We start from the raw sequence: 72,089 nt of genomic DNA on the forward strand, positions 1-72,089 counted from the left end.
GACTTGTGACAAAACAGGTATTTTTTGAATGCATGTATATAAACCAAGTGGACCTTATTCCTAAGGAATATGCCTTTGCAGGAAAAAAAAAAAAAAAAAAACAGATGATTGGGTGGATAGTGGGTCCTATGAATAATGGTTCAAGTAATGGGTCATAATCTCACTTTTGTGCTTTCTCCCTTTTTAATCCTCTTTTCTCTGCTCTAGGTACCAGGTACCCTCATGAAACTTCCAGGCCTCCTTTCAGCCCCAGTTTCTTAATAAGCTAATAGATACTAAGGAAGTGTTGACTTGATAAATTTCATAGGACCTAAGTGTAAGCAGACTTGTGTAATGAACAATGTTTGATTAAAAAGATTGAATCTTTAATGGTAAGACTTCAAAGTCCTATATCAGCACAAACCTAACCTTGTTTAGAAGTAAAGTTTCTATGCCACCAAAACCACTAATTTCATTAAATCCAAAAAATAAAATCATTCAAAAAGTAAGCATTCGATTAGGCTTAAGGGAGGAAAACTATAGCTCATCTGCCAAATCCAGCCCACCACCTGTTTCTGTAAAGTTTTGTTGTAACACAGCCAAGTTCATTCATGTACATATTATCAATGTCTAGTTTTGAGCCTCAACTACTCAGAGCTGAGTAGTTGTAACAGACTGTATGGCCCATAAAACCTTTAATATTTACTCTGAGACCCTATAGCACAGTTTGCCAACTCCTAGATTAGGTTGTTCCTTTTCAGCTGGCTCCTTGGTTATTGTCTGTTTTTCCAATATAGACTAGTCCAAGCCCTTTATGAGTTAACCTTATTTCCTAGTTTCAGTAAAATCTGCCTCTGTTTTGAGAACCCTCAGTGTATAGCCTGGAATGCAGGGCCTGCACTTTTGAAACATAAACACTTTGTTTCAATATAATTTTAGTACTTCAGCAACTCCCTAGGAAATGAAAAACGCCAAGAAGCTCCTCTAACAAAAATTCAGCTCTTATTGAGAACACACGTCTTTCCAAGTGGCCTGTCCTTGCTGACCTAAACTACAAATGACAACCTTTCTGGGTAGCCAAACATTTACAAATAAAATGAAGAGAAAATTTTTTCACATGAAAAAGCAAAACAAGCAAAACAATCTATTACTTATAAGGAATGATAGTAAAGTACAAAAACTCCATTCCACTTAAAAGTTCAAATATTAAATGAATTACTCTGTAAGTGGACATCTCTATAGACATAACCAACATGAAGTATTAAACTTCCTATAGGTTTACCATCCTCTGTATTTTAAAGTGGTTGGAGAAGTCTTTTGGTTCTTTGGTTTCCAAGATAAATCAAAACGTTAGAATAAAACACCAATTTGTATCAGTGATATAAATATTTGTAGAATTGAATGTCACTTTTCATAATTTTATCTTTTTAAAAATTGAATGAGTATTCATCCAGTTTCTTGGTCATGCTATTTTCTAAGCACATCTGTCTCACAGAAAAGTATGAAGTTCAATCTTCAGCTTGAGGATGATTTGAGTCTGGCCTCCTTAAAGATGGAAGGAAAGAGGACAGGGCAGGGAGGAGCATTTCTTGGAAGCCACATTTCCTTCCAGGCTTGGTCAACATCTGTAGAGAACTGTTGAGGAACTGTGTACCTCACAGAGAGTGTTCTGGAGTAATGGGTGAAATAATTCTGATTCTAAGCATCTATCTTGCTCCAGGCTCTGCTCAACAGCCTCCACTCAGCTTATTTCTTCTCATACTGAAACCCAGAGAGGAGACTAAATAGTCAGTCACATAGTGGAAATTTGAATCCAGGTGTCTCACCTCTGAAGTCCTTTTCAACGTGGGGTAGAAGGGTCTTGATGATTGAATGTCTTGAAGTGCTGTCTCCAAGGAAAAAGGAGTGTGGGCAATTGGAGTTCCAGATTTTGAGAGGTGAAAACTTGCCGTGAGACTATCTGAACTGGGAATCTAAAAGAAATAAAGATGAGCTTCATGATATTGATTGGTGGATTAAAAGAATATTAGTTTCTTCTATTTTCTTCATGCTTGATCTTCTAGTAATTCTGTATATAGTTACTTCAGGCTGTATTTGATTTAATTAGCAGAACAGGTGTGAATAGTCAGGTAAGAAAGAAATGAACTGATAGATCCTGAAATATGTATAATCATAAAAATGAGAGATTGCACTCTATTTATGTATGATCTATCAAAAGGTATAAATGCATTCTACTGTCACGTACAACTAATTAGAACAAATAAAATTTTTAAAAATTTTTAAAAAAGAAATGAATGCCTGAAGACAGGAAAATACCATCTTTGTGGGTACATTTTCTGAGCTTCATGGTCCTGTTTAAAGCTTTGTATATGCCTTAAGGTCATAGGGAAAGTTTTTCAATGAGGGTTTTGTTCCTCTTGATCTCTTCCTTTGCCAAGTTCTCCAAGGGTTATAATTACTCACTTCAAATTCGGATCTTTGATGATTCCCCCAGAATCACCAAAATAATGTAGAAATAGACATTAGAAAAAATTCAATCAGCTTTACTTATTAGCTTTGTCGTTCAGTATGAACAGGAAACACTTTGTTCCCTGTTTCACAGAACTATCCTGTGCTTTACACATTACCCCTGACCTGCGCTTGCTGATACCCCAAGTCCAGCCCTAATCTTCTAACACTGATCCCATTTCATGCTGCTGAGCATGTGGGGTTGTGGTGACGGCTACTTGGGAGTGTGACTGCAATGCCACACTACATTGCCAGTGGTCACACCTTCCACATCCCTGTGGTTAGTGGGAAGCGCTTTTGTGCATTTTCTTTCATTTCTGCATCAACATCCTGAACTGTCCACACATCCTTTCCTTCTGGACAAACTTCCTTGAGCACATCACATCCTTTCCTTCTTCATGGACCATCTGAGTTCTCAACACCCACCAGAGTAGACACATGATGACGTTTTCACTTTACCCAAAGAAAAATATCTTTAGTTATCTTACAATGTGTTGAATTCCTGTCATAATAAAAATACTTACTGAAAGAAAAACAAGGGGAATTAGGTCATGTAAAGAGCTTTCTTTCTAGATTATGGAATCCATGGAGGACTCTGGTGTGAGGGATAAAGAGAACGATCTGAAGGTGAGAAATGGGAGTTCCACTGGAAAGTAGCCATTCTGCTTTTATTTGTAGCAAATTTCAACTTCCCTCCAGGTCTTGTTGAGCACTTCATATTTGTCTCAAAATTCAAGGGAAAACAGAAATTAGAACATACTTTTTTTCTCAACTGAGACTCACATATCTTTAAACTATTAATGTCAAAAGAATTACTTTGTTTGCTCATCTGACCATCCTTTTCTGTAATAATTCCAGGGAAAATTTGATTTTGTAGGGGAGAACAACTGAAGAAGTGAAGTTACTATATTTGGGGTTAAGAGTCATAACTCTGTCATGTAGACTCTCTGACATACAGTTAATGGATATCAGCTTAAGAAATAAACTTAAGTAGGTGCTATATGACTTACACTATTGTTACAATGTTAGGACACATTTTCTTTCCTTTATTTTTTGTTGTTGTTGTTTATTTGGGTTGTTGTTTTGTGATGCTGGGAATTGAACTCAGGGCCAGGCAAGGGCTCTTCCACTGTGCTATGTTGCCAGCCCACTGCATTTACCTTTTTATCAGCAATTGCAATGATAGAAAACATATAACTTGAGAAATAAGATTAAGAGAGTCTAAGGCCCAGATCAGCTACTTACATATCTCTGAAGTTCTGAATCCTCAATTTTTTCATCTATAACATGGGAATAATAATATCTACTTCACAAACTTTCAAGGAATAAATAATACATATGCAAGTGTTTTGTGTGGAGTAGCCACTATTAGATGTTATTACCCCGAAGAAATCATTATCAAAGGTATGACTATATTGCTTTTGTTAATATTGATACAGTTGGAAACAATATTTTTAATTCTATAGGCTGGATTTCAGTAACACAGTGTTAGAAATCTCTACTTCATTTTTACCATCTTCTTGAATGCTTGTGTGTGCTGAAATATTAAAATTCATACAGCTAAATAAATATCAGCCTTGAAATAATTTTTATAAAAAAACATTTTACTTACTGAAATTTAATAGCAAGTAATTTCTTAGAGAAGGCAATAAATAGTACTATTTACTCACAGTGATTGTAAGTTTTGTATTTGCCTTCTTAACCGATAACAGATGTGGAAAGACATGGGTTTGTCCTGCTCCACTCCCAAATGCTCAGTGAAACATATGGCAGAGAATCAGACTACACTGCATGTGACACAGTCAAATATTCACATCAGAGGAAAAGAGAATCCATATTTGCTGCTAATTTTTATTAGTTTATCAGCATACATCTGTCCTTATTATTATTGTTATTTGACTAAGAAAATTGAAATTCTGAAGATAAACAAGATTTTCTAAAAAACTTTAAATTGGCTTTATAGACCTCGAGATTACTGAGAAGGATATATGTATATTAAATATTTAATGACTTTCAAAGTGAGTATCTGCAGGAGAAGCCTGTAGAGAGGTGCTAACAAGATGTATTTGCACTACAGCAGCTATGGAGTAGGCCTGACTTTGCAGTCTGATGAGAATGTGACTTTCAGGATAAAATCATGCTATCCCCCAAAGAGATCTGCATGTAGTTTATTACTGAAGACACTGTGCTATCATACTAAAAAACCACATGTTCTTTATTCAGGCTGTAACCCATTAGAAATTTTACACTAACTGACAGAAGCCTCACATAGATGGGCAAAACCAAATATCACCAATATAGATCATTAAAATAGAGATGGTAAAAGCACTGCTGCCTAAGAATCTGGCCCTCTTTTGTTTATATATATCATAAGTGCATATTTATTAAGCATCAATTGTGTCAAATTCCTACATAGTAACTAATTATAACCCTCCCTCATCAAAGCTAGAAAGAAAGAAAGAAAGAAAGAAAGAAAGAAAGAAAGAAAGAAAGAAAGAAAGAAAGAAAGAAAGAAAGAAAGAAAGAAAGAAAGAAAGAAAGAAAAAGAAAGAAGGAAAGAAGAGGCTGCAGAGGCTGGAAATGTCTCAAACATTCATTGCACATTAAAATACTTCATCATTGGGCTGTGGGTGTAGCTCTACTTGCCTAGTATGTTCAAGGTTCTGGGTTCAATCCCCAGCACACAAAAGAAAAAGAAAAAAAGAAAAGAAAATGAGGAAGAAAGAAAGGAAAGGGGAAAGGAAGAAAGAACTCTTCAGTCTTAAAAACTCTGGTTGAGGCACAAATACCAGGAAGAGTGATTCTGAGTGCAGCTCCCCACTGTGGATTCCATCACTACACTGTGACACCCAAACTCACTTTAAGGTCATGACAGCAGTGTCTAGAAAGAGATACCCCTGTCCTAGCATCAGAGAATAGTCCAAAGAGCAGACAGCAAAATTAGCTGAAAGCAACCATATGATAACCAAAAGGCCTACTCAGTCCTCCTATGGGCGATGATGAGGATTCTTCCTTTTGGGGTTGGAAAGTCATTGGTGGTTGGAGTCAATCAGAAGGTGGAATGTTCTAGTGCTTATAAAAGAGAGAATTTAGATGAATTATTTACCAATTTAGAAACATTTGTTCAGGAGCAAATCTCATCCTGGGTTGATAGTCCTTATGGAAGGAAAGACAGCACCATTTGCTTCATAAGTTTTATTTTCAGCACACCATAGCTTAGAAATTTGGTTCTACTAATATCACACAAGTAAATTGCAAGCAATGAGACTTTCATGTGATTGGCATATCCTCTAAGGAACCCTGCTGGGGGAAGGAAGTTAAAAACGTCATTTGTTTCCTATGGTCCTTGAGGTCTCACTGCAGCTTGGGTAATGAGAATGTAGACTTGGTTCCAAAGTCAGAATAACCTTTCCTGACAACCATAATTCCTTTTATTAAACATTTTTGATTGAGCATGAAACAGCACAAATCTAAACAATAATGTCCAAGTCAGTACGCAGACCTGTACTTTAGTCCAACTTGGGTATGTGAGTGCATACACACACACATACACCAAGAAAAAAAAGAAAGAAATTTTTGCACATTTCACTATCCTATAAACCACAGCATTTTATAGAGCTACATGCCTTTTTAAAAGAATATCCTGGTGCACATGTGTACACACTTTCTTTTCCTGATCAATACAGTAAGTCCAATTTATTATGAATGAAGGGTGAGGAAACATCCACCAACAGGTTTATTTAGAAGAAAGCAAATTAAACAAAACTATAGTGATAACAGCAGATGCCTATTTATAATTCACTTCCCTAATGCTGATTAATATATCCACGAACAACTCAAATGTATTGCCAAAAATGTTAATGCCCCAATGGCTACTGGTTTCAATTGTGCTTCTTTTTTTTTTTTTTTTAATCAGGCAAAATGTTCTTTCCTTGGCTCCTAGAACTATTTATTTTGCTTCCTGTCAATCTTGGAAATAATTCATCTGTGTGTCATTTCCTCATAAATGCTTCCTGGTGCTTGATTGCTTTGCCTGTACTTGTGTGGCATTTGATTTCAAACTGCCATTTTACCTTTATAAACATTTAGAACTTTTTAAGCATGAGGAGAATGCCCAAACAGCAGACAAAAATAAGGCTGTAATTAGATCAGCAGAGAATGTTTTGAGCATTTCTAGCTTTCCACATATAGCAGAAATCTCTCCTTACATCCAATTTTGCTTTTCCAGTCTGGGTGCAGAACATGAAGTTAACATCTGGGGACTCCAACAAAGGGACCCTGGTATCAACATGTTTAATTTATTATTATTGCCAAAGAAGAGTTTTTTTGTGATTATTGAAATAGAAAACATGTAATATATTTAAGGATCTAACCCCAGGGCATTAAAAAAATGAGGATGGGGTGGGGAAAAAAAACAGAAAATAGAAGTAATATCAGTTACCACATGATTTTTGTAGTAAACAATAGAATGTGACGTGCAATAGTGCAATTTTCCTTTGCTAATCCAGCAATGGGAGTCTTAATAGGAAGTCCACTGATGTTACTCTTTGCATTTCAGGATTTAGTTGCGAGCTTGCCGGGGGTTAGAGTTCCTGCCAGACTTCTGATTCTGAGTGGAATCACTAATGCTAGAGTCAGTTTTACTCAGTCCAAGATGACGGAGCTTCATATCCCAGCGCTGTGAAATTTAAAAGTGAAAATAAGTCACATGCACATATCACCAGGGTCACCATTTCTATGAATTTTAGCAACTGGATAAGACTGCCAAGTCTAATCTCTAAAGCACTTTGCTACTTTCTCAAAAGTATAAGATCCATATCCCAGGGTAACAATGGAACTATACCATATGAATTGTATCGATGATACTATATGAACATAGCACTCAGATTTTCAAAAGCATAAAGTTGGGCATTGATAATATGTTTAATAATACTTTCATATCAAAGCTGGAAATTAAAATTTCCATGTTTATAAGTGGAGATACAAATATCTACCAATACTTGTATTTCCTGAGGTACATACAAATGGAAGATTTACATGGAGAATTAAAGGAGGGGTTAGTTTTCATCTTCCTCTTAACAGTATAAACTTTTCAAACCTGTTTGAACTGGACATGATAGCACATGCCTGTGATTTCAGTGACTCAGGAGGCTGAGACAGGAGGCCAGCCTCAGCAACTTAGGGAGGCTCTAAATACTTTAGCGAGACTCTGTCTCAAAATAAAAAAATAATAAGGATTGGGGATATTGCTCAGTGGTTAGGTGCCCCTTGGTTCAATCCCTGATACCAAAATAAATAAGTAAATAAAACCTATTTGATTTGAGCAATGAAAAATATGGAGGGATGGCGTCTCTAAAATGTTTTTCTAAGCAATATTTACCAAGTGCAAAAAATAAAACGGGTAGGATCCTGCTCTTGTTTTAAGTTCTTTGGATTGTGGTACAAGGGATTGAACCTGGTGTACTGTATCACAAACGACAGCCCTAACTCTTCAAAAATTTCTTTTTATTTTGAGACAGTTTCCCAGGCTGGCTTTGAACTTGTGATCTTCTGTCTATAGTATCCCAAGTAGCTGGAGTCACTGTGCCAGTCTTCATTGTTTTATAAAGCAAGCATTGCAATGTTTTTAATAACCATATTCACATTTACTAACAGTACATATTAACAATGCCAAAAATGTTTACATGTAATGTAACAAATGAAATGGAAGTTATATTTGAGAATGTAGGTAGTGAATTAAAACTACAGACATATATCTCAATGAACATAGAAATCACCTCAGGATCTTGGACTAGGGATGTAGCTCAGCAGTAGAGTGCTTGCCTAGTATGAGTGAGGCCCAGAGGTCCACCCTCAGCACTACACACATACACACACACACACAAAGTACATTCTTATTTAGTAGGTATGGGATGGGGCTCAAGATCATCATCTCTAACAAGCTCCCAGGTGATGCGTGTGTTGCTGGTCTAAGGATCACATATTAAGTAGCAAGAAGTTAATGGTCAGATGGCTTAAGTTCAAATCCTCTCTCCCACACTTACTGACAATGTAAAGTTGAATTTAATGAACCTTGTTTTCATCATTTCTACACTGGAATTAATAACGGAACCTACTTATGATGATCTGAAAATTGATGAAAAATATCTAGTGATAGCACATACTCAGCTATTACTGTTCTTCTATTACTGAAAGTAAGTCTTCATTTCAGCATACTTTGCTCCACTATCTTATAGTTTCCATATTGAAAAAAAAAATTCTGGTCACAACTCCCCAAGGCATTCCAAATATCTTGATTTGAACAATCTGCTATAACAGAGACTTAGGTAAAACAATCATTTGTACGGAAAAACCCTAAAAAGATCTTTTAAAAATACCTGATCCACCCCCTTAGAGAGCAAAAATCAGCTGAAAAGGGCAACTTTGATTAAATAAAACCTAATATCCTCCATAAGATTATTTTGTATAGTCTCAAGTTGACTGGACAACTAAAATAAGAATTTCAATAATTCTGGTCAAAGAGAATTTCCACTCAAACCCTTTGGCTAGGTACATATGAATAAAAAACGATTCAAGTTATTAGTTTATTTTTTCCATTAGTATGTTTAAATCCAGACTGTGAATGTACATGATCTCACAATAACTCTTGTGAGTTCCCCATGGCAAGCAAGGTGTAAATGCATGTCGCCTTATGAAGGGAAGGGACAAACAAGCCTGGTGTCCCGTGGACAACACCAGCAGTGAGGCTCCTTACCCTCCCTGCAGCGGAGATGTCGAAAGCCCTTCCAACTGGTACAGGAATTTAGGACAAATTCCTGCTCTGCATTAGCAGGCAGAAAACCAAATTAAAAGGACAGTAAGAAATTCCAACATGCTGAAAAAGAGTCATTTCTTCAGTAAACACCAAAGCAATTTAGGAGAGATGCAAGTCTCAAATGGTGACAAGTCTGCACTTAAAGTGCAGCTCTCTTTTGACAATTATCTGGAAAAAAAAAGAACCTAAGTGGTGATAGTTTCTCCCTGCAAAAAAGTGCCCTCTACATTTTTAGTAGGTCACTTAAATTCAAATGTGTCTGCTATGTCGAGTGCCAGATGTATAAGATCAACTGCCCAGGGGTGTTTAACTTACTCTGTAAATGTTTCCCAAGCCTTCAGACTTGCAGAAGGAAGAGGATGTATTATGTTTGGTACAGTTCCCACCCCCACCCCCACTCCAACACATATCCTTTGAGATTCTTTGGCCCCCTAGGTATCGCTCCCCACATTCCTTTCTTTGAAACAGATTTACTTAGTACTGTAATAAGAAATGGAACCTTCTGTAATGAAGTAATTTACTACTTGACTTTTGTTAATGTATCAATCTCAGAATCTAAGACTCATTGGATTAAAAATGAAGCCACGATACTATTATTGTAAGGACCAAATTTGGTCAGATCTCTTATAGGCAGATGATTCTGGCTACACCTTGTGTATAGGAATTATTGACTGTGCATTGGACAACTTTGGTATTTTCCTACCACCATTTATTTTCCCTTCTTACAGAGCCATAATTTGTTCAAGGAAGCTTTATACATAGAGAGGGAAAAATCCTAGCCTCTCTTGCAGCTAGGAAATGGACATACATTCACTTCTGACCAAAAGTTCTAAAAAAGTTGTTGAAACTCTTGGAAGTCCCTTTTACCTCTCCTTTCTTTCTACCTGAGCTGAAATGTGATTCTGGAGGCACAGCAACCATCTTGTGATCTCCAGATAAATATGAGGTTGAAAGCAACACCCTAAAAAATGGCAAAGCATTAAGCTATCAGTAGCCTTGGGCCCTAATGATAATGTGGAGCCACCCTACCAGAAATTGACTAAAACTAGACTCATAAGAAGTTATGGCAACTGTAGTTGCATCTCTGATATACAGGGAGCTCATTCCTTAAATGAAAGATATTAAAGACAAGCTGACAAACTTAGTTGTTGGAAATTATATGCACACAAACATATACACATGTATATATATTTATATTTTAAAGTTTTAATATTCTCATGTGGATGTAAGTGACAGGTGACTGGTTTTCTACTTTTATTTTCTGTGTACTGTATTACTTTGAACAAAATATAGGCTTACCTTAACTTTTTTGCCAAGTCGATCCTTCCATTTCTCAGCTATAGAGCCTTCCACCAAGAGTAATCTGCATTTTTCAAACAAGCAACCAATTTTGAAAAAGTAAAGCATTTTGTTGAAAAATATATGGAATCTAATGCCAAGAATGACTACATATGTTTATTCTAGAATAGGAAAGCCCAGTTTGAGAATAGTAATTGTTAACCATTTGGGAGTCATGGACCCCTTTAAAAAACAAAGCTATGATTGGTCTCTCCAGAAAAATGCCCACCCATAAATTGCATGCACAAACTTTGCCATCCAATATATGAAATTCAAGGTTACAGTTAAAACCTTTCCGTAATGCCCAAGAAGACGGAAAGATTCTAAAGTAAGAATGCCACAGTAAGATCTGTAAAGTGGAACTCCGAGGATAGGGCTGGCAAAGGCATTGCTCCGAACCCTAAGGTGTGAGTTACCTGGAGCGCTCCTCGTCTTCATAGCCCATGATGATGTACTCCTCATTGACAGTAAGTGGAGGACACAGGCAGCCGGAGCTGGTGTGAAGGTTGATGGTGTCCCTTGGGATGTTCACCAGAGACGCCTTGAGAATTTCCTTCACCTCCACCACTGCGGTCACATCGTGGCACTTGGTCTTTACCTCTTTGACTTTAGCCCGGATGACTGCGATAGAGGACAACAAAGCTGATGTGTTGTTATGTGACACACAATTACCCTTTTCAAAACAGACAAGGCATCTTCCTTCCACCTGATGCTCAGGAGAGATATTTTTGCCTTAGCCTGTAATGAATGACAAACTAGATATCATGCTCAGTCCTGATCCCTTTTCAATTTGTGTGTACCTGTATATTTGCATGTATGTGTTTCATTTTGATAAATCCATTTAGATAACTAAAGTTTGAGTGAATAATCTTATACAATTTTCCTCCAAAATTTAATTTTAGATGTGTATGTATACATATATGCAGTCCCAAATGCTGTCAACAAGAATCTAAACTCTATTAATTTCACTATATGTAAAGACCTATACTCACACATGCTTTGCTTCTTCCACAGGGCCTACTAACAGGTTTCTTGTTGAGGGTCTCTTTAGCGTTATAAACTGTCCTGTTTAACAGTGTTCCCAAACTGTTTCATCAATCTTTTCACCTTCCTCATCTTAGCTCACTCTTTCTTTGTTTCAGTACGTATTGTTTTTTATGCTCCCCTTTAGACATACTAAATTTTCTTCCTGAATAAAAAGTCATCACAGTTAGACCTTGTTGCTTGCATCTGCTCTGAGTTCAGATGCTTCAGTACTCCTCCCACAGCATGTTGTGGGGTCTGTTCTAATATGCCAATTGCATCAATCTACCTCTCACAATGGAGGTACAGGCACTGTACCTTCAGTCAGCTTCACTTCTCAATGTAAAGACAAATTGCCTTCAGAACTAAAGTCAAAGTAGTGACTCAGAACCTAGAAAGCACAGGGGCTGAGGATGGAGCTCAATGGTAGAGCACTTGCCTAACATGTACAAGGCTCAGGGTTTTGTCCCCAACACCAAAAAAAAAAAAAAAAAAAAAAAAATTTAGAAAGAACGGATCTGCTACTTTTCAGTAGTTCTCCTTTGAAAGAGCCAAATTCTTTAGATTCCTACTTCTGGTAAATAAGGTTTTTAAAAAGAAGTTTTTAAAAAAAGACAAAAAAAGTTGGGCACAGTGGCACATGCCTTACCCAGAGACTCAGGAGTCTGAGGCAGGAGAATCATAAGTTCAAGCCAGCCTCCAAAATTTAACAAGGCCCTAAGCAACTTAGCAAGACCCTGTCTCAACATAAAAAAAAATAGACTGCGGATATAGCTCAGTGGTTAAATACCTCTGAGTTCAATCTCTGGTACCAAAATAAATAAATAAATAAATAAATAGCAAGAAAAAGGTAAAAATGTTAATTAGTAAGGGGTCAGTAGCCTTTGCTCAGAGGCCCTCATTACTCCAATGTCCATGGATGTTTTACAGTGGAAAACAGAATCTATCCAAATAATACACATTTTGAAAGCTTCTTGGTCTGCAACCAGTCTGCAAACTATTTTCCTCTGAGGACCTTCCCATGGGTTTTAAGGGCTCAAGATTATAAAGGATTGGAAAAAATAATCCACAAAGATATAAAGCCAGCTAATAAACCATTTCTCCGTCAATGTTCCAACTCCATCACAGAAACTTAATATTCTACCAATACAACATACATCTGATAGAAATTAAGGTACTGATTAGTTTCTAAAATACTTTAAGATAAAATCTTATTTCAATCTTCAGAGAACTAAGTTGCCTTAAGTATGAGAACTTGCAGCAAACAAAATAAAACTGTCTAACTGCCTCTGCCTGGTTTGATTTGCAAGTACCTTTCTATTCCTGTCCTCTTGATTCTGAATTTTAACATGAGATAAGAATGCCCTTTTTGAAATGTTGTTTGAGAGAATCAGATGATAAATTCTAACCCCAGCTGGCAGACATGTTTTTGTGTCCTGGTTTATATGAATGTGCTTCATAGCATCCATCAACCATTACAGATTAGTGAACTGTGCAAATGTTCTCAAGCTAATGATTTATTTACCTAGTGTGTCTACTATTTTCATTAGAAATTTTTAGCACATGTACCCTCTCCAAAATAAATATCTTTCTACAAGAACTACTTTATTATTCAAGTAATTTTGTTAAAACTCAAGAGTTTGTAACTGAATTAATCTGAATGAAGCAGCAGTTTTGTCTGAATTATCAATTGCTCCTACCTCTACTTGGACAGATGCAAATATACAAAATAAAAATCACCATATTTTGAAAGTAAATATATATTTTCTTTTCAGAGTTTTTCTTTCTATTCAATCATTGGAGCACCTGCCTTCCCCCAAAGAATTCATAAGTCCCCAAATGACAAATCCTTATACTATGGTGTTCTAGTTATTGCTTGCCTCTGAAAAAAGTTATTTCATCTTTTAAAATTATGATCAATATCTCACTTCATCTTACCAAATTCTTGTGGCTACCTGGTTAAGGATCTTCTTTTTTCAGGGATTTGTAACAACTAGTTTTTTTTTGTTTTTTGTTTTTTTTCCCAGTGCTGGGGATTGAACCCAGGGTCACGTGCTGGTGAGGCAAGCACTCTACCAACTGAGCTATCTCCCCAGCCCAACGACTAGTATTTTAACTTTTAAAAAGATGGTAGCACCAAATGCTGCCACACCAAGAAGCTGGATAAACTAAAAATTATAAGTAAAATGGAACTAAGTTTCCCTAATATAAAATTATATTTTTGTTTTTATTGTAACTATACTTAAAAGTTCATATGGCATTTTTCAATCTTAAAAAGCTAATCTAAAAATTAAGATGTCCCTGTTCCTTTAGGCTTTTCACATCAATTCACACAGGGAACAGGTCTTCAGATAAGCAGCCAGACATTTGACTTCTTAGATAAATATGACCTTTTGACCTTGGAAAGTATCACCAACTAGGAAAAAACAGTCACTTAAGATGAGTAATAAAACAAAAAAGTAAAAATTGATTCCACTAAGGGAAATTTTCATAAGCTAGGTGCATTTATTTTAAAGAGATTTAATCAGACTGAGAATTTTTTATTCTTAACACATAGTATTCCTGAAGATATCGAACATAATTTGAGTCTTACCCATTTCCCTCTTTCCAATTTGCAAAAGTATAGAAGTAAATCTGCTGTATATATCCAATGTCCTCTAAAATAGGACATATAAACACAATAAAACTCTCATTTTAATAATAAAGTTCATGTTAGAAGTCTGTTTAATTACTATGGTTACTCATTGACTCCGTATCAATAGTTGACAGCAAAGAGATTAAGAAACTTGAACTTTATTGGTCTTAAACAGATACAGGCTGAATATCACTCATCCAATAATCTAACACCTAAAACTTTTTGAGCACCAATGCAACACTACAAGTTCAAAAATCCACACCTGACCTCATTTAACAAGTCAGTCAAAATGCAGGTACATTAAAAATATATAAAAATACCTTTAGGCAGTGTATATTGGTGTATATAAAACATAAATAAATTTTGTGTTTAGTCTTGGGTCCCATTCCCAAGATATCTCATTAAATATAAGCAAGTATTCCAAAATCTCAAAAAAATCTAAATCTAAAATATTTCTAGTCCCAAGCATTTTTGGATAAGGGATACTCAACCTGTATTAGAAAAACACAATGCTAATGGAATACAGTAAATACAGTAAATACAGTGATTAATTAGTCCCATATTTATCAACTGGAAAACTCTAGTAATTTCCCCTTGTAAATATGTTGGTAATTGATATTTATGACACCAAAGCATATCAGTACAAAAAACATGTTCAAAAATACCTTATGAGAACACATATATTCAAAAATCCTTTACAAACAATTGATGAGGAACAACTTAGGTGCACTAGTCATTGACGAAATGAGAAAAATAGTGTTTCTGATTTCACGTTGAGAAAAATAGATAAGTAAGTATTTGGAAACCACCTAGCACAGACCCTGGTACAGAGACAGCAGGTTTTTTCAACCTTCAAAAGTCAAAATGCATAAATGCATTAAAACTGTCATGTGCAACTAATTAGAACAAATTTAAAAATTAAATAAAGAAAAGGTAGTTAGCTACATTTGTGTTGGTAGCTCTTTGATTAATAATTGTTTAACTGAATGTTACATTTTTAGGTCAAGCTGGATAACAAAACATAGAAGTTACTGAATACCAACAACATATATTAAGAGTTAATTTCCAATTGCCAATGTTTTCCATGGGATAGACTGACAAACCACATTTTACTTTAACCCTTCCTGGTGCATCAAAATGCTCTTCTGTTCACCCCTGTGGAGAACAACTGACAGCCCATGCAACTCCAAACAGGTGCTCAGATCCTCCTCCACTTCCCAGACACAGAAGAACCCATCTATTTTAAAATTTCTGCATACTGGCAGCAAGGTTCCAACAACACTGCCTGATGTGCTCAAAATTGAGCATTTGTTAAAAACTTTGCCTACATGAGACATCTTTTTGGTTGAAGCAGGGAGACTGTGCTCTTAAAGTTATCTTTCTTGACAGTAGAACGCATTTATACATTTTGATAGATCATAAATAAATGGAGGGTAATCTCTCATTTTTCCAATTATACATATTGTAGGATCACATCAGTCATGCAATCATATATGTACATGATGTAGAACAAATTAAAACATTAATTTTAAAAAGTTGTCTTTCTTACTTTGCTTTTAAACCTTATTTTTTAAACCACTCTACTTACACAACACACACACACACACACACACACACACACACACACACACACACATCTAGAAGGCTGCTATGAGTCAATCATGAAGTTAGCCTTACCATAGTTGTAATTGTTCCGGAAATAGGTCTTCTGTGTAGCTCTAATAGGCTTACATTTGCAGCGTTCTGAAAAATATATTTTAATTATAACCAAATGTTCCATGTTAGCTTTACTTACTCATATTTTTGGTAAGACTACATATGACTTTGGTGGTGAGAAGACCCTTTGCAATTTTGTCTGATCTCTTTCTCCTGGAACTATACTCCTGTTTCTTCTATCTACATAGCCTCTTCTTCAATGTCTATAGAGTCTTAAGTTACCACTCTCTAACCAACTATCCAGATCCTGAGAAAACACTGTTCATCCCCATGCATGAGATAAGCAGGACCCCCAAATCCTGAAAAAGGCATGTTCAGGGCTTATGGGAGTAGAATGAATGCCCACTGAGAGCAAGTCTCTACATATACTTAGGTTGCTGCCTATGCCTGTGAAATATCACCTGATGTTCATACATATTTTACAGATTACACAGCACGCCTCCAAATATTTCCTCCCAGATCTGAAACACCTTAGGAAGATAAGCAGGCATCGCTACAACTCACTGAACTTAATGAAGTTCTGAAGAATGAAAGTGAGCCCCTTGCATAGGTAGAACAGCTGCCATTACATGCAATGGTTTATTTTTTTATGTTTTTGGAGGAAATCGCTATGTACATATTTTGAAAACAGAAATTCCATGTTTTAAAAATATCTGGCACATAGTGACCCAAACGCACTTTATGTTGGACAGATGAATGAAAGAAAAGTTCTAATTGTATAAGATTGTTTTATCTATAGATCATTTAACATCTTGCAGTGTAGATTTTTATACCTTTTATAGAAGAGCTGCACTAGCAAGATTACTTAGCTAAGGAATGTACATCATAAGCATGGTATTATTGATAACATCAATATAAAAATGTAAAATAATACACAATTACCTCAGAAAATATTTGATTATATGTAGTCTTCTCTAAAATAGCACCACAGAGAAAGCTCCATTAAAAATTAAATGGTATAAGTTTCCTCTATTTTGACACAGAAAAGGGAAAAAAGAACACATGTATCAGAGAAAAGAACTTAATGAAAAAGTTTGGTTCAAAACATGTTTTATGACCAGGTGTGGTGGTATTCCCCTATAATCCCACTGACTCAGGAGCTGAGGCAGGAAGATTACAAGTTCAAGCCCAGCCTCAGAAATGTAGCAAGACCCTGTCTTAAAATAATAAAAAAACAAAAAGGTTCGTGGATAGAGCTCAGGGGTAAAGAGCCCATGGGTTTGATCCCCAGTTCCAAAAATTAATTAATTATTTTATTTTATTTTATTTAAAAAGTGTTTATGTTAGCATGAGAACAATGGAAGGCTGACACTTTTGTTGACTGCTGGCTATTGTTATTTTATAAAATAAATTTTATGTCCTTTGAATCTGTAAGTATGTGATAGCAGCCACCAGAAGAGTAGCATGATTTCTGCTATTTTTATGTCATAGAAATAAGCTTCTCCCCCAGAGACAGGTCACAGTAGCAACCATTGTTCTTCCACAAGAAGACTGGGAATTTCTCAGTGCTCAACAGACACCTTCCTGCCTTGTTCTGTAGGGAATTTTTAAAAATATTTTTAGTTGTAGATGGACACATTACTTTTATTTTTATTTATTTATTTTTATGGGGTGCTGAGGATCTAACCCAGTGCCTCAGGCATGCCAGGCAAGTGCTCTACTACTGAGATAGGGAATTTTTAACACAAGATTTCTGTGACATAACAACCTCAGCCCAATAAACATTGTTTGATATCAGTGCTTGTTGCTTTTTGAGAAGACTACTGCAAAATAACTTTCTTATTAGAAAACGATTCCCATTTAAAAGAAAATGGAAGTCTATCTAGCTCTTGGTTTCTTATACAGTTGATTTATTTCATATAAAATTTTATGCTTTATACATTTTTTAAAGAGAGATTCTTAATATAGAAACATTTCTGAAGAAATAAGTGCTCTTTGATTTACAAATTATCCTTATACTAATATAAGCTTTTATTTTTTTATTTAAAAATAAATATCTATAAAAAATAATGCCTATTGTATTATAGTAGCTGGGGGTGCAGCTTAATGACAGAGCACTTACCTAGCAAGTGGAAGGCCCTGAATGCAATCCAAGTGCAATCCCCAGCGCACAAAAAATAAGTTAATAAAACAATAATAGTACATGTAGATAAATTATCTACACATTTGTAATTCAGAAATTTGCCAATGCTCTAATAAAAAATATTTGGCAAAAAAATAGCAACTATCACTGAATTGAATCTAATTTGATATTGTCATCCATATAACTTTGCTTAAAGCATAAATAAGTGTATTTCATAAAACCTCCCAGGCAGAAAAAGAATTTTAATTATATTATAATTATAACTGATTTCGGAAGATTTCAAGGAGCTATGTATGCAATTACATATACATAGTTAGACTATTACCTAATAATTGATGAGTTAAGCAATTATATTCTTTGGACCAAAATTTGCTCATCTGCAATGTACTTATTACCCCAGCTGGTCTGTGAACAGGACACACTTTAGTGCATAAAGATATGGGGTCCTTTGTATGCCACAATTCCTAGCTATTACTATGAGCAAATATCTGTCTAGTCAAAATTAACTAATAACTCAGTAAATTAAGAGAGTAATAAGGAGAAGTGGAATTTTATATTCATAAGCTTCACATATGGAAAAACTTCTTTTCATTATTTATGCTTAATCAACACAAACCCAAATTCATGAAAAGTACATCTTAGATCAATGGATGCAGAGCATTATCCCTCTTCTTAATTATGCTTACAAGCATCCATATATATTTACAAAATCCTTAGAACTAGGAAATTGCAAAATCATGGAGAGAGACATTGCATGTGATATTTAGTATATTTTTTGTATCAACCATCCTAAATCAGAGCAATGGTTTATTTTTCTTTACTACCAATAGCTGATTTCCTGATAGTTTGGACTTTTTGTTGGGTCAACAGCATCACCCTCATCACTAGTTTAATTGCTAGCTGTCTTCCTCTCCTAGCTTCCCAATGACATAAGGTTTTTAAATTTTGGTTTTTCTAGTGGCAAATGAAATCTAATATTTACTGAACTTTGCACAAAACCATTAGACATTGATTTTCCTATAGTTCACTGTTGAGAAGAAAGCTTATGAAGGAATTAGGGTCTGCCTTGGTGCTTTATTTAAGAGAAAAAAAATATTTAAAAAGTTGAAGAAGCAGCTTTGATAAAAATAGACTAAGTGCAGAAAAAGATGTTCAAATTTGAGGAAAGTGTTAATATCAGCAGTTCATTTACCTTGAAGCCCCGAATTAAATGCAATACTGTGAATCATGGGACAGTGTGCAGTGCTACATATCAAGAGCAGCCATGGGCCATGGTGGGCCATTGTCCTGGAAGTTCTTCCTCAAGTTCCCACACTCCTCTCATTTGATTTGTTCAGTCACTCTCCTAGAATTAATGCTCTGCTATTTCTCTACTATTGAACCTGAGGCCTACTTATTATTCTAGTATAAACACAGCTTTATGCCCCTAGTACAAAGTTGAAAAGTTAACATGCTCAGGGCCTCCTAGAACTTGCTTTGCAACTCAGGAAGTGCCCCCAGCATCCTGCAGTGTGTGAGCAATGAGCAGCCTCCCTCTTCAAAGTGAGTTTCTAATAATCATAGTTCAGAGATGGAAATGATCATATCCTTCATTTTTTAGTTTTTGATTATATAATAGAATTGAAAAGGCATGAGAATAGTAGTATTTTTGACAGTTTTATGAGATCTAAAGAATTACAAGTACCTGAAGAAATTATGGAGTTTGATATTCACTGGATCTTCACTGTTGAATACAACCTTGTTTGAGTTAGGCTTAAGTATGATACAACTTTCTAACAAGCCCTGACCTTTGTTTGGAATTGAACTCTTTTGGGTCTCATTCCAAGCTGTAAGACTATAATTAACTTTACCAGATTCCAAAAGTCCTATAATCTTTCATGTACCCTGACTTCAGAAAACTATCTTTAAGCGGATAATTTTTTTTTATTTTTCTAGGAAATGATCTGAAATCTGAACTCAGGATTTGTTTTTTTAAAAGTAGGGGGTGGATACTATTGTATTTGTGTTAATTTTCCATTTTAACTCCCAAGACTAATCTTTATAATCAGATCAGATTTTTGTTGTTGTTGTTGTTTTGTTTTGTTTTGTTTTTTCGCAGTGCTGGGGATTGAACCCAGGGCCTTGATGCTTGCAAGGCAAGCACTGTACCAACTGAGCTGTATCCCCAGCCCCTAATCTTTACAATCAGATCAGAGTTCAAGTAATATTAAATTGTGTCAATTACATTGTATGTTTTATATCCTGACACCTGACTCCTGAGACCCACTTGTCCTCTCTTCCTCCATTTTAAGAACTTAGGGGCAGACCACCGCAAATTTGAAATGATATAGAAAATACATTTTCTCATTTGAAGATCTATATCCTTAACTCTGACCCTATTGAGATTCAGATTTATGTTTTCACCTGCTTACAAGGGGTTTCTGTGACCATGTCCTTAGGTAATTTTAAACATCGATCAACATCTTCACACCATGAAATTGTCTTTCTTCTATAGAAATGTCCTCTGGCTGGGACAGTAGTGGCAGAGAGCTTGCCTAGCATGTGTGGGGCACTGGGTTCAATCCTTAGCGCTGCATTAGAAATAATAATAATAATAAAGGCATGCTGTACATCTACAACTACAAAATAAATTTTTTAAAAGTCCTCTGACTGTCATCTTGGAATATTCGAGATTCTATAAATGTAAGATGGAAAAGGTAAAAAGAACTCACATTTGTTGAACCCTCTCAGTCAGGTGCACATTCATTCATGCCCTCTACCAATATTTATGGGGCATGTGCTACATTCTGGATTCTATAATAGTCATATGGGACACATAATGGGCAATACAGACAATCCAGAAGACGATACGAACATGAAACAACTAATTACACACAAAAAACTTACTGTCATGAATGATATGTGCTATGAAGAAGAGTAAAATGTATATGTGTAATGAGAACAAATGACCTGACCTGGCCTCTGAGGAAATGATACTTAACCTTAAAAGATGAGTTATAATCATCCAGACAGGAACTACATCTTGATACATACATGAGATAGAGGAGGAAAAGTCCAAAAAGGAGACTGAGAAGGAGCATCCAGTGATGTGGGAGGAAATAAGAGAGGGTGTGGAAAGCTGAAAAAAAAAGAGTTCTAAGGAAAAAGGAGGGCAATCCTCTGTGTCAAATGACCCTCATAGCTCAAATTAGTTCAGAAACAAAAGGGCCCATTGAGTTTAATTGGCAAGGAGATGACAGGATTCTGAACAAAAGGGACAATAGGACTTTGAAGCCAGGACACTTCATCCACTACACAAGAATAAAAAGGAGAGAGGGCACTGATGCTGACAGGGCTGTAAACTTGTTGGTGGAGGATAAGACAGTTTCTCCCAACAGCTAGTCCTTTCTTATTGCAAGATGAAGTGAAGCCATCAGCCAGGAAGAATGTGAGACTGAGAGGCAGGATGTGGTAATGTGAAGGGACAACATATGAAGCAGTTATTTGGAACGGCCAATTTTCCAGTAGATAGGATTGCTAGGCAATGTTGGTTGTCAGTCACCTCAGCTGAGTGATCTTCTCCAGCAACTGCAGTTGGAAATTTGCCAGGTAAGTATAACAGAAGAGAAGAAAGGGAGTTGATGGTGTTTTCAAGAGGATGATTATTACCATAGATAGTAAAATCTCAGGCAGACAGGAGACCAAGAGTTGAACAGGTAGTAAATAGATAGGTCATCTTAATGGAGTTGGGAGAAAAATAGTAGTGATGGTATCAGAGTCAAGGAGCTGGAATGAAAAGAGGTAGGCTAAGAGTGGGATGCTTGAAATTAAGATTACAAAGTTAGCAGAAAACTAAATGAAAAAGTTCAGAGTGTTCAGATAGATGTTAAATGGAGCATGGGTTTACCATTTGGCCTCCTAGAAGGTTAGTTTCACTATCCTTCTAGAAACAAGGAGATGGAAAAACATTTGTAGATTACACCCTAGGACCAACCACATTCCCTTGTCCCATAATTAGAAGTCATCAAATGGACACTTTATGGAAAATCTATAGGGATTTTTTGCTCTTAGGACATTAAAAAACAAAACACCAGAATCCTAGTATACTGATCACAATGAAGAAGTGGAGATAGGGAATAAAAACAATGCTATTTCTACACAGCCAAAAAACAAGAACTATACTAAACCAGAAACATGATTAAAAAGGCTAGAATCTAAAAATCACATTGGCATTATGCTCATAAAAGACTGTATTATTATGCAATAAACATATTGAAATTATGCACAGAACTAGCTGGATTTCTCAAGAAAATTATGGTAAGCAAAAGAAGCCAGTCAAAAGCAAAACATGTACCATATTATTCCATTTACTTGAAGTCAAAGATCAGATAACACTAAAATATAATAATAAAAATTAGAACTGCCTTGTGTAGGGTGAGTACAAGAAAATTTCAAAGGGCGATGTATATGTTCTTTATATTGATCTGGGTCTATAAATTTGTCAAAATTCTTCGTAGCATACACTAGAGATTTATGTACTTTATAGTAAGTAAATTAAACCTAATGCAGTATCATTAACATAAAAATTCATATAAGATATTCCTTTCATTTTTCTATAAAATGAAGTGTGTCATGACTAAGCAATCATTCATTACATGCTTAAAATAATATTATTTCCTAAACATATATGTAGGGCAAAAAATATATTAAATTTTATTTTGGGTTAGGGCAATATATTGAAAGTGTGATGAAGTTGGTGAACCTAGGTAATATAATAAGGCTCTAAAAAGCAGAAGTAGTATTAGCTCAATTTAGTTATAAAAACAAACCTCAAATATTGTAATAAAGAACTCAATTCATAGTAATTTGCATGTTATAAAAGGGAATTGCTTAAGATTGAAAGGACTAACACAATATTAATAAGAAAAGGAAAGTTAATTTATTCCTTTAGGATTCACATTTTTGGAAATTTTTAAATAAACTACCTAACACAAGGTTTCCTGATCTAAGAGACATTCAGAATATTCAAAACATAATCAGAGTCGATGCAATTCTGACTGTTTTCCATTATGGCTTCTGAAATGTTGCGTTTTATGATATACTCTAAAGAGATCAGTGAGCAAAAAGACAAAATGAGTTCCACAACCTTTAGGACATCCTATGCTTAATCAATGCCAAGCATAGAAAAAAGAGGTAGAGGAAAAGGAAGTGTCAGCCACCTGTCCACTCCTTCATTTCAGGGTCTTGGTGTACAGTGTGTCTGGTCCAAGTGTTCACTACATTTTGATGAACGGTGGAATGGACAGACTGAAATAAGCTATGACGATGCAGAATGGGGGACCCGTTCAACAATGGTGCCACACACTAAGAGAGCTGCAATGAGTACATTTTTAATGAAAATTTTATTCTAGCTATTAAATATGTTGTACTTAAAATAGGAATAGGATAGCTGGATAGAAGTGTTTATTGGAGGAAAAATGTGGTATGCTACCTCGGAGGTTGATCAGAACTATAGTCACAAAAGTGACAATGATCTGTGTAGCTGGATAAACTCTAACAGCAAGAAATCATCATGAGGACAGTGGGAGAGAGGCCAAGCACAGGAGCCGCTGGACGTGCCTGCAGATTCAGGACATGGGGAGAAAACTGGGACAGGGAGGAGAATGCTGAGGAAAGAGAATTGGTCAGAAGTGCCAATTGCTGTCAAGTCGTGAAGAAGAGCCTGCAGTTACAAGCTACTGTACAATTACAAAAATACCATTTGTCTATCCTAATTTCCAATAAAGCATAGAAGCCACCCCAGGTTAATTCGGCCTCTAAAGTTAGTAAACATTTGCAGAAGGAAGCTCAGGGGTCAATACAATCTGATTTTATGTTGGGAAACAGACTCAGAGAAATAATTGTGTTGTGTTTGTGTAGTTGATAAGTGTCAGAATTTAACTACATCTCCTCTGGAGAAAGTTTTGCATTTTTAAATGTAAGCACTCATAAATTAATTGTCATCACAAAAAATTCCTGGGGGAATTTTTAAAAATTGTTTTAATAAATATACCTTTTCATCAAATCATTTTCAATGTCTGCGTAAATTTTCTGTACTGCTTTGACAAAGAGACTCAGGGGAATGAACTAATTTTTTTCCCCCATATTTCATAACATGCAAGTAGAGAGGAACTATTCCTTATTATGACAGTGAATTTACAATAATAAAACCCTCACAAATTGGAAGCTGCTCAAAGTAATTATCTCCGAAAAGAAAACAAAAAATTGTTAAGCTTTGAGGCAAAGAATAAATTAATTGGAGTGAAAGAATTTCTTTTCCAAATTCCAGACAAAAACAGCTTGACACTTTGGAAAGAGGTCAGTATGTGGGTTACAGCGTTTTTGTGCCTTCTTCACTTCCTGCTTTATCATGATCCGTCTCAGCTGTTACATTTCTCCAAAGTATAAAATTCTGAGTGTGAACAAATTACATTTTCTTTTCAGAACGTGACTATATTAGTGTTTTTTACAAACAGAATGAGTTTTGATTCTGCCTGTTTGTTTTCCTCACCCGCATTATACCAGGGAACAGGAAAACAGTTTAAAAAAGGAAGAGTAAACACTGAACCTAGGAACACTGCAATCATTCTAGGTAGTTTTGCATGTTGTACTATTTTTGTACATTGTTTACAGTGTTGTTAATGTCTTCTTTCTTTCACAGTGTGGTGTAAAAAGTAGGTATTTGAAGAAATAATTAATACTTTGCAAATTTGGCAAAAATTATAAATTCGTAAATTCAGGAATCACACTCTTATTTAATCCCGAACAAGATTAACTCAAAGAAATCAATGCCCAAGCATGTCATAATCAAACTGCTAAAAACTAAAGAGAAACAAAAAATCTTGAAAGCAACCAGAGAAAATAGATGTATTACTTACAGAGGAACAATGATTCAATCCATTGCCAGTTTCCCATTAGAAACATTGAAGCCAGAAGAGAGTAGAATATTTTTAAGTGCTAAATGAACTGCCAGCCCAGAATTCTACATCCAATGAAAATATCTTTCAGAAGTGAAGATCATTTTCAGGTGAAGGAAAAGAGAGAGCTTGTTGCCACCAGAGCTGTTCTAAAAGAAGTACTAAAGAAGTGCCCCAGACAGAAGAGACACCAGAAAGAAGCCTGGAACATAGGGAAATAAGAGATAGTAAACTATTGCTGTCCTCTTGAATTGGTGAAAGTTCTTTTAATGGTCAAAAGAAAAATATATGAAATTATTTCCTGGAGATGTATATCCCTATGAGATTTTACACACAAATACACCCCCAAGAGTGTGTGTGGAAGAGGAAAAGAGGGAGATACATTGAAATAACCCCAAATATAGAAGGAAATTGGAATGAAAAAGAAAATGAACAAATTGGAAACAATTGAAATTATAGTTCTGAACACAAACATTAATAATTACATTAGGTTAATTGGTTAAATTACATCAGTCAAAAGACAGACTAACAGAATGGACTAAAAAAAACCAAGAGCAAAAACTACAGTCCAAGTATATGAGGTCTACATGAAATTTATTTAAATTTATTTTTAAAATAATGATAAAAAATTTCATCAAAAAACAATGTACAGGCATGTTAAAAGTAGAATGATAGAGATATACATTGCAAACACTAATCAAAAGAAAGCTGATAATATTATCAAACAAAAATAGGCTTTAAAGCAGAGACAATTATCAGAGGTGGGAAACACTATGTTTTAAAAATATCAATTCATAAGACATAAGAAATACTAAATGTGTGTATACCAAATAACAGAATTTCAAAATACATGAAGCAAAACTGACAGAACTAAAAATAGAAATATACACGAAAATATTAGAGACTTAAGTACTCCTCTCTCAGTGATCAATAAATCTAGCAGATAGGAGACTAGTAATAAAAAAGAATTAAACAAAGGTTTCAATCAACTGACTGGAATTGACATTTAAAGAACATTTCACCAAACAGCAAAATATACTTTTTTCAAGTACACATTCACCAAGATAGATCACATCCTCATTCTTAGAATAAAATTTAACAAATTTAGAAGAATCTAAATCATATAAAGCATGTTCTCTAACCATAGTAGAATTTTAAAATACCACAAAAATTTTTAAAAAGTAAAATAAAGATAACAGGAAAATCCCCAAATAACAGTAAATTAAGCAGCACAATCCTAGATAATGCATGAGTCAGAGGAAGTCTCAAGGAATTATAAAATATTTTGAACTGAAGAAAAGTGAAAAAAACTATCAATATTTATAGGCTACATCTAAAGCCATTCTTAGATATTTATAGCATTATATTATGCTAGAAAAAGAAGAAAGGTGCCAAGAAATATAATATATAAGCTTCTAACTTAAATTCAAAGCAAGTAGAAGGAAAGAAATAGAAATCAATAAAACCGAAAATAGAAAAACAGTAGAGAAAACGAAGAAACCAAAAGATAATTTAATAATATAATAACAACCTCTCAAAACTTGATGTTTAGGAAACACAACTTAAAATGGGTAAAAGAATTGAACAGACACTTTGCCAGAAAAAACAAACATGAACAGAAAATAAGCCAATGAAAAGATACTGAACATCATTTACCATTAGGGAATGGCAAATTGAATATTTACAATAAAAAAATGGATTACAAAAAATCTGACAATACCAAGTGCCAGCAAGGATATGGGGCAACTGGAATCCTACTGTGCAAAACTGAACAGTCATTTTGGAAACAGTGTGGCAGTTTATTATAAAGTTAAACATATACTTACCATATAACACAGATATCTTATTCCTAGATATTTACCCTAAAGAAATGAAAATGTATATTCACACAAAAACCTGTACATGCATGCATATAGTAGCTCTATTTATGATTACCAATAACTGGAAACATCTAAATAACCTTCAAGGAATAACTGTATAAACAAATGGCAATATATCCAGAGTAATAAAATATTCAGCAACAAAATGGAATGGATGATTAATACGTGAAACAAGATGGATGATTCTCAAAAGCATTGTGCTAAGTGAAAAAATTCAATTTCAAAAAGTTATAAAGTCTATCATTCCATTTATACGACAAGCTCAAAAAGACATTACAAAAAGATAGTGACTTTATCACTGATTGACAGTGGTTAAAGGAAAACCTAATTATACAGGGAAATATAACAGGAAGGAGTCTGGGAGTGATGGAGTTGTTTTGAATTTGGATGGTATTATTGGTTCATGAATCTATACATTCATTAAAAAAATCTGTATACCACGTTACAAACCAAAAAGTCAATTTAATTATATACTCATACTAAAAATAAAATTAATATACATAAACATTTTTTTAATTTTTAAAAACTGTTAAAATGTTAGGACACAAATTTCCATACGTTTGAGTATTGAGATTTAACTTGACCCTGGAAGATCCTGATGTACTCACCACTGCTTGCACCTCTACAGTTGCCAATACTAGAATCCATAGGAAAATCTGAAAGTGACAGAATAAAGAAAGAGTCATAACATATTTGTTATTACTTCAAGAATTCCTATGTGAAAATCTAACTCAGTGGCAAGTTTGATTTGCATAAAAGCCAGTTGTTTCAAGGAAATGGATCCTTATTAGTGTTGCATGGCTGGCTTTTTTATTTGTGGGTTGAATATGGATGAAATCTATTCTATGATGTGACTGAAAGGTGAAACTCTTGAATCCTTAATTGTGCATAAAATTTCAGGATTTAATAAATAATTTGTGGTTGAATTTCACAAAAGTTGTAAACGATGAGCATCCTATTACAATAAAGTCTTTGCAAATATAAGGTGTTCACCCAACACTGGGACTTGATGACAATAAGAATTCAACACACCTGATCAATAGTGTGTCACACTGTGCTGGCACAAACTGAAATCTTTAGTGCCTGAGAAAAACATTCAAAAAGTGTGCTCAGCACTTCTGTTAACTGCAGATCAAATAGTTATTCAGCAGAAAGGAAATCTACTGCCTAGGATCTACCTGTTCAAAGCCAGGGCAATGGGATAATAATTAGATATTGCCATTGATTTTTTTTTTCATGATGCCATAATCCTTGAAAATAGTAATGGTAAAGGTCTTTGAATTAAGATAAAGTTCTTCTAACTAATGATAATTAAGAAAGCAGTCTCTGATGAATTTCACTGCCAATGGAGCACCTGCTGAGGGATGTGTACTTAGCCATGGATTCTCAGACACTGCAACTCACACTTGCATAGGACAGAATTACTCCTGTGCTAACACTCTGCTGCATGAGTTCAATTCCTCTATTTATCCTGACAGAAAATAGCATCCTCTGTTTGTTGTTTTTCTTCATAGGTCACATCATAAATTAAACAAGGAGGGGTTTAAGTTATCTTTGGACAATGAGAACCACAATTACAATTAATGACTTATTTTCTCAGCTTTAGTAATTATTAGCTGTTTTTGTTTGTTTGTTTGTTTGTTTTGGCACTAGGGAGCTGGTTTTGTTTCTTTGTTTTTCTGGTGCTGGAGAATAAAATCAGTGCCTGGTATATGTTAACATATGCTCTACTGCTGAGCTACATTCCCACCTCTCTGTTGGTATTTAAAAAGCTATATCCAAGGAAAGATAGCAGTCTGCAAATAAATAAATAAACAGCTGACAAACACTAGTTCTAAAACATTTGGCTCAACTTGGGCATAAACCACTAACTTAATGACTTTAATTCTATTTAAACTTCATTCAGTAAATATATGCAAGTTTTAGGATAATGTGCAGATAGTTTTTCTATTCCTGAATAATAATGTAATAAAATGAATATGGCTTATAGAAAAATAATCTTCATAAAAATTATTGTATAGATTAAAATATTGGTTCATATTTAAAATGGTTAGTGTCCAAAGATCTATATAAAAATGAAAAATAACTCTCCCTTGGAAAAAGAAAATCTTTTGAAAAAGTTGAGTCAAGGAGAAATGTTTTCCCTCTTTTATATTCATAGTCATAATGAAATATTTCTAGGTATTTAATTATACTAGAGGGTGGCGGTATACTTGCCTAGCATGTAAGAGGACCTGGGTTTGATCCTCAGTACCACAAATAAATAGATAAATAAATAAAAATGCTTAGAAGTCAATTGTTAGAATTGTAAAGAGAAAAACCAGCATTTTTCTGATCATAAATTTTAAACATTGCTTTTAGGAAGTTAAATCTAGGAAGTCTACCATTAAAATGATCCTGAATTAAAATAGTAGATAGTGTATCATTAGTAGATTTTTTATGGCCTAAGGATTTCTAGTGGAGGCCACAGAGTTTTCCAGAAGTGTCCTTAGGAACCAAGGAAGGTGAAGAGGCTTTTTCCAGATAAATAGTACTGCAAAGGTACTGAGGTAGGACACTACAGTGCTCCTCAGGATCTCTGAACGTCCTCTGGTGTGGCTAAAGCAGAGCAGGGTAAGCAGAGAGATAAGAAACTGGAGGGGTCAGATCATGAAGGCTATGGTGGGCCAAAGGACTTCAAGGAACACATTTTCATTTCAGAAAGGTAAATCCTGTTGGAATAGGGAGGAGGCATATTGGAGAGCAGGGAACCAATTACCATCCTATGGCCATAATTCACGTGAGAAATGATGAGGTCCAAACTAAGAAAATGACATTAGAGAGGAAGGCAAGGAAATTTGACTCAGAGTAGATCCAACAGCATTCGATACTTAATAGACGGGGGGATGAGGAAAAGGATAGAATCAAGACTGATTCACAAGCTAGACAATGAGGGTACGGTGGTGCTCTCAATTATAAGGAAAATACAAGAAAGAACAAATCGGGGAGGGTGAGGAAATGATGATATCACTCTGATACAAGCTGAGCTGGAGGGACTTGGATTTGAGGAGAGAACCTGAAATGTGTGTTCTGCTATCTCAACAAGGCAGCAAAATGATAATCTCTTCTCTGTTGGAATCTATTTTCCCCAGGTTGCCTTTTCTTCTCTTAAGTCATGTACAAATGGGCTTTCAAAATACAATTAAAAAAACTTTGTTCCTTCAACTGATGAACAAAAGCACAAGTTCTCTGTAAAGTTAGCAACCACATTTCTTAATAGGTGAGAAAGTACAGTATAGAACATGCATGTTCTGGCTTGAACCCTCTTTTTCTTAATGTGTCACTCCACTTCTCCATATGCCTTGGCTTTCTTTTCTGCAAAATGGGAGTATTAGTTATGAGAATTTAGGGAACATTGCCACTTAATCACCACTCAATAAGGACAGGGCCTAGAGCATGAGTTGCTGCTAAAGATCCCTCTCCTGAGATGGCCCTTCTTCTCACAGTGATAATGCTGTGAAACATGTATATTGTGCATTACCATTTACCAATCACCTCCCATAAATATTTCTTTTCTTCTTCACAATCCCCAATCAATGCTAATGTCAGGTACTTGCTTGAAGGACAAAATGAATGGTAAGTCTGAAATTCCAACTAAGGGCCTGAAATCCTAGCTTGAGGAAATATAGCCAATTCTTAATTATTTAAAACTATATATTTATATGGTTCCTCTTTGTCTCCTCTGTGTAGACACCTAGCAGAAAGAAGAAAACAAATATAACTTAGCCAATTTTGCTCTTTGAACAACTTTTTAAAAGTTTGGTGGGAAGGATATAAAAAAGTCAGTGATTAAAATATGATTTAGGGACTGTGTAAGATTTCATTATCACTGCTAATAGAGTTAGCTCTAAATAAAACTCATGCCATAAAACTTAGATACTCTTCCACCCAGGGTGCCTTGGAATATTTCCCACGATGAAGGATCTTTAGAATCATGTTTTTTTTCTCTAGTTCTAATCTAAAATTTCCATTTCTCCTTTCCATTCCATATTCCTCCTCACATCCTTCCTTCTTGGTATTTGGCCCCTCAAATATTTGTAGACTAGAGCTAAAGAAAAGGCTGACTGTTTCTCAGAGAGTGGAGAAATGATTAAACAGCAGTTCCTGCGTGCAAAAGCTGGCACAGCCCTACCAGGCAAGAGGGCCTGCAGACTGTGTTGAGCAAGAGCTGGGGGACAAGTTAGCACCACACAGGATCCAGCAATAACTGAGGGCTGATTATAAAACCCTTGGCATGACCAACTGTAGGTGCTGCAGAAAAGGCTGTGAAATATCATACCATAAATTTTCTTGAATACTTGATTTCTGAGATAAATTATTTATAATTAACAGATATCCATCAGACTCATTCTTCTTTCTTGTTACTCCCAAAGGGATTTGCTCTTGAGCCTGAGGTCCAGGTCCTTTTGAATAAAATGAAATATTCACTTCATATATACAGAAGAAATAAGATCTTCTCCAGTTAGGTCCCAGTGTAATACTTGCCTCCTAGAGATATACCGTTAAAAATTCTATACAATATCTGCATTTATCAACATAAAGATTTCAAAAACAAAGAAAGAAAAAAATCAAGTCAATTTGATATAACAGTTATAATCATAGAAAAATACCAACAGTAGCAACAATTTGTTCTAAGCTTACTATGTACTAGATCCTGGCTCAATGCTTTACATGCTGTTTAAATCAATCTTCACCATTTCCTTGGGATGGGGGCAATTTTTTTGCCAACTATAGATAAGAAAACTGAATCAGAGGAGTCATAGAATTTTCTCAGAGCAACAGTAGATATGGGGCAGAGTTGAGATATAACACCTGGTCAGCCTGACTCTAACCTCATATTCACTGTGCAATAGTAAAGATTTAACTAAATGGTGTACTAAACTAGCTGAATAGCAAAATTGAACTGAGTTCTCAAATAGAAGATGAAAAGAAGTATATGCAGCCATACTCTACAATAAATATAAAATACCTAGGAAGAAAAAAAACAATATGAATTTATTAGTAATAGTTAACATGTAATCTATTCTTTGTAAAAGTATGCTTGCCCTTAGTGTTTTGAAAGCAAAGAAGCATTGTTTCATTTCAGTAAAGCTTTGCTTTGTAAAGTTCCCTAAGATTATTTGTGGAGTCGCAATATACAATGAGGAACCAGATCTCTGTGAATGGCAGGATCTGAAAATCCTCTTGGTGCTAAAGAAACGTAAAAAGTATTGTATTCAGAGACCTCATTTTTATATCTGACTGGAGAGACTCTAGTCATAAGACACAAGGCTCTATTTATATCTGCAGGAAGAAAAAAAAATCTGCTTCTTGAATTATCATATCCCACTAAACCAAAGAGTATATTGCATCGTAGATAAAACCGGCCACATATGATGGTTCCTAAGTAGTTCCAGGTGTCTGACAGTTTGACCCAACATAGGGAATGTAATTTTCAACATACTGGCCCTGGAAGCCAGGGGACCCTTCAGGCATCTACCCCTCCACTGCCAGACCCTTATTTCCCTTTAGCTCCCTCTTGCCACCACAGTCTCTGATTCACACTGAAGGTTGGGCAGGGTGGAGATCATTACTAAAATATGATTCCAGCTATCACCTACCCCTACTTATTTTTCTAGCAAGCATGCTGACAGCAAAACTAATATTATGGCATTTTAACACAGCTCCAAAATCAGGTCCCCTGGACTGACAAATTGTTTCCATGCATGTCCTATTTGAGTGCTTCAATGAGGCAATTGTCCCACACTGAGTCTATGGTGATAGGTAACTCAGGGACATTTAATGAAAGTGCTTCCCATCCATATTGACCATGGCTTTTTGAGAGCCATTAACCTTGCCAAACCTCATTCATTCCAGGTCCATTCCTAGTCCTGGGCCTGAGGGGAGTGCCACCCTTTAACTGATTCTAAGTACCTGGCAAACCACGGGCAGCAACTGCCCTGAGTTCTGCCAGAGTCTGTAGAGCCCCTGACTTTACTGAGTACAAAGGCTCAAGGGAGCTCTTTTACCCCAAACAGTAACAAGAAATAAGTTTCTTCTGATTTTTTTATACAACCAATTCTTGGTTCTTGATTAACATTAAGAACACAATATGTATATTCAAAGAGTGATTAACTAGTGAGGTGACCATCAATAAGTTCTTGAAATCTTTCTGTTCAGCTTCAGTTTTTCAGCTATTCCTACAAGTATTTTCCCTTCCCCTCTGACTTTATGTTAATGTGCATGGGAAGTAATTTTCTGAATCAGTTCCCTGATAACTAATAACTCCTACCCAGAAATGAACTGGGGACATGAGCCCAGGCTGAGCAAGTTAAAAGACATAAGAAGGAAAAGTTGATGCCCAAAAAACAAATGTGGATGGAACAACTGAGTCAACACCTCTAAGAACAAGGTTAATCCGGGGAGGATATGAAAGAGGACCACTTGCGTGAATTTTTTTTTTTTTCATTCTTAAAGCATATGAAGAGTAAAATCTGAGTTTTGGATTAGCTGGTGGGAGTAATATTGAATTAGAATTAAATGACTCCTAATGAATGAGGCTTAGTTGGGGGTTTTAGAGTTATGAAAGTCACAATTAGACCAAAAACTAGTGAGAAACAAACTCGTGGTTGATTCCATTAAATAAATACAATGAAGTTTTATGGTGGAGAAAGAGTGAAATCAATGTGTGGATGATGCACATGCAAAGTATGAATAAGGTATTAAAGACAAATAATGTGCAGAGTATAAGAGTGGGATAAGGGTGAGATTAAAACAACATCACACAAGTATATGAAGATAGCTCACTTAAAATATAACTCCTTTGATCCATAAGCCCTTTATAAAATAACTTGAAATTGTGTGGGCCTGTGAAAAGAGTCCAATAAATTCAGTCGGCCAACTCTATGGCTGGAGAAAGCCACAGAAGCTGATTAGCAGTGCATAGCAATGTTTCAGAACTGTTTTAGTCTGGAATGAAATTACAATTCATCTAATTGAAGGAGGGGGATATTTAAGGTGAAGGTAATTGCTCAAATTGGGTTTTGAGCAAACACATACCACTAACATCTGTGGATTGGAGCAAGGTTGCTGAGATTATCTTGTATTTTTAATGATTAAAAGAAAATGAAGGTATCAGTTTTCTGTTTTCTTCATACAATCTTAAGCATTTAGATAGAGAAATCTGATGACTGAGATTGCAAAAAGAATCAGGGAAGAAAACTCTGTAATTATAGACAAGAAAGTAAGAAAAGAGCATGAGTATACAAAAAGTGGTTGCTTCCACATGGAAAGAGTAGAAAGCAAAGGGTCAATGTGGATTAGAACTGTGATAGGAGCGGACTGAATGGAGAGCTTTAGAAAGGCAGATAAACTATTAGAAGAAAGTGCAACAGTTTGGAAGAGTGATGGGGTGAAATTTGAAAAGAAGAATAGTGCTGGCTAAGGAGTGATTAAGGGTGAGATTAAGAGATCCCAAGAGAGGGGGGGGAGGGGGGGAAAGGAGCTAGAAGATAAAGGGGAATGATAAGGACTGCAAGGAGAGGGCAGGGGTAGGGTGGGCATTGTCCAGACTCACCTGCTCCATCCGCTGTGACAATGGCCTCTGGAGAGATGCACACACCCCGGTCGTACACCGGCAATTCCTCGCAGGCCAAGCTCTCCGGCCATGAGTGTCGGTACTTGATAAGGATGGGCTCGCAGCCCTGCCTGGCCCGCTCACACACAGACTTGCAGGGCTTGATGGGCTCGTGCTGGAAGTCAATGGTGCAGATGGGTGCGTACATGGCGCAGAGGAAGAAGAGCAGATCCGGGCTGCAGTGTGTGCCCAGCAGACCTTCGAATTGCTCGATGGCCAGTATGGCATTGGCCTGCGTACTATGGTGCAGGTGGTTGGGCATCTTGGTCATGTTCCAGGGCAGGGACTTGCACATGGGGATGCGGACCGGCTCACAGGCTGCTGCCCGAGCTCCCGGCATCTGGAGCAGACAGAGCGCAAACAGGGTGAGCAGCCCAGCCCGCAGCACCAGCAGCATCCCTCCTGGGCTGCCGCAGAGCATGTTCCCAGCAGAATGGGGCAGGGAGTAGCAGTGCCTTGGACGCAGAGAGGTCCGCTCTGCCGTCTTCTCTTCTTGCTTGGAAGTGGTCACAATGATCTGGGAGCTTCTCCTCCCCCGGCAATCTCACAGCTTCCTTGGATCAAATTCCCCCAATGGGGTCCCACGAGCTTCACCGAGCTCTGCTCTCGCCGCTTTGGCTGCTCTTTCCAAACATCTAAGCCTTCGAGCGCAGCAGCATCTATTTATTCCTCTCCCTCTGGCAGAAGTATCAGACTTTGCACATCAATCAGATGAGAGTAACACAAGAGGAAGAGAGAGAGGGTGAAATAAAAAGTACATTCAGCTAAGGTAGCTGGAGCTTTGGAGTGTCACGTCCAGTGGATACCAAAAAGGTGCTAGAAGCAGCCTTAAATGCTCTGAAAGCGAGGATAGAAGACGGAGGGCAGGGTGGGGAGGAAGGAGAAAAATAGGGGGAAACCAATGGGAGAAGAGGGTACAGTAAGAGTTTGCCACGTCCTGTAGTCTGAGAAAGATCAATTTTCGGCATGCGCTGCGACCGCCACCAGCCGGAGGGACTGGAGGGAAGAGCCTAGCCGGGAGGTCTGCGGCTGGGACCCGCAGCTCTTCACTCTTCCACCTCCGAACGGGAGAGGGAGCTCCGCCCCCGGGGCAGTCCCAGTCCCGGACGCCTGCTCCTTTTCACAGGAAGGGAGTGGGTGTTGGGGGAGAGGTCTCTGAGTTGCAGGCGATGCTCAGCGAAGCCTTGCCAAGCGGTGAAGGTGCTGTAACCTCAAGCAGCGCCCGCCGAAGCCGGGCACCTCTTCCCCACTCCCGCGCTGGGAAACCTGTCTTTGACCCCAACAATGAGCCCCTGCCCCTGACTGAAGAGCCCACCCCAGTACCCCAGGGAGGAGTCCACTGTTCCCGCACCTCCACCGGGGCCCCTCACTCCCTGGAGGTATTTCCTTTCAGCAAACTGCGACGCCGCTTTTCTTCTGAGATCAGACCTGAGGAAGGAAGGCTGTAGCAGTCACTAAATGCCCACGTCGCAGAAAACAGCCCCCTGCGAGCAGTAACGGAGCCTTATCAGCCCAGAGCTAATGACCACAGAGGTCTGCGTTTTGAATAGCTGAAGGGAAATTGCCTTTCATAAAGAGTAGAAATGCTGTGGGTGATTATAAATAGATCACCAGGAGCAAAGAACCGGTGTTTGTGTTCTTCTTTCTTTACTCTGTAGAATGAGAATTTTTGAGTTTTGTTTTTAGGAATGGAAACTAACAGCTTCAAAAACAGCTTTTTTTTTTCCCCCTTTCTTTCTGCGTTCACTGAAATAAAATGGTATTTACTACCTAACTCTTCTCAACAGCAATTTCTCCTAACACTTGAAAGAAATGTCTACGAAAACTACCCCATATCATAGGTAATAACTATGGTGATAACCCTTTCCATTCAGATGAGTTTAATCCGGAGGAGAAAATAGAAAACAGGTCTCTCCTGGTCTGCTCCAAACTCTATCAAGTCTCTTCTTTCCCTCCCTATCTGGCCACCCCTTTCCTTGCAGCACATTCTACACGGAATGACCTGCGGAAACCCCAGGACTGTGCCCTTTCAATGGGAAATCAGGGAGCAAAAGGATTGCAGGATGTCAGAAAACCCAGCGTTAAGAAGGGAAGGCAACAGAACTCAAAACAAAAGAGGAAGTTACCTTTGCTGGGTATCATTGAAATATTTCTCAGCCTTAATTCAGTCAGCCATTTCTATCTGTCAAGAACAAGCAGAGAAAATTTAAGTCCCCACTTCCCAGTACACAGTGAGATGTCAGTTTCCATTCCCCAGCACTGCCTTAACAGCACTTATAAACCGTTAACATTAGTTTATGGAATTTTTATCTCTAAAATGACCATTAACAGCAGTTTGTGACTGCGGTAAATGTGTTAAAAGGAAGTCTGTTCCACTTGAGAGGAAAACAAAAACAAAAACAGCCTAGATAGGGAGTATTTAGTTAATATAAAAACTTTGCCTGGCCTACCATTACTGTCACAGAAGAAAACGAAGCCAAATTATATAGATAAATTAGAAGGAAAATGACTGAGCTCATAAAATTTAGTGGAAAAAGCAAAATTTTAAGAATCAATGCTAGAATATTTGGGAGTTATTCCAAATAAAAAAAAATATGGCACTGATTTGTGATAAATTAGAAGGAAGAAGTGAGAGGTAAATATAATATTGCCAGATATGTTTTCCTGTCCATCTTAAATTTTACAGTGCAAGAAATGAGTCCATTGTTTTAGTGGCTCTATCACTATCTGAAATAAAGTCTAGTGTCTTTCCCCTGAGCGAAAGTCAGCTCTCCCTTTTGTCTAATATGGCCTTTTGCAACTTTTCTTTAATCCAAATTTGCCTTTCTCTAAACCTAAAATAAACTACATTGTCTTCAGGAAGTGAAGTACCCTTTCTGAGTACCCTGATTCTGTTCATTTTTCTAGTTATTTCTCCTTGAATAATGTTCATGTTTACAAACTGTTCTTTAGCACATCAATGTGTTACTTCAAAAAATTACCATTCATTATTTAACCAGATGTGCTCTACCTTCTTAAAGGGCACGTACAATTTTTGAAAGAAGACAATTCATCTCTTAATTGTTTTGAATAAAGCATTTGAAAAATGTGGAATGACAGAATTTGAAATGCGATCTTAAATATTAAAAAATAAATGTCTTAAAGATATAATATATAATTGGGGTTAATAGTTACACCTAAGTTTGAAAAGCAGACTCTATGATCATGAAGGAAACATGAATTAGATATGGCATGGAGTTTCCAGAAACAGATAAACTGCATCCCCAAAAGGGAGTGCCTTCAACAGGCCTAAATTTAGAGATATTCAGGAGAACACCTGAAGCTTGGGTACCTTGGAGAAATGTGTTATAGATAATTTTCTTATGCTTTACTTTATGTGGTTTTATGTAACCAGAATTTAGCTGACAGTATACTGATCTCTGTATAAAACTGTATCTGACTACAGAAAAGACAGCCGACTGCTTTAGACATTTCCTTATAACCACTGAAATTTCCAACTAGATATATCTGCAGATAATAGGCAAGGGACTAGAGAATTGGAGCTTTTAAATGATATTTTTCATGGACAGAGCAATTAGAAGTCTTTTAGAACTCACTCTTTAAATTTAAGGATGCAAATCAGACTTTTGAGAAAGATGTCATGCACTAATTATTAATATACTAATACCCTGCTTGGGGGGAAAAAAAAAAAAAACTCATGGAGACTGAATTTCAAGACTCTGCAAGGGACTTCACAAGACATATCCATGTCTTTTCCAGGAATGAGTACTCCTGGATCTCTGAGAGCTGTAACACACTGCCCCCTAGAACCTAGTTGAGACTATGGATCAATTTGGGCTTTATAGAAGCTTAGAAAATATAACCAGACCCAGTCATGGACAGTCTCCTTAGACTGAGTCATGCCCATGACCATTAGCATTTCATTTGCATTGCTGACAAGGAAGAAAAGATATTGCTAGGGGTTATCACTTTGAAATAACCATACTGTATTACCAAAATTTAAATTTGACTGATTTTCCCTTCCCCTCCAAAATGTCAGTGTTTTATTTTGTCAATAATCTAAACCTTTAATGTTAAATAATTTAATATTTCTTCATCTGTTTTAGTAGATTTTAAACTTACTCTAGGTTTGTGTTTTAAGACTACCCACATCTTTCCCATAGGGAAATGTGTTGGACCTGAGGGTATAACTCAGTGGTAGAATGCATGTTTAGCATGCATGAAACCTTGGGTTTGACTCCCAACACAGCACACACACACATGCACATACACACACAAATGTGTTTACAATATACATTTATTATTTTTCAATTAAAAATAAAAGAGAAATAAAATGTGCTTATATTCCTATAAACAGGGCTTACATGTCAAATAACAAATGGTAGGGTCTGGATGTATTGGTCAGTTTCCAATCACTGACAGAATACCTGAAGATAATAAACTTAAAAAAAAAAAAAAAAAAGGAAATGCTTATTTGAGCTCACTGTTTTCAGCCCATGGTCACTGTCACTGTCACTTGGCCCTGTTACTCTGGGCCTGTGACAACACAGTACATCATGGCAGTAGCATGTGGCAGAGGAGTCCTGTTCAACTCATGGCAGCCCAGAAGCAAAGAGAGAAGAAGGGAAGGGACCTAGATCCCAATATTCCCTTCAGGGCATGCCTCTAAGGACTAACTTCCTTCTAGTAGGACTTACTCTCTAAAAATTTCCATTACTGCCCAATAACTCCACAGACTGGGACCAAGATTCACAAGGGACTTTGGGGGAATCCTAGATCCAAACTACAGCAATAGATATCTACCAGTCAGAAGGTCTGTCATTCTATAGTAAGTATCAGTCCTAGGTATCAGGGAGCAAGGGCACTTGTGTTACTAAATACACACTTCACGTAAGGCACATAAACCACACAAATTTGCAGACCATATAAGTTCCAAAGATGAGGAAACTGAGGCTCTGAGGAAGGAGGTTTCCCAAAGTTCTCACAGATAGATAAGGGTTTGTCCGAAGTGATATTTGAACCCATGCTCTTTTTACAATTCCAATAATCATGCTGCTTCATGAGCAGGAAGGAGCTGCGAAAGGGAAGTATCAAGTTTTCTGTGAACCTGGGTCTCAGCCTGCATCCTGACCATACCAGTGGTCTGGTATTAGCCCTGCCTTGCCAAGAATAGAACATTGTCGAGGTGTCAAGCCCAATGAGAAGCTCTAGACTTCAAGTGGAAAGACTTGTGATCTGTGGCTGAGATGCTCTGTAGATCTAGTAATTCCCTCAAGTTCCACTTTAGGAAGATCTTGTCCTTTCCTGTCTTGAAGCAATTCAATGAAAGCACCTCACCTGCTAGCGGCAGCAGCATTAAGGCAGTGATTCTCAAACACGCATGTAGGAGGGCTTCTGAAAAAACGGATTTCCAGGCCCCATCCGGAATTTCTGAATAGTGAATTGGGGTAAGGCATGAGAGTCTGCACTTCTAACATTTCCTGGGTGATGCTTATACTGAAGTCCAAGTACAACACTTTAACAATCATCCTTTTGAACTAGATATTAAACTTTGATTTACCCTCAGTAAACTCTTCCTGTGCAATAAAGGTTTCATAATTTTGATCTTCTTTTCTCTTTACTGGAAAAAAAATTTATAATAAAGTAACCTAACAGCTAAACAGTACTTGGGGGGTGGGGAGAGGTCTAGATATCTCTATCAGTTATTCAAAGTTTGTACTAATGGCCTCAATAACACTCACCATACAATCAGTTGACCTTCTGACCTTAATGTACTTTCTTAATGGATCATAGCTCCACTCTATCCCCATTGCAACAAAAGAATAGATCCAGCTTCAAAGAAGTTCCAGCAGGGGCCTTCATATCCTAGTGATGGAATGAAACTCCACCAGCTAGTCCACCCATGTCCCTCCTCAATCTCCCAGTCTCTATATCTTAATTTGAAGGAAAACTCAGAGATAAGAAACCACTTACCCAGAATCAGGAAGTCAGTCAATGGCAACTATACTGATCATTAAATTTAGGAAATTATTTTTTAAATGTAAGACTTTTTTCTCTCAGTTTTGAAGAATAAACCTAGTAATGTTGGATATAGATATTGAAAGATTTCTAGGATCAAAAGTGAGATGTTTCAAAATAAATTAACTGGGCTGGGGAGATAGCTCAGTTGGTAGAGTGCTTGTCTTGTAAGCACAAGTCCCTGGGTTCAATCCCCAGCACTGCAAAAATAATTAATTAATTAATTAATTAAATATCCAATGTAAAGGGATTAAATCTTAATATGGATCCCCCAATTGCTAACAGAACCTTTTTTAGGACTAGGTTTAGTACCTCTCTATCACCAATCAACTAATTGTGCCCATCTGGGAATCCTGACCTGTTGACCTTTTAGCTAATCTAAGAGTATTAATCATCTTATGCAGTGTTTTCCCCAGAGTCCTTTCTAATTGAGACCCTGATCCTCAAGGTGGCCCTTAACCATTTTTCCATTCCCCATCACTGGATAATAATTTCATCTCTGACTAATACTCTTTCCCTTCATTCTTACATCACAAAGAACTGGATCACCATGCTACTCACACCAGAAGAGGGGGATCCACTCAATGCTAACAACTTTAGTAACTGAATAATTGATTAGCTAGAGAATTTCCTAATCATAAGTCTGAAAATGTGAACGCAGACATCTTGCCTCTTTCTTAAGGTATATTTAATCGTATTTCACACACACAAGATAGTATTTTGAAGAAGGTAGCAGCATGAGGAGGGAAATCTCTCTGAAATTCATCCTTTAGAAATCTATTTTCATTACTGACATTTTAACTTATTTTTTCATGTCAGTTACTCACTAATTTGGAAGCAAAAAGCATTGGAATTCAGTTAGCACCACAGAGTTATGCTTTCTTTGATTGTGGGACCCTATATAATAATATCAGATACTTATGTACTTTTAGTATGGATTTATTTCGTACCAGGTCCTAATAAAACTTCCACAACACCCCCTTACATAGTGACATGAACAATTTTTTGAACAAAGAAAGTAGGTTACAAAATAAAGAAACAATCTTCCCAAGATCCACTGACTAAGAGGTCACGTCAGGATTCAAGTCCAAACAATCCCACGGCAAGTCCTGTGCTCTTCATCTCAGCACTACATGACTCTGCATGAAAGCACACACCTCTAACCTTGAACCAGTTCCTTTAGGAAAAGTTTGGTATGTTTAATATGAACACCTATTAAACTGCATGCCAAATTCTTAGATAGCTTTTAAAATAATAACTGTATTGAGAAACAATTTGCAAACCATTAAGTTCACCCTGTTAAACTGCACAATTCAGAGACTCCTAACTTAGTCACATAGTTATTGCAGTCATTGCAATTATTTTAGAATATTCTTGTTACCCTAAAAAACAAACCCTGGACCCATTTGCAGTCACTTTCCATTTCCCAATACCTCCAGCCCTAGACAGCCACTAATCTACTTTCTTTCTCACTGGATTTGCCTCTTCCGGACATAGATATGCCTGTTCATGTCAATGGACCTAGATAATCTCTGGTCTTTGGCTTCTTTCACTTTACATAAAGTTTCTAGGTTCATCTATGTCATAGCAGGCATCAAAACTTCATTCCTTTGTATTACTGAATAATATTCCATTGTATGAATATAATTCATTTGCTTATCCATGTATCAATTCATGAACATTTTGGTTATTTCTACTTTTTGGCTATTATGAATAATACTGCTATGAACATTTGGGTACATTTTCATTTCTCTTAGTTATATACCAGAGTAGAATTGCTGGGTCATGTGGTAACTCTGAACATTTTTAGAAACTGTTGAACTATTTAAAGCAGCAGCACCATTTTACAATCCTACAGACAATATATAAGGGTTCTAATTTCTCCACATCCTCACAGCACTTACATATACAACATTTATTATATTTTTTTCTATTGTCACCATATTAGAGGGTCTGAAGTAGCAGCTCATTGATATTGATTTGCATTTTCTTAATGATGGATGATGTTGAACATCTTTTCAAGTGTTGAGCATCTTTTCAAGTGCTTGTTGGCTATTTCTATAACTTTGGGGGCAAATGTGTATTCAGATCATTTACCACTTTTTAATTGGGTTGTCTTGTATTTGCAGAGGAGGGTTAGGAATTCTGTAAATATAAGTATGATTTCAGATATATGATTCATAAATATATTTTCTCATTCTGTGGATTGTCTTTCATTTTCTTGTGTCCATTGAAGTGCAAATGTTTTTACTGTTGGTAAAGTCTGATTTACCTGTATTTCTTTTTTTCATACTTTAAGGGTCATACCTAAGAAGTCCTTGAAAAACCCAAAGTCCTAAAGATTGACTCCTGTGTTTTCTTCTGAAACATTTACAGTTTTCTCTCTTATAATTAAGACTATGATCTGCTTTGAGTTAGCTTTTAGACATGGCTTAATGAAGGGATCCAAGTTCATTCTTGTTGTCTAGTTGTCTCAGCACTATTTGTTAAAAGATAGTTTCTAGTCCATCTATGCCCTGTTTTTTTTTTTTTTTTTTTTGTTTGTTTGTTTGTTTTCTCTTTGTTGTTTTGTTTGTTTACTGGTGCTGGAGACTGAACCAGGCCTATGAATGCTAAGTACATACTCTACCCTTGAGTTTCACCTCAGCTCTTGATTCCCTTGACACCATAATTCAATCTGATAATAATTTATAAAGAACTTAACACCTAGGTTAGTTCTGTCTTAGGAAATTTGTCTTGTAAAGCCTGTCTTCCTTGAGCAAGCTCTCAGAAATGGTTAGACAAGACAGGAAGACCGTAATTTCCAGATCCTATCTTGAATATATGACAGATATGTGACTGATGCAATATGATTACTATTATTATTACCATTACTATTATTATTATTTTGTGGTACTGGGAACTGAGCAACACCCCATGACCTTTTTATTTTTTGCATTTTTATTTTAAACACACACACACCTGCGCATGTGCACACACACATATTTTTGGCACTGGGGATTAAACTCAACAGTGTTTTAATACTGAGCCACAACTCAACCCTTTTAAAATTTTTTTTTTATTTTGAGACAGGGTCTCCCTAAGTTGTCCAGGCTGGTCTTGAACTTGTGATTCTCCTGCCTTAACCTGCTGAATTGCTGGGAAATACTATTAAGTGAACACAAAAATAAGTAATTTCTTGAACCTAACATAAAAAGATCTAGTCAAGTTCCATAATTACCACAACCTCATGATACACAAAAATTTCTGGAATACATCAAGGGGAGAAATGTACTATTTCTAAAACATTCTTTTATTTATTTCTTCTATAAGGTTTTAGTTTCCAAGGCTCTTTAGAAAATTATAATTTATAACAAATATAGAAACTATTTTTGTTTGGATCCCAGAGAAAGAACTAGGAAAAGGAGTCACATGTACTGACATCACTCAGTCATTCAACCTGAGTTGGGAAGGGAGATGGAGACAGAAAATTAGCTTGAAAAAGATAAAACCTGAAGGTATTAAAACAACAACGCATAAGTTTCAAGTTAAGTACAGAATCTCCATAAACTCTTTGATCCTCTTTTCATAGAGGTTCACATTTTGACATTTCTCTAATAAATGACAACAAAAATAATTAGAATTCCTTAAATATTTTGTAAGAGTAAAGAATATGTTAGGTTTCCTTTCTTCCCAATTTTGAAACTAAAACAATTTTAATTTTTATATAAAATATAATCTGCTTTGAATTAAAAGGAGTATATGTCTTTCTAGAAGAATTTGATGTGGAGTGTCCATTAGAGTCCATTTGTATGATTCCATTTTAATGTTTGGGTTATGGTGACAATGGTGGCGACGGACCCATGACCATATAGCTATTCAGGTCCAGAATGTTGTGTCTAATAGGACCAAACAAACTGAACAGGATATGGAGGAAACAATGAAATTTCTTCTGGAGAAAGGTAGGATGTAATTTCTGAAGACTTGAAAGAGTATTTTCATCTAGAAAAGACAATTCATCCATTCATTCACTCAGCGAACACTCCTTACCTCCTAAAAACCAGATAATTTCAGGTTTCGGAGAAAATGCAGTAAGCAAAGCTGGGTCTGGACCATCTTAAACCTTAAGTTCTAATAAATTTTCTCTACAACATGGAAAAATCCGTATAATATTGGTTTGGTATCTTAACAGAGGGAAGAATAACTTACTCAGCCTTTGTTAATGTTGCGGCAAGAATATTTAAACTGAATCTGAAGAACGTTCTAATGTAGAGTTTGGTAGAGCCTTAACTGGGTCACTTAAAATTTTAGTTATGTAGAAAGAATACTTTCCTTTTCTTTCCAAAGGGTTTAGATGACACTGCCCTACAACTCAGGCCATATACCTCCCTGTTTTCTTCAGACAGGCTCTAAATGTAATGTGGAAAGTAAGATTTCTAAAGAACTGGCAGGTGGAAAATGATTAACTTAGAATTCTCGAAGGTGCATATAAACTGCTTTGAAAAACTGCTTACATTTCACTGACATATTTCAATGTTAGTGTACATTTATTTAGTCAGTCTTCATCTAGTAAGAGCCTGTGTACATTTGAAGTAACTATTTGTCCTGCAGGTGACACAGTTGATATTTCATTTCAACAAATTAGAGGTCCATATTTTTATTTTATTTTTGTTTCTCCACCCACATCATCCACGGACAAGATTTTTTCAGAAAATTGCATTTCCTCCTCTAGTTAGAAACAGTTTTAACTAGAAGTATGTGTAAGACCACAATTGCCAGGTTTGTGCAGCCCTCACAGAACTCCCTGTCACTCTGGGCCACATCAACAATTTAGCAGGTAGAGCCCAGTGTTAAGAATACCACGTATGGTGAAAGGATAGGCAGGGATCTTTACAAAGCTTTACATCTGTTGTGCATTTTGTTTTCAAGCCTGTTTCTCTCTCAAGAATGTGGTCAAGCCCACAATGGCCTAAGATTTTCCTGGAAGTATTCAAGAAGAACCAATCAGAAAAACTATAAAATCGAAATATTCAATTCATAATAAGACTATGAAAAAGGCAATCAAGTAACTATAAAGAAAAGAGTTCAATCACATTTAGAGAAAAAAAAAAATTATCCAAATAGCCAATAGATTGTTCCTATCTAACTATCTCTTGAGGAAACACAAATTCCTAGGTTCTGTTGATGAATGAACTCGGTTTTGTTTTGTTTTGTTTTGTTTTTAACAAATGTTATGTTCCTCAGGTATTCATACATTTCAAGTTCTCAACCTAAATGCAAACATACTTTTTCTTTCCTGAATATAGAGAATGAAAATGTGTTGTTTCATATATAGATCTCAAAATATGTAAATCACACAGTTCCATTTGTAAAGTTTTGCAACTAATATTACTATTATATTACTAAGTTTATTAGATATGATTGCAATAAATTATTAGGAGAAAGTACAGAGAAAACTGATGACTACCCATGAGCAATACAACATGAAGCCCCCAGGCCGGGAGAGAGAGATGTGGAAAGAACAAAGGAAATAGGAAGAGGTGAAGCAGGGGAAATGCAGGAAGGATGCTGGGGATGAACTTAATGTCAATGGGGAAGTAAGAATGCATTTCCTCCGAGAGGACAAAACGCCCACTCTTTCCTCATGACGAGCAACATGGGAGGAGCCTGAATGGAGGAGCAATTTTTCTGACCTAAGAATCTGAGTGCAGAAAGTTCTCTGGGCTTTGCCCTCTCCTTTAAAATGCTAAGATTTCTCAGGTGTCCCAAGTGTTCCTGTCTAGGAGTGGTCGACCCTCCCTGTCCACAGTGGTCCAGCACTCTCCTGCCTGTGTATTTAATTCTTATTAATCCTGAGGTCAAAACCTAGTAAAACCTGCCAGGCATATATCTAAAACCAGATTCTCCAATGACTTTATATTAGTGATATTCATCAGTTTGTCTTTTGTAACTTATTTTCCAATTAGTTTCTAATTCAGTTTGGTATATTTGGTTATTGGATTCTTCAAAAATTTACCAGGAATCTAATTTTGTCCAGTTGGCCTCAGGGGCCACTAGAGTCCCTAGGGTCTAGTTTCTCTATGACATGGATAGTAGTGAGAACTCTGTGCAGGGCTTCTTGGCAATTCATCACCAGAAAGGTATAATCCCAAAAGAACAGATGGATCCTAAAGTACTATTCTTTCTTCCTTCCTTCCTTTTCTTTTCTTTTTTCTCTTCTTCTCTTCTTTCTCTCTTCTTTCTTTCTTTCTTTCTTTCTTTCTTTCTTTCTTTCTTTCTTTCTTTCTTTCTTTCTTTCTTTCTTTCTTTCTTTCTTTCTTTCTTTCTTTCTTTCTTTCTTTCTTCCCTCTCTCCCTCTCTCCCTCCTTCTTTTTCTATTTTTCTTGTACTGGGGTTGAACCCATGGGCGCACTGCCACTAAGTTACATTTCCAGTCATTGTTTTTTCTTTATTTTTTCTCTCTCTTTTTTAAAAATTAAATTTAATTTTAAAAAAAAATTGGCACAGGGTCTTGCTAAATTGCCCAGATTAGCCTCAAATTTGCAATTCTCCTGCCTCGACCTCTGAAATTGCTGGGATTACAGACATGTGTCACTATGCCTAACCCAATATACTATTCTTAACAATATTACTGGTTATTTTTATCAATTAAATCACAAAGAATGAATAAGTCACAGAATGACAGAATATATATATTGTTCATAGGGCTTCAACTCTCAAAATTTTTATTTTTCTCATATATGCCATGACAACCCAACCAATTTTCCTCTCCTGAAGGTTAAACACTACATAAATTTAAGATGGAACAGATGATGCGCTGAATACCCCCTTCCCCCAAGAAAATTCAAATCTGAAGGTGCTTTTCACATACTATATGTTTTTATAAAGCCAAAGTTGTGTTACATGCTTTTATAATATGAATATTATTCAGGAACCTAATCTGTACTGTGGTTAACGCCATACAATAGTATAAGATTCTGAGGCAAGATCCTTGGAAACCGCTAAGCTCCTGTGTGAATCTGCTTGTAATTCAACGTGTGTCTTACCAGGTTTACCACCTGCTGTCACCTAGACTCTCCTGCCTGCTTTACTTGCAACTCCCCACTGATAAAATTAATGGGTTTGGAGCATGTTCGCATAGGCCTGCGGACCAACAGCAAATCAGGTCATAAATATGTTTCTTGGTGACATGGAATAGTCACAAAATAGTGATGCTTTCAAGAGTCAAATTTTATATACATTTTCATTAATTAGTTTATAAATTCTTCATAATAATATATATCCAAAGGATCCTTAATTGAGCTCTTGAAATTTCTATTTTATTTTAAAACATATGTACTCATTAGACAAAAATAATATCCAACTCCAAAGAAGGTAGTGATTAGCATTAAGGCATTTTAAAATCCTGTATTGTTAGGAAGGATTATTTGCTTGTCTAATTATTGACATTACACTGTGTTAGGTTAAATGTCTCCTTTAACAAAAAAGTGTCTAAAAGTGGCCACCTCAAAAATAGCAATAGAGCCTATCACATACATTTAAACTAATAAATTTTAGAAGAACATGCAAGAGAAGCAGAGAAAAAATGAAACTAGGATCTTCAAATATATCTCTACATTTGAGCATAAACATGCCCTAGAAATGATTCCCATTTGCAGATAATCCAAAGGATGCAAAATCCTTTCACATCTGTGACCTTTAAACTTCCTTCTCTCACCAAGTTTCTTGCTCCCGCTATCTCCCTTTCTCTCTTTCATCCCCCTCATCTTTTTCTTTTCCTATATATGTAGATAGATACATAAACTCACTATTTTATGTTCTCTATTCTTAGATCAGTGCTATATATGCATATTAAACCATTAAAAGACAGAAACCATTTACCCAATTTTATTACTGAATTAATATGTTAATAAATAAATTAGACTAGTTAAGAACAAAAAGTCAGATTGAATATAGCTGAATTTTGACTTGCCAGCTGTTTGCTGGAAATTTTGGGGTTTCCAAAACTATTTTACATGATAAACTAACATTCAATGAAATATTTGTAGCTTAAATCACTCTATTTGATCAGAATGTTAATTTCTTCATTGATAATAATAATAATTTAGTGATAAAGAGGAAGGAGAAAAAATGCAGGACATGGAGACATGTATAGAAACTACCTAGGGCTGGGAACCAGTTTGCAGTAGCAGCAGGGAGAAGGAGCTAGCCTTCCCAGGCCATGTCATCAACTGTTTGTCAACACTGCCTCTCTCCTTCTTCTAGCTCTTGATGAAATGATCCTGATCTGACAAACACATCACTGTAAGGTTCAAATTAGATTGCTAGTTTCATTAACATAGCCTCTAGAAGAGACAATCTCATCCATACTTGTGAATAATGCAATCAACTCTAGCTAAGATCCGACCTTAGCCTTTATCCCTGCGGCACAGCTTGCCAGACAGAAGAAGGCTTTGCAACTGAATTTGGATTAAAACGTCAGCAAAAGACCAACTCTTCAGTAAGGCATTCTATTCTAAAGAAAAAGATCCAGCAACAAATTTCAAATCTATTTTTATTGTTATAAAGTAAACTATGAAAAACTTTAAAGAATCAGGTTTTCCTTTGCAAGTTGATACTTTTCTAATCTTAAATTTATAATTTTAGATTTATAAATATATTATAAATTTATAATAACTGATTCATATGAAATATTGCCCAGAAACCCACAAAACATTACATTGACTTGGAAATTCTCCTATACTATCATTTTGTTTCAACAAGCATATGGAGCCACAAATTTAGTTTATTTTGTATATTTGATGCTGTTTGATAGAAGCATATTAGGCAGTGTTGTTTTTTCCCCAAATGTTAAATATCAAATGAATGGCTAAACTCAAAACCTTATGGCTACCAAAATTAAAGATTCCTTAGTGTAGGGGCTGAGGATGTAGCTCAGAGGCAGAGCACTTGTGCAGCACACATAAGGCCCTAAGTTTAATTCCCCAGCACTAAAAAAAAAAAAAAAAAAAAAAAAAAGAGGACAAGATGATCCTTAGTGTAATATTTTGAAAATGTTCTAGAAATTTCAACTTTCCTAAAAAAGTGAGTTTTATTTTAAACCAAATGTAAGTTGCTGTACTTACCCAATATGAAATGGATAATTTAGGGCTTATAGTCCTAAATATTAAGGAAACAAAAAAAATAAAAAAAATTTAGATAAATTATAGCAAATGTTCTGGAGCTCATTCTTTCCATTTTGGCTTTGTGGGGCAGCAAAGACACGAAGCAAACATTAAAATGTGTGTAAACAGTCACAGGGTTTATCTATTTTTATAAGAGTTATCATAACACTTCAGATACATTCTGATGTTCGACCTTTCCAAGGAAAATCTAATGTTGTTAAAAATGAAATAAAATTGGTTTGACCAGAAAAGTCATAAAACTGCCTATCCCACTAAATGCCTTATGCTTCTTTCCTGCCCAGTGCAAACCATCACTTGTTATTGGAATAAAATTATAAAACTAATTCACTTTAGCACTAGCCTTTTCTGTAAGCTACTCTCTGGGAGAATAAGCACATGGACAATTTCAGCCCTGTGACTGCAACGAGAACAGTTTGACCATATTTAACAAAGTGTTTGGACATTCCTTTCTGCTCTGAGGCACACCGGTGCAAGGGAACAGCTAAATAAAGTTAAACCCACGCTTTGAGGTTATGAAGAGTGCATGTGATGCTACACACACTTAAATGACTTTTTCCTACCAGAAGGTGTTCCAATCATAGCATAACATGATGTAAGCACAAGTCAATGACCTCTGGAGAAGGCAAGAACCAAGTTTCATCCATCCTGTGTCCTCAGTGTGGAAACTTTGAGTAACTACACACATTTATGGGATCCAGTGTAATATTTCTATACATGTATACAATGTATGACCAAATCAGAATGAGCAACATTTCTTCTCTTTCTCATTTCTTTGTGTTTCTAGACTTTGAGGTCCTCTCTTCTAGTTCTTCTTAAAGTATATATTAGGTTATTGTGAACTATGGTATCCCTACTGTGCCATAGACCATCAGAACTTGTTCTTCTATCTAACTGCATTTTGGCCCTTCATTCTAGTTAGAATGGCTATAATAAAAAAAAAAAAAAGGCATAAAATATCAAATACTAGAGAAGTTGTGGAGAAAAGGAAACTCATACACTGGTGACAGGATGTAAATTAGTACACCCACTAAGCAGCTTCCTCAAAAATCTAAAGACAAGCCAGGCACTGTGGTATGCCCCTGTAATCCCAGCAATTTGGGAGACTGAGGCAGGAGGATCACATATTTGAGACCACCCTGGGCAATTTAGCAAGAACCTGTCTAGAAATAAAAAGAACTGGGGTTGTAGTTCAGTGGTAGAATACACCACATTCAATTCCCAGTACTGAATAAAAACAAAAGTTCTACCATATTATCTAGGTACCCTACTTCTGAGTATACATATTCAGAGGAAATGAAATCAGCATACTGGAGACACCTGTACTCCCAGGTTTGTTGTAGCTTTATTCACAATAGCTAAGATATAGAATCAACCTAGGTGCTGACAGATGAATGGATAAAGAAAATGTGGTGTATATTCACAATGGAACATTATTCTGCCGTTTAAAAATAATGAAATCCTGTCATTTGTGGCAAAGCGGATGGACATGGAGGACATTATAAGTGAAATAAATCAGACACAGGAAGAAGGAGGCTGAAAAATGGGTAGCATGGGCCCATACATATACTTGATGTTCGAAAATGTGAATTATGGGAATGAATCAATTAGTGAGTGAATGAAAAATTAAAATAAACTATTTGTCCTTTTTATCTTAGTATAACAACTGTTGTTTAAGAGCATTTTGAGGGCTGGCGTTGTGGCTTTGTGGTAGAGCATTTGCCTACCATGTGGGAGGCACTGAGTTTGATCCTCAGCACCACAAAAAATAGTTATTTAAAAAAAAATACTGTTTTGATATAAAAATAATATTTTTTAAATTTCCATTTTCCTAGTAAGATTAAATTCAACTCTAATGGGATGAAAGGAAAAAGAAGTCAGACCTTAGAAGTAATCCACCATGCCCCTCACATCCAGTGCTTCAGGGAGGAAGATTGTTCATTCTTAATCCCCAGCATGAGAAGGTTCTCAGAGGCCTGGTGCCCAACCTTCCCAAACACTCTTCTTCCAAGATACACAAGAAGTGGGTTGGGCTGAGACTTACCCCTTGGAGACTTAGTAACAGCCCTTTGAGAATTGGTCCCAGGCTCACTAGACCCCTGACATTGTCCCACCAACCACTTAGGCCATGCTTCCCTCCACAACCACCATGGCTCAGGGCTTCCTCTGTTCTTGGGCTGACCATTCCCTCCCACAGAGCCCACCATTCTTCTCTCCAAGGCAACAGGAAGGGTTTCCCAATATATAGTCTCTGCTCCAACCAGGTTGATACATAAGAATAAACCAGGAATCTTTCCTAGCCTTGGCTTCCTGCAGTGACTATACCTTTCCAGTATTTTATCACTTAATTAGATCACCTTTTCTAGTATGTGCCTGTGTAGATCTCTGGTAACTCAGGTCAAGGGACATGTTGTAATTTTTTTTTTCATACTAGGGACTGAACCCAGGAATATTTTGCCACTGAGTCACATCCCCAGATCTTCTTCTTTTTAAATTTTGAGATAGGGTCTCACTAAGTTGCTTAGGACCTAAGTAGATGAGACTGGCCTTGAACTTGTGATCCTCCTGACTCAGACTGCCAAGTCACTGCCAAGTCACTGAGATTACAGGTGGGCACCTCCACACCCAGCTATGATTGTTTGTATGCCTCATCATTCTTTCTTCTCCCTCCCCCTCCATCTTCTTCTATTTTTTTCCAGCCCTGGGGATTGAACTCAGGGCATTGTACATGCCAGCAAGTTCTCTACCACTGAGCTACATTCCAAGCCCCTTCAAAATTTTTTTCTTTTCTTTTCTTTTTTTTTTCCTCAAACTTTGAGGCAAGTTCTCAGTAAGTTGCCAAAGTTGTCTTCAATTATGATCCTCCTGCCTCAGGCTCCTGAGTATTTGGGATTACAGGCATGCACCTCCACACCCATCTGACTGTCTCATCCTTTTCAGTATGCTGTTCCCATAGTAAATGATTAGTATTTGTAATCTAAATGAAAATCAATAATTTTCTATTCTGTGAAATCTGCTGTAGGCCAAACTGCCAAGGTTGGCAGTGACTGGCAGGGGTGGGCATGTAATCTTTTGGGCGATGTGGTGATGAGTCAAGAAACTGCATCACCTTTTTATGGTAGCATAAAAACAGATCTAGGAAACAAAGCTTAGGAACTTCCAAAATCTGAACACCTTCAGAAAAGAATATTCCATAACTTCCCTCAGCAAAGACTTGAGTTCATTTCCTTAATTTACAATTTACATATTCTGCATTTCCTGAAATACTCTGGTTATCACCAAGGCCTCTGTGCATACCCAAACCTGTGTCTTGTATTTTCCTTTTTGCAACAGGTCAATGTTTTCCTAACTATTTTTTGCTAACAAACTCAATTCCATCCACCATCTTTGAAGATAATAACCTAAAATTATTTTCACCTAAAATGTTATAAGGAGAATTTTTACAGGAATATTAGGAGAAACAAACCTGGATAGCCAACACGAAGAGCTTACAAAGTTAGTAAACTACTCAGATTTGCACTCTGAGATTTACAATTCTGACTCACCTCTGGAATGGCAGTAGGTCGCTAGGATTTTGGCCTTCCATTTGTCTGCTGTTATCTCTTCCCATCATTTAAGAAGGTACCAGTTCTCTGTGTGACCTTGAGCAAGGGTCTTCTTTGTCAGCCTGTATTTCCTCACCACACAAAAGACAATGATAACAGTAATTGACCTTCATGGATATTGTGAAGATTAAATAAGTTAATATGTGTAAACCCTTAAAACAGTGCCTGGCACATAGTAAAGCCTAATGAATATTAGCTACTGTTGTTATTTGTTCCAGAAAGCATCTACTCCCATGCTAAAGAAAAATCCTGTGTTCCTTTGCACATGGGCATGTGGCTGGTCTAAGCATTACAAGTTTCTTGGTACCCAATGCACAAGGCCTCTGCTCCACCCAGACACAACCTAGGTATTTCCCCCATGTTACTTACATTTTCTCATCAAAGAAATAGAAAATTAATAATTGCCATCTTTCTCTGTAGAAGAACTTCTTACCTCCCCCTTGAAATCCAGGGACACACCTATAGGTTTTTCCCACATAATAATATTTCTGGTGGGTGTCAGAGAGGCAATTCTGCCTTTGAATGAGACAGCTTGCCTGGTGGCACCTTTCCTGGGGAGACTATCACCATAGTTTCTACGTATGGTGTGTAGAGGGATTTGCACAGCTATGTTAGAAATTTTCACTCTTTTTGTTGTAAATTTTTAATTCATTCTAATTAACTGTACATGACAGTAGAATGCATTTATATTCACTCTTGACTTTTTATTGTTTGCTTCTCTGGACTGGAAAGTGTAGGCAGATCCATGACCTATGCTCCATCTAAGAGGAGAGCAAGTGAGTTCTGGTTACCCACCTTGGTATGAGATTCCAGAAAAGCCCTGTCAGTTCAGTCCTTTCAGTCATATGTTACCATTCTGGATGGAAAGAATTTTGCATTTGTTTTAAAATATGGAAAACACAGATAAAGTTATCTGTCTTTATGAACATAATGAAAAGTAGAATAGATGTTGAATCCATAGGTTCTACCAATAGTGAAGATTGATCTTTAAGATCTAAAAATTCTATAAATGCCCATTTCATATGAAATGCCCTAAATTGTAGTATGTTCAAGGATGGACATGTACAAGATTGTTTAGAATGCCAAACAAGCTGCGTACAGTGGCACATGCCTATAATCCCAGTGACTCGGAAGGCCAAGGCAGGAGGATTCCAAATTTGAGGCCAGCCTCGGCAACTTGATGAGACCCTGTCTCAAGATAAAAAATAAAAAGGAGCTAGGGAAGTAGCTCGGTGGCAAAGCACCCCTGAGTCCAATCCCCAGCAATAATAACAACAATAATAATAATAATAGAATGCCAAATACACCTGACCTTACAGAAGATGGCTCAGGTAGACACAAGAAAGACAAGAGCATGCTTCCTCCAGCCCACCCTGCCTTTGCCACACACAGGTAGCCTCTCCTGCTATGCAGGTGCACATTCTATGCATACACAAAAACATGCACACACATTGGCATGCCTTCCAGACCTCGTACTCCCACAGTGGTCTCTTTGGCATCTGAATTGCTGCTTTCTGAACCTCAGTGAAGCATTCCCAGAATGCCCTTCTTCGATTCCAGCAGAGTAAATTGGGACAGACAGGTGGTCTCCACCTGTAACTGTTATCACCTCTTCCACTACCTTAAGAAGACTGTCGTTCATATATATTTATCTCATATATATGTTGCATGGGAACTATATATACGAATATCATTCAATCTATTAATTCAATTGATTTTTCTTCCAAACAATTAATCTCACATATTTATTACCAAAACAACCTAATATTACCAGTTTTCATTTGAATTCACCAGAGTGTGGGATGATTCTGCTTGTTTATTGATCAGAAGTCATTTGATCCTGAGAATCTTATAAGAAGAGACATAAGGAGAGAATCTTATAAGAAGAGGCAGGAGTAAAAGTCTCGATCACACACCATGATGGTGGAGAATAGAAGAGAGTGAATCAGTTTTTATTTAATTCATCCATTTACATGCAAGTCCCTTTGTCAGAGCAAAATGTATTAGAACAATCTTGCCACTGAGGAGTATATTCTTTTGTAACAGAGATAAGAAACATACTACTTGGCCAACAAGCAAATTGGGTAGTAGTTAGCAGGGATAGAATGTCTAGGACATAGGGTTGAACACTGATCCCAATTCAGGATATGTGTCTGCAACTTACTTTCTTAAATAAACTTATCAAATGAGCTTGAAATATATAGAATAAAACAACAAGATGTTTTACCTTAACACCTGGCACCAGAATTCTTAGAAAGAAAACTTTCTGTTTAGGAAATATTTTCATAAACATCTCAGATAGACGCCAAAGCTAAAGGTATGTGGTCACCAAGAAAAAAAAAAAAAAACAAGAATTTAGGTGGCAGAAGAAAGAGAAGACACAAGGAAGAGAGGAGAGCCAAGCTACCCAGTGACAGGCCAGATAACAAAAGTGAATGGAGTAAGAGTAAGGGCTAGCTATTTCATGCTAGGCTTTGTTTAGTGATTTTCATGGTTTATCTCACTTAACCCTCACAACAACCCTAAGAGTTAAGTTTTATTATTCAATATCATTTTATAGAAACTAGCTTTCACTTTTCAGCAAGGGCTTTCAACATTGGAAATACATGACATTTGATTTTTCAATGATATAAATCATGCCATCTTTCTAAGACTCCTGTCAAATGTTCACATACAAATAAGTGTATTTTTGTGAGTAAATTTTTGTTTATATGTAAATTAAACAAAAATCACTGAGTGATATGACAGGGTTGAAGTAGTACAAAACATGAACAAATTCATGGAAGGGCAAAAAAAATTCCCTTAATGAACCCTTCCAAACTCATTCTATGAAGCTAGTAAACCAGACAAAGATGCATCAAGGAAAGAAAATTTCAGACTAATATTCCTGGTGAACATAAATGCAAAAATTGTTAAGAAAATATTGGCAAAATTACATACAAACACATAATAAAAAATAGTGCACTATGATCAAGCAGGGTTCATCCCAGGGATACAAAGGTGGTTCAACATACAGAGATCAATAAAAGTAATTCATCATTAATAGACTTAAACACAAGAATCACATGATTATCTCAATAGATGCAGAAAAAACATTTGACAAAATACAGCATCCAATCATGTTCAAAACACTAGAAAAATCAGGGATAGTAGGAACATACCTCAACATTCTAAAGCTATATATGCTAAATCCAAGGGCAACATGATTCTGAATCATTCCCTCTAAAAACTGAAACGAGACAGTTTCTTTCACCACTTCTATTCAACATAGTCCTAGAAACTCTAGCCAGAGCAATTAGACAGAAGAAAGAAATTAAAGGGAAACAACTAGGAAAAGAAGAACTAAAACTATCCCTATGTGCTGATGAAATGATTTTATATTTAGAAGATCCAAAAAACTCTACCAGAAAACTTTTAGAACTCATAAATGAATTCAGCAAAGTCACAGAATATAAAATTAATACCCATAAATCAATTGCATTTCTATACATCAGTGATGAATCAACCAAAAGAGAAATTAGGAAAACTATCTCATTCCCCATAGCATCGAAGAAAATAAAATATCTGGGAATCAATCTAACAAAAGAGGTGAAAGACCTCTATAATGAAAACTACAGAACACTATAGAAAGAAATTGAAGAAGACCTTAGATGATGGAAAGACCTCCCATGATCTTGGATAGGCACTATTAATATTGTCAAAATGTCCATACTATCAAAGATGTGATACAGATTTAATGCAATTCCTATTAAGGTTCTGATGATGTTCTTCATAGAAATAGTAAAAGAGGTCGTGAAATTCATTTGGAAAAATAAGAGGCCCATAATTGCCAAAATAATCCTCAGCAAGAAAAGTGTGGCAGAGGGCATCACAATATCAGACTTTAAATTATACTACAGAGCTATAGTAACAAAATGGCATGGTATTGGCACCGAACAGACATGAAAACCAATGGTACAGAATAAAAGACACAGAGACAAATTCATATACATACAGTTATCTCATACTAGACAAAAGCACCATATACATATATTGGAGAAAACATAGTGTCTTCAACAAATGGTGCTAGGAAAACTGGAAATCCTTATGTAATAAAATGAAGTTAGACCTCTATCTCTCATCCTGCACAAGTCAACTCAAAGTGGATCAAGGATCTAGGCAGTAGACCAGAGACCTTGCAACTGCTAGAAGTAAAAGGAGGTCCAAATCTCTATCATGTTGGCTCAGGAATCAAATTCCTCAACAAGACTCCTAAAGCTCAAGAAGTAAAATCAAGAATCAATAAATGGGATGGTATCAAACTAAAATCTTCTTCACAGCAAAGAAAACAATCAAGAACATGAAGAAAGATCCTACAGAATGGAAGAAAATCTTTGCTACCTGCACCTCAGATAGAGCATTAATCTCCAGGATATATAAAGAACTCAAAAAACTTAACACGCACACGAAAATAACCCAATCAATAAATGGCAAAGGCACTGACTAGATACTTCACAGAAGAAGTAATACGAATGGTCAACAAATATGTGAAAAATGTTCAACAGTTCTATCAATTAGAGAAATGCAAAATAAAACTACACTGAGATTTCATCTAACTCCAGTCAGAATGGCAATCGTCAAAAATACAATCAACAATAAATGTTGGTGAACCTGTGGGGAAAAAGGTACACTCACACATCACTGGTGGGACTGCAAATTGGTGTGACCACACCGGAGATTCCTCAGAAAACTTGGAATGGATCCACTATTTAATCCAGTTGTCCCACTCCTCAGTTTATACCCAAAAGACTTAAAATCAGCATACTATATTGATGCAGCCACATCAATGTTCATAGAAGCTTAATTTACAATAGCTAAGCTACGAAATCCACTTAGGTACCCTTTAATAGATAAATGGATAAAGAAAAAGTGACACATATACACAATGGAATATTACTCAGTCTTAAAGAAGAAATAAATTATGGCATTTGCCTGTTAATGGATGAAACCAGAGGATATCATACTAAGTGAAAAAAGTCAATCTAAAAAAACCAAAGGCCACATCTTCTCTCTGATATGTGGATGCTGACTAACAATTGGCAGAAGTGAGGGAAAAGTGGAGGTTCACTAGATTGGACATGGTGAAATGGGGTAAAGAGAAGGGGATGGGAATGAGAAAGACAGTAGAATTAATATGAAATAACTTTCCTGTGTTCATATATGAACACATGACCTGTGTAACTCCATATCGCGTACAATGGGAAGTTATACTCCATCTATGTATGATATGTCAAAATACTTTCTACTGTCATGTATAACAAAAAAGAACAAATTTTAAAAATCTCTTAACAAAGATAATTTGGCAGAAGTAAGAGAACTGGAGGCATAGATGATCCCAAACTTAAGCTTCTCAGGAATCTATAACATTGTTTGGAAGGGTATTGGATTTCCACAGTTGGTAGAATGGTGTTTGACTTTTTTTTTCTTTTCTTTTCTTTTCTTTTCGGTACTAGGGATTGAACTGAAGTTCACATGTATGCTATGCAAGCACTCCACCACTGAGCTACATCCCAGCCTTTTTCATTTTTTATTGTGAGTTACCAGCTGGATGTAAACTTGCAATTTTCCTGCTTCAGCCTCCTATCTTAGTAGCTAGGATCACAGGCCTGTGCGCATGTGTCCGCCTGATATTCGATTCTTAAGGATGCAAAGTAACCTCCAGTAACACCTAGAAGAATTAACCTACTTAATGGAGTCCCAAAAAATCTCCTATCCCAACATCATACTAAAAACAGCTACCTTTTTCTTTTTTCAATATGATAAACTGTGTCAAGTGCTCAAGATACGTTGTCTTATTTAATACTCATGAAAACAGTAGTTAAGTCAGCAATGACAAAAATCTGGTAAATAGTGGAGCTGCATATGAATCCAGGGCTTTCAGACCCCTGACCCAGTTCATTCAATAGCACCAGATCTAGGTGCAACATTCTCTTTCACCACCTACAGCTACAGGCTAATCCTAAGGCTTCCCTCCATTATGTATTTACCTGTTCACAGCAACATTTCACTGGAGATAAAGTAAGTCAATATAAGAAATTATAATTAGAAGTAGAATCTTTATCCCCCATGGGACCAGGATAAGGAAATTTCTATGAGCCCAAACCAAAAGAAGAGAGATAAGAGCAAGAAAGTATTAAAATTTATAGAAAAGAGAACATAAAAGAAGGAACATAGAAAAGAATGTTAAAGAAGACAGTGAACAGAGAAAGTGCATATGCAACAATGGCAGGTGTCACTTCCGGGTGAGGAGACTTTGAGAAGCTAGTCCCTGCCCAGACCAAGCCTAGCCTATCATAAATGCTCTCTTTACATACTGCATTTCCATATGCCATTGGTGTTCTGCATCAGTTCAATGCAGATTATCCCATTTTATAATAATTCCTGGGGCAAATCTATCTTTAATCCTGTAGCATTGGTATCACATAGTTTATATAGCAACCCTTTTGTCCTAGTACCTCTTACATGCAGACAGTTAATGTTTTAAGATGCTATTAAATAACACAGGTTATTTGAAAACAAAACTGTCTTTTCTTTTGCTACTAATATCAACATTTCTGTCCACTAAATATATGGAGGTATTTTCCAATAACAATCAATTCTCCAATTCTCTGCAGACACTAACTGAGTGAACTATAATTCAATTCAATTCTGACACTATCTACCTGGAGTTAGCCCAGACCTGTTCGAAACTGACCCCTCCTTCAGATGCCAATCACAATTATTGGGTCCTCCATTTACACACAACTTCTGTCTGACCTGGCTAAAATCACAGGTTCCCATGCCCGTCTCCTCAAGTCAATCATTTGCTAGAATGGCTCACTGGACTCAGAGGGAAAATTTTACTGATTTATTACATATGAAGGATACTCTAAAGTGTACAGATGAACAGACAGATGAAGAGGTATATGGGGTCTTGAACATGGTGACTTCTGTCCCCATGGAGTTGAGGATGACCACCCTCCCAACATGCAGATGTGTTCACCAAACCAGAAGCTCTCCGTTGTACCCTGAACTTCTGGGACTTTTATGGAAACAACTTCTTCACATAGGCATGATTGATAATTAACTCAAACTCTAGTCCCTTTCATTCTTGGAAGTTTGGGTCTGGGGCTGAGAGTTCTAATCTTTGCGTCATGGCTTGGTCTTTCTGGTGACCACCCCAATCCAGGAGGCCACCAAGAGTTACCTCTTTACAACAAAAGACATCCCTATCTCTCAGGAACTTTCAAGGGATTTGAGAGCTCTGTATCAGGAACTAGGACCAAAGAGAAATATATATTTTTATTATGTCACATTATTTCATGCAAATGTTACAAAGTTCAGGGGTAAATTCTGACTTATTGTAGACTTGGCAAAAACTTAAAACCATTTTTTCCCCATATTTTGTGTTTAGCAGAATCCATTTTATAACTACAAACCAGTGTAATTCTCTTAAGTCAATGAGTATTCTCGGAAATTTTCATCTATATTTTTATTAGTAATCACTAATTCTATTTTAAAGAATAGTTTGATGTAGAAGAATTTATTTTAGCTTCTTTTTCTTTGGGGAGTGGGGTACCAGGGATTGAACTCAGGGTACTCAACAACTGAGCCACATCCCCAGCCCAATTTTGTATTTTATTTAGAGACAGGGTCTCACTGAGCTGCTTAGCACCTCACTTTTGCAGAGGTTGGCTTTGAACTTGCGCTCTTCCTGCCTCAACCTCTCTAGTTGCTAGGATTACAGATGTGCACCACCGGGCCTGGTCTTATTTTATTTTCTTTTTACAAGTCTCTTCTAAAACCCATTTTCTCCTGCTAACAAGAAGTTGTCCTGCACTAAACTCTCATATATTAGAATTTGTTTTGAAATCCTGAACTGATGAAATTCCCGAACAATGGGATAAAATTAACCATGCCACTCTTAACTAAAATAACAGTTTTTCTGATTACATAGTTAAATGAAATGTTGGCAATATAACCAAAGGAAATAAAATTAATTGGGAAGTCTTATGACCAGGAATCTATTCTTGTTCTTCACTCATCTAATCTTAGTTTCTTTCTTCAAATATTGAGGATTCTACAATAAACCAAGCATAAATGACCTTTTTCACTCCCCTTTCTAATATAGAAGACATGGTTAAGGCCTGTGTCTGTGTGGCACTATGAACCCTTCAGATAAAAAAACAGCCTATAAAAACTGAAAGCAATGTTTGGCATGAGGCAGGGTAGCAGGCCCTGTCACACCCTGCTGGAGGAGGTAGAAACAGGAACATACTGTCTGGAGGACACAGTGTCACTGAATGAGAGAAGCTTGCAGTCTTAATTCATGACTCCACCTTCAAGAACTTGCCCTAATAAATGGTCGGGGTTTGAAATACACTATATGGGCTACAATGCATTAAACCATTAAAGATGACCAAATAGAACATACAGTAAGAAAAGGAATGACATGAGAAAATATTCAAGATAAAATTTTTTAAAAAGTCATCAAGCAGTGGGTACTATATGATCTCAGGTAAGTACATATGGATATAGCTACTGAAACAGATGATAGAGGATAAATAAGTGTAGGTTTAACAGCATATATGTATATGGTTAAATGTATAACATCCCATATAGTATACCATCATGCATAGATATGGAAAGCAAAGTTAAAAAAGACTGAGTGATGAGATTTGGGATAATTTTAACATTTGTATGTTTTATGCTTTTATGTATTTTTCCTGAATAAACTTGTATTTTCCTTAATAAATATGCAGCTTTTTATAATAAATATTACTTTTTAATATGGAAATATCATTTTCATTTTTTCCTATCTCTAAGAAAAAATAACATATAAACCAATTAGTAGACTATAGAAAAAAGCAAATCATTTTAGAAATTTTATGTGCTTATGCTTTTCAGACCACAATTTTACAAAGGTGCCCTTTGGGTTTTGTTGCAGGCAGAGCTGAATCTCCAGTGCCACACGAGCTGATGATTACAGTCTTGGCCTGAAAATTACTTGGGGACAACTGCAACTGCACTAGCAGCTTTGCTCTCCTAGGCTCCCTTGGGGTATATCTGACTTTTCACACCAATTCTAGGGCATGAAGCCACCCATCATCAGAATATGATTAAAAAGTCACTTAAAGGTCACTTTAATGTATTCTTTTTGGAAACATCTTCAGATTTTCAAAGTAAACAGGAATCCAATTTTAGACAGTACCTTTATATGGCAAGCAAAATGGGATCCAATCTATCAGGCCAAATGCTAAAGGCTGGGTAGCACAGGGAAAAGGAAAATTTGTTTTGGCATCCAATTGCTTCTTGCTTTATCCTTCTGGGGCTGCCTTCTCAGTTTAATAACAAAGAAGGAAATATGGTTGCCTCCTCTAGGGAATATCACCTTAGAGCTAAATATTTCTGGTATAATATGCTCTCTGTAGAAAGCCAGCTCTTATGTAAAATGTTTTAAAGAAATAAATATGGAAACTCTTTTTCAGCTCAAGAAGATTGGGATTCAACCAGATAGATGACACAAGACATAGACGTTATACCTGAAAAATACAGGCAGAAACGATTCCTGAGTCCTTGTTTGCATTTTCACTCAAGCCACATGAGAGTCTTTAGAAAACAGCACGTGGATTAGAAATGCACAGAGCTGAGGATTTCAACATGAGGGCTCATGGGAGGAGATCCTTCTTTGTTCTTTAATTTTTTCAAATTTGGTTTGTGGCCCAGAAAATAAGACTGTTTCTTCGTTCTGTTCTTTTTTAAAAGTTAGCTCTCTGGTGACTGTAATTAAAGGATAACTCTGACGACTTTCTTTTGCATGGATTACAAAAGACGGAAGAGGACATTATTTAGGGCAATGGATGTCTCTCTCCTCTCCCTAATGTCCAACTCCATGGATTAGAGACATCTTGAAAAATTGCTGAGCTAATAAACCATATTTCTGAAAGCTTTCCTAGTTTTTAAATCACCTTTTTTCTTTCCAACTAATAAAATATAAAATGTCATTGTTGTCTAATCTGCTCACTAGGGACACCCTATTGCATTTAACTTTTCACATACTCCGTGTCAAATGCCTGCTTTCTCTTCATTTCAATATTACAGTGATTAACTGCTACTCCAGTGCAGACACAAGCTACTATTACAAGGGGGAGGAGGGGTAAATTAACAAAACAGGTTATTATTCTGCAGAGGCTATTTAGTAATACATGACTTACAATTTAATTTACTTATTTTCTCCACAAAATTATGTGACTATTGCAAACACCATAAAACATATTCACTTACAGTAATAAAAATGGGATTTATTGTACATTTCCTGTTTCCGCTAAATTCTTGTTATAGTTCCCACAGGTAGACAAAACACAAGGGAATTTTGACTTCCTTTAATAATTGCATGAACTGAATTTAGACAAAAGAAAGGAAAGGGGAATAGTATTTTTTTAGTTTGGGATATTTTGTTGTGTTTTACTTTGGTTTTGCTTATAACTACCATTACCTTCTGTGTATTGTGAAATCTCTGGTTTGTATTTCTGAGTCGACATTTAATCATTTTGTCTTTGAACAAAACGATTGTGAGCTTTCTTAAGGGAAAAAAAAAAAAAACCCAACTCACTTGTTAAATTTTACATTATCTAAAACTATAACATCAAAGCTAGATATCCCCCCGTTAGGTTTTAGGCTGTTTCCTTAGCAACGTACAGTTGCTTCTTAAAAAATAACAAATAATAATAATAAAATCATGTTCCCAAGCACCTCAGCCTAAAGTTACAGCTGTATTTGGTTACACTTTGGATGGGAAATAGGCTGGTTGCTTTTCTTCTTGGCCTTTAAGCCTTGCTCCTGAATCCCTTCCACACACACAACTCTTATTTCAAAGCGAAACCCCACCAGGAGACTGGAAGACAAGACTGTGAGAGAAGGAAGTTATGTTAATTTCCCACCCCCAAAGGCACCAGTGAGTATTTCAAATACTTGTGGTGGGGGGTGTCAAAATAGAGCTTCAGCTAGATGGATTTCAAGTTTTGTTATCACACTGCCAAGTTTTCCATTCTACAGGCTCTTCCCTCCACCCCACTCACCAGTAACTTAGTCAAAGAAATGGTTTAGCTGCTTAAGGAGCACATTCAGGATCGAAGTGCAACCTGGGCCCATGCTAACTAATGACATTGTCGGTTGCTCTTTGTGACTGCAGTGCAGCTAGGATTTTATGTTTGGGGGATCTGCGTCCCTACAGTTCACCCATGTAGTTTCAAAAACTCGGGAAGAACATTGCTTCTTTAACATGAATGATTGCAGAAAAAAAGAAACAGGGAACTTTGGAGAAAGAAGCAATCTTTTAAATGTCTACATATTTGCAGATGATAAAATATAGACTCTTGCCTTTCTTAATTGCAAGTTACTAATGGAGAAAACTTTGAAGAAAAAAGGGTACACATTGAATGAAATACAGTCCACAGCAAACATTTTATTAAACAAACATGTTACACATATCATACAACTCAATACTACTTAAACTTTTTACCATCCCTTTTGCAAATCTAAAGAACAATATGAATCATTAAAATCTAATGAACAATATGAACTATTTCCCCAGGAAAAAAGCACATATATATAAATATAAAACCTAGTCTCAAACCTGCTTAAATGGAGACCCTCACCCCCATCACCCTCCCCAGGTTAGCAGCCCTGGTTTCAATCCCAGGTTGAGTATCAGTGGTCTAGGCTCCTTGCCACCCTGCCTCCAGCTTTTGCGTTTGAAAAGAGCACAGTCCTCAGTTACCCAGTAAGACACACAGGCGCTGGCAGTGCAATTACCAAGCAGCATTGTCAGAAATGTCTTGCACATACATCCCTTTGTGTTGACTCAAGAAAGTGTGAGAATGAAGTTTTTGGGAAAAAAAAAAAAAAAAAGAAAATCATATGCTGGGCTGGGAGCCAGGAGTTCAGACAGGTTTTAAAAGTTGCTTCTCCTGTTTGTGTAACCTCTCCAGAGCCAGCTCTTGTGTAAAATGAAGGAATTGACAGACTATGAAGGCTAAGGTTCCCTCTGGTCATAAATTCTGTGGACAGAATAGCTATTCAGACCATTGCCATGTCTCTCAGCCAGGACCCAGTCTTTACCAAGGTAAATGACTGGAACTTTCTGAACTCACATTTTCACCTGTTTTCAGTATGGATATAATTATAATGAATGACAGGTAATTAGCATAGTGCTTCACAAAGTGAAGAAATAATTAAAATTTTTGTAAAAGAGCCAATTGTATTCCCCTCCACTCTTATATCCAAAATAATAAAGCAATGCTTAAAAAGCAAAAAATAAAGTATCAAAGTTCTTGAAATGACATGAAAAGCTTTTTAATCTTAGAAAAGTGAGTACAATTTGTCTACATAACTATTTTAAAATTCTATATGGCTAAAATAAATGTATAAAACTGGGTGTGGTAGCGCAGGTCTATAATTCTGGCTACTCAGGCGGCAGAGGTAAGAGAATCGAAAGTTCAAGACTGACCTCAGCTACTTAGCGAGAACCTATCTCAAAATTTAAAAAAAAATGAAAAGGCTGGGGATATAGCTCAGAGCACCACTGGGTTCAATTCCCAGTGCCACAAAAAAAAAAAAAAAAAAAAAAAAAAATTTAAATAAAAAAAAATTAACTAAAGTACAAAGACAAATGATAAATTTAGAAAATTTATATTTCTCAAATATTTGATAGACAACCAATTTTGATGGCATACATAAAATTTTTTACAAATCAAACATATAAATGATGTTCAAGCTCATTCAGTTCATCCATCAAACTGACAGAGATTAAAATTTGATAATATTCATGGCTGAGCAGTGGAGAAATAGGTTTCACACCCTATAGATGGAGTGTCAGTTGGTACATAAGTTTTAAACTAAAAATAATGGGTCCAAGACAGAATAAGAAAGAAAACTGCTTTCAGAACTATGTCAACACACACATCTGTATACATACACATTTTTAATGTTCACATACATGCATATACATATGCACAGTGAAATCCCTAGAGGAATACACAAGAAAAAGAATGGCACTCACTTCTGGAAAGCATTTTTTATTCTGGTAAAATACAAATAATATAAATTTAACTATTTTTAAGTGTGCAGTTCTGTGACATTTAAGTACATTTACGCTGCTGGGCAAACATTTCCACCCTCCATTTGTAGAACTTTTTCATCTTCTCAGACTGGAACTCTGTCTTCATTACTACTTCCCATTTCCCTTACCCTGTCAGCCCCAAGTAACCACTATGAATCTGATTGCTCTACATACCTCATCTAAGAGGAATCATATATATTTATCCTTTTGTGAGTAGCTTATTACAATTAGCATAATATCTTCATTTATCTTGTCACATGTCAAAATTTCTTTCCTTTTTAAGACTGAGTAATAGTCTACTGTATGTGTATGCTACATTTTGTTATCCATTCATCCGTTAATGGACACTTGGTTTTACTGCCTTTTCTTAAATGTGTTTTTTATTTAAGTGAGCAATCACTTTTAAATCCAAGTTTTCCCTGAGCACAGAGCTCAGGGCATAGAGTACCAAAATACAAATAATTTAATAGAAATAGAGAGCTTTCTGTGCTCCATTTTGAACTTGATTGTGGTGCTCATAATGGAGCAAGGTATCTAACTTGGGCTGAGGATCAAAATAAGCTTTTTTGTACTCCTAAGAAAACCATTCCTGTAGTCCACTTTCTTTTTCATATTTTATTTTATTTTTTTATTATTTTTATTTAGCTTTTAATTTTTTACAGACTGCATTTTGATTCATTGTACACAAATGGGGTACATAATTTCGTTTCTATGGTTGTACACAATGCAGATTCATACCATTTGTGTAATCATACATGTACGTAGGGCAATGATGTTTTTCTCATTCCACCATTTTTCATACCCCCTCCCTCTCATTTTCTTCTACATAGTCTAAAGTTCCCCCATTATTCTCTCATTCCCCACCCCCACCCCCATTATATATCATCATCCACTTATCAGGGAAAACGTTTGGCCTTTGGTTTTTTGGGCTTGGCTTATTTCACTTAGCATGATATTCTCCAATTCCATCCATTTATTTGCAAATGCTGTAATATTATTATTCTTTATGGCTGAATAGTATTCCATTGTGTATATATACCAGAGTTTCTTTATCCATTCATCTGTTGAAGGACATCTAGGTTGGTTCCTCAATCTAGCCATTGTGAACTGAGCTGCTACAAACATTGATGTGGCTGTGTTACTGTAGTTTGCTGATTTTAGGTCCTTTGGGTATAAACCAAGGAGTGGGATAACTGGGTCAAAAGGTGGGTCCATTCCAAGCTTTCTTAGGGTTCTCCATACTGCTTTCCAGAGTGGCTGCACCAATTTGCAACTCTACCAGCAATGTGAAAGTGTGCCTTTTTCCCCACATCCACGCCAACATCTATTATTGTTTGTGTTCTTGATAAAAGCCATTCTAATTGGAGTAAGATGAAATCTTAGAGTTGTTTTAATTTGTATTTCTCTAATAACTAAAGATGTTGAACACTTTTTCATATATTTATTAATTGCCTGTGTGTCTTCTTCTGTAAAGTGTCTGTCCAGGTCCTTGGTCCATTTATTGATTGGGTTCTTTGTATTTTTGTTGTAAAGTTTTGTAAGTTCTTTATAAATTTTGGAGATAAGTGCTCTATCTGAAGTACGTGTGGAAAAGATTTTCTCCCACTCTGTAGGCTCGCTCTTCACATTCTTGATTGTATCCTTTGCTGACAAAAAGTTTTTAGTTTGAGTCCATCCCATTTATTGATTCTTGCTTTGATTTCTTGTGCTTTGGGAGTCTTATTTAGGAAGTCTGATCCTAGGGTCTCTGGTCTAATTCCTATGTCTTTGATCCATTTTGAGTTGAGTTTTGTGCAGGGTGAGAGAGAGAGGTTTAGTTTCATTTTACTGCATATGGATTTCCAGTTTCGCCAGCACCATTTGTTGAACAGGCTATCTTTTCTCCATTGTGTGTTTCTAGCTCATTTGTCTAGAATGAGGTGATTGTATTTATGTGGTTTTTGTCTCTGTGTCTTCTATTCTGTACCAATGATCTGCCTGTCTATTTTGTTGCCAATACCATGCTGTTTTTGTTACATTGCTCTATAGTATAGTTTAATGTCTGATATTGTGATACCTCCTGTTTCGCTTTTTCTATTCAGGATTGTTTTGGCTATTCGAGGTCTCTTGTTCTTCCAGATGAAGTTCATAATTGCTTTCTCTATTTCTATGAGGAATGTCATTGGGATTATAATTGGAATTGCATTGAATCTGTATAGTGCCTTTGGTAGAATGGCCATTTTGACAATGTCAATTCTGCCTATCCAAGAACATGGGAGATCTTTCCATCTTCTAAGGTTTTCTTCAATTTCTTTCTTTAATGTTCTGTAGTTTTCATTGTACAGGTCTTTCACCTCTTTTGTTAGATTAATTCCCAAGTATTTTATTTCTTTTTGATGCTAATGAGAATGGAGTGGTTTTCCTAATTCTCTTTCAGAGGATTCATCACTTATGTATAGAAATTCTATACTTATGTATAGAAATTAGACTTGTGCATATTGATTTTATATCCTGCTACTTTGCTGAATTCATTTATTAGTTCTAGAAGTTTTCTAGTGGAGTTTTTTGGATCTTCTAAATATAGGATCATGTAATCCAACAAAATAGAAAATATTGAAGACATCGACAAATTTTTAGAGACATATGATCCTCCCAAACTGAATCAGGAAGATGTACACAATCTAAACAGATCAATTTCAAGCACTGAAATAGAAGAAGCCATCAAAAGCCTACCAACCAAGAAAAGTCCAGGACCAGATGAATTCTCAGCTGAATTCTACAAGACCTTTAAAGAAGTACTGTTACCAATACGCCTCAAAGTATTTAAGGAAATAGAAAAGGAGGGAACCCTTCCAAATTCATTTTATGAGGCTAGTATCACTCTAATACCAAAACCAGACAAAGACACATCAAAGAAAGAAAACTTTAGACCAATATCCCTGATGAACATAGATGCAAAAATCCTTAACAAAATACTGGCAAATTGCATACAAAAATATATTAAAAGGATAGTGCACCATGATCAAGTGGGGTTTATCCCAGGGATGCAAGGTTGGTTCAACATCTGGAAATCAATAAATGTAATTCACCACATCATTAGACTTAAAGTTAAGAATCACATGATTATTTCAATTGATGCTGAGAAAGTATTTGATAAAATACAGCACCCCTTCATGCTTAAAACATTAGAAAAAAATAGGAATAGTAGGAACATACCTCAACATTGTAAAGGCTATCTATGCTAAGCCCACAGCAAACATCATTCTTAATGGAGAAAAACTGAAAGCATTTCCTCTAAAAACTGGAACAAGACAGGGATGCCCTCTTTTACCACTTCTATTCAACATTGCTAGAGCAATTAGACAGACCAAAGAAATTAAAGGGATACAAATAGGAAAAGAAGAACTAAAGCTGTCACTATTTCCTGTAGTCCATTTTTAACAATTGATTTAATAAGGGTCAAACAGTTTTCTGGTCACAGATCACAAATTCTGATGCATTTGGTGTTCAGACATGTCTAACTATACCCACTGGAACAAATGTAGTGGGGATTCAGTGAAGACCAAAACACAAAAGGAAATGGTAGGGTCCTGTCTTAGTCTACTTTGTGTTAACTATAACAAAACACCTGAGGTTGGATTATTTACAAAAAAAAAGAGGTTTATTTAGCATCTGGAGGTCCAAGGGCATGATACCAGCATCTGCTTGGCTTCTAGTGAGGGTCTCAAGGTAGATGGCATCACATGGTGGCCACACATGCGAGAGTGGTAAGTGGTCACATGTGAAAGAGCATGTGTGCAAGAGAGACCAAGGGGAGGCACCAGTCTCACCTGGTAACAACTCATGCTCACAACAACCGTTCCAGTCACATGAGAGCAAAAATTCACTCCCTCAGGAAAGCGGTAATCCCTTAAAGTCTTCATAACTATGCAATGGGGACCAAGCCTCAACCTGAGCTTTGGCGGAGAAAAACCATACTCAAACCAAACTATGAACAAAAGAGAAAATTTTATTTTAGGAGTTCAACAGTTGGACCCTGGAATTGAGGACAATTAGTGGTTTTTGCAAAATTAGCAGCTAGTTCTTTAACCTGTGCACAACTCAACTACCCCAGTGGCCTGTAGGTACTCTGAGTACAAACTCAAAGATCTGTCTTACTAAACAATTCATTATTTGGGGGCCCAAGTAAACCTGTTCATGAATGACCCTTTCCATTGCACCACCCTCAGCTGAGTACCACCTATTGGAAGGTTGAAATGTCCCCACCTCCCCATGACAAAGGAGCCTGAGCAGCTGTCTCAGCATGGTGGTAAAGGTCTGTAGTTCTGGAGGAGCAGGGAGCTCACAGCAGCCCTCACAAGCTAGTTTTTCAAGTAGGAAAGGCAGAATGATTTGTGAGTTTCTGTTTCCAGGTCAATCCAAATTATTTGGGAAGTGGAGGGAATATTTCTCAGAGGCTTGGAGGGCTGAGTGAGCGTGGCGGAAATGCATGATTGTAATTTGGGTCTTTGGAGAGCCAGTGATTCGTTTCCCCTTATTAGCCTTGCAGTTTCTTCTCACTGATTCCACCGTACCAAGTAACACATCTTTGTTACAACACTATGGTGGCATAACTTGTAAAAATGGGTCCAGTGTAGTGAACAGACTCCCATGCATTATAAATATGCAAAAACAGCTTATTTTACCAATGTGCATGTTTATGTGTCACAACCCTCAAGGGTGCAAAAACAAATATGGACAATTTAAGTAAAAGGGGAATTTCATGAAATATTAATCAACATATCACTGAATAGTCAGGAAAGCTAGACACTGGGTTGCCAGAAGCAGTCAAATCAAGCCATAGAAATTTTCCCAGAAAGAACTCACTGTCACCCCAGAGAACATTAGAAAACACAGCTTGCCATTGCTGGACAAGAGACACCACTGTGGGAACAACTACCTCTGCTTCCCTTAAGCATGGGATAAGCCTACCACCTCCTCTGCCGCAAGCAAGGATTCTTTGTATTCTTACCGTCTTGTATCACTAGTCAACAATTCAAATCTGAAGTAGTTGCATGTGACAGGATGGCCTGAGACACATGTCATACAAAAGTGCACGGGCACCTTGGGAAGTGGATCCCTAAAGCAGCAGACTCTACAGCTTATTAAGCCTGATGCAATGGAGAATCCAAGAACATGGAGAGGAGATAATTCATGGCACAACCTAAAGTATATGAATAAAAAATGGCCATAAGTTATGATTTTACTAACTTACATAGTTACTATGTTTTTTATATACTGTTATAGACAGACTATAAGAAAAACTTGAAATATAAAATCTCAGGCCATGAAAATATGTTGCTATTCAGTCCCTTCAAAATTTATTTAGTCACCATCATTATGATTTAAAGCAAAGTCATCAATTAGCTCTGCAATATCTTCTTTGTTGCCCTAAGATAATCAAACCTTTTTCTGAATAGCACCTACTTTTTTACTTTATGAAAAAAAAACTGCCGTCAATGTGACTTAAAAACCAAACAAACACAATAAAACAGAGTATGTGGTGGCAATGCCTCAACCAACTACTTGGGAACTTGGGAGGCAGAAGGATCATAAGTTCAAGACCAACCTGGGAAACTTAGGG

At 36.4% G+C, this 72,089-nt stretch overlaps 1 protein-coding gene across 1 annotated transcript; it reads right to left on the reverse strand.

The window, feature by feature from the left end:
- Nucleotides 1-6,200: 6,200 nt before the first annotated feature.
- FRZB (frizzled related protein) lies at nt 6,201-35,881 on the reverse strand. Its single transcript, XM_079134562.1, has 6 exons — nt 34,506-35,881; nt 27,520-27,567; nt 15,975-16,040; nt 11,056-11,260; nt 10,601-10,664; nt 6,201-7,165 (listed from the first exon to the last, which is right to left on the reverse strand). Exons 1-6 carry the CDS (start codon nt 34,984-34,986, stop codon nt 7,049-7,051), a joined length of 981 nt encoding a protein of 326 aa, XP_078990688.1. The 5' UTR covers nt 34,987-35,881; the 3' UTR covers nt 6,201-7,048.
- Nucleotides 35,882-72,089: the final 36,208 nt, after the last annotated feature.

This window comes from Sciurus vulgaris, assembly GCF_902686455.1.
Source record: "Sciurus vulgaris genome assembly, chromosome: 3".
NCBI lineage: Eukaryota > Metazoa > Chordata > Mammalia > Rodentia > Sciuridae > Sciurus > Sciurus vulgaris.

What these genes read in the sequence shown, in the direction of transcription:
- FRZB (XM_079134562.1), bottom strand. Translation starts at nt 34,986, where the DNA reads ATGCTCTGCGGCAGCCCAGGAGGGATGCTGCTGGTGCTGCGGGCTGGG. An exon ending in CTGTAGAGGTGCAAGCAGTG is followed by an intron (nt 16,041 to 27,519) that starts GTGAGTACATCA and finishes TATATTTTTCAG; the next exon opens with AACGCTGCAAATGTAAGCCT. An exon ending in GAAGACGAGGAGCGCTCCAG is followed by an intron (nt 10,665 to 11,055) that starts GTAACTCACACC and finishes TGAAAAATGCAG; the next exon opens with ATTACTCTTGGTGGAAGGCT.